The 72089-nt window shown below is 44.0% G+C and overlaps 1 protein-coding gene across 1 annotated transcript; it reads left to right on the top strand.

Annotated features, from left to right (window-relative positions):
• Positions 1-16825: 16825 nt before the first annotated feature.
• Positions 16826-66989, top strand: ARSI (arylsulfatase family member I). Its single transcript, XM_073621089.1, has 2 exons — positions 16826-17915; positions 61769-66989. Exons 1-2 carry the CDS (start codon positions 17596-17598, stop codon positions 63168-63170), a joined length of 1722 nt encoding a protein of 573 aa, XP_073477190.1. The 5' UTR covers positions 16826-17595; the 3' UTR covers positions 63171-66989.
• Positions 66990-72089: the final 5100 nt, after the last annotated feature.

The following is a 72089-nucleotide window of genomic DNA, read 5'->3' as shown; positions in this document are numbered from 1 at the left end:
CTAATCCGCAGATGCTTAGTCTCCCATAGCAGCAAACAGGTCATGGCTGCACAGCCCTCTCACCAATCCAGCGATACAGCCATGACAATCCCACTGTGCTGATGCCCTCCTTTTTGACCCAGTGTGACTCTGGTCCTCAGTTCATCAGACTACACTGCTCCAGCGCCTGTGCAGCAAAGGACTGTAACCTGCAGTAACTCAGTCCTCAGTCTCTGTGTACCACACTCGTTCTCTCTCTCCACTCAGGCTTCTGACTTGTGTGTAGCAGGCACAAGCCCAGACAAAGAGCTTGCTCTGGACCCCTGTTGCAAAAGGCCACACTATTGAAACTGCAGTCCAGGAAATACAGCACCTTTCCCCTCCCCACACTTTCTCCTTGTGGGTACCGTAGTTCAGTGGTCCATAGGACTCCACAGTATGGTTCCCATTCAGGACTTCAATTCCCACAGTCCAGTGCGGCAGTATACAAATCTATGGCGCTCCATTGGCTTGTCTTCGCCCCCTGCTGGCGGTGGGTAGGTAGTGTTACTAGGTCCCACGTGTCAGCTTAGTTTGGTAAGAGTATAGAAGGCACCTACAGCAGTGTCCTAACTTGTTCTCTATCTAGCCAAGCTACATCTGTCAGAAGGATTGCATTGGCTGTTTGAATTTACTTTTTAACATTTAAACCAGCACAGTACAAATACATGAAAATGGCTGTAATTTACCTCTACAACTTGAAAGGTTAATTAGAATACCATATTTCTAAATGCTGGCTGCAGTGTATTTGTGTAATGTAGAAGTATATTCAGGTACAGTGTCAGCCCTAGCCAATACATTGATAACGCCACTGATGCTCTCCCCGGAAACCTACTTAAGAGGCTGACTGCTACTGAAAACATCACTCTAATTGTTGCCACCAGGCAACGTTGTCACAGGTGGAGTAGCAAATATTTGAGCATTGGCAGTGTTACAATATGACACTGCAGCAGCCTGGCAAGGGTATTCATCTCAGCAAGACTACTACCAGGCACACTCAACACAATCAACAGCTCCATTGCTGTAGTGTGAAGTCTGGCATAGTCGTGGGGAGAATGGCCATTTGCAGCTTTGCTGATCTGTTATAGTCTCTGCTCCCACAGTCCATCTATAATGTTGTTACTACAAAGCCTTTCTACACTCTTCCACCCAGCTTGTGCCAAGTTCTGCTCTCTCCGTCCATGTGTACCTCAGATACAGCAGCTGCTTTAAAGGAAAACTGTAATGGTTTTATGTTATTTTTTCTTTTTCTTAGATTTTTAAGGATTTTAAATCTTTGATTTACATAAAAATACGTAATGCCATTTTTAAAGTGCTGCATAGAGAAGTAAAAGGTTAAAACTCCTGCCTGTTTTTTTTTTTTTTTTTTTATCTATCTGCATACTATTGGGAGGGAAACTTTACTCTAAGGGCTTGCTTTGCATGGAGGTTAGCGTCCTGGAGAACATTCATAGTCAGACGAATATTATCTGTGATGAGCCTATTCGGAAAGAATCCTGATTGATCAGAAGAGGTCAGAGTTTCTATAATATTAGCCAGTCTATAAGCCAAAGCACAGCCAACTCAGAGATGAAAGGGCTGGGCCCAGCCCTGACAGTACCCCCTCCTCAACGACCCCTCCCCCTCAGAGGACCACCAGGCTTGAGGGGAAAACGTCAATGGAAAACACAGAGGAGGACAGGGGCATGTACAGTCAGGTCCATAAATATTGGGACATCGACACAATTCTAATCTTTTTGGCTCCATACACCACCACAATAGATTTGAAATTAAACGAACAAGATGTGCTTTAACTACAGACTTTCAGCTTTAATTTGAGGGTATTTACATACAAATCAGGTGAACGGTGTAGGAATTACAACAGTTTGTATATGTGCCTCCCACTTTTTAAGGGGCCAAAAGTAATGGGACAATTGGCTGCTCAGCTGTTCCATGGCCAGGCGTGTGTTATTCCCTCATTATCCCATTTACAAGGAGCAGTTCATTTCAAGTGTGCTATTTGCATTTGGAATCTGTTGTTGTCAACTTTCAATATGAGATCCAAAGAGCTGTCATTATCAGTGAAGCAAGCCATCATTAGGCTGAAAAAGAAAACAAACCCATCAGAGAGATAGCAAAAACATTAGGTGTGGCCAAATCAACTGTTTGGAAAATCCTTAAAAAGAAAGAACGCTGCAACTTCTTAAGTGGAATACAATGAGACATTTTCAAGAAACGGTCAACCACCATAAGGATAACTGTGTTGCCCTGGGAGTTGGGTAACTCCACAATGAAATTCATAGGCAGGTGGGTCCAGGGCCTCTCTCCATTGGGTATGGGTTGTAGGAGACCCACTGGAAGGTGTCGTTAAGTCTTAATCTGAGCACACGTGGAACAGGCAGCTACGAAGGCAGTTACATCAGCACATAGACTAGGCCACCAGAATTGTTGGCCCAAAAGAGTTGATTCTTCCCAGAGCGGTCAGCAGCCTTGGAAGAGTGGTAAGTCTGTACTGCAGTATGGAGACTTTCTGGGACAAAGCAGTGGTCACAAGGTTTCTCAGGAGGAGCATGGACCTGAGCAGCAAGAATTTTGTCACCCAAAGGAGAAGTGAGACTGGTGCGAACTGTAGCCAGAATACAATCAGGAGGAATCACAGGAACCAGAACCGACTCCATCTTGGAAGTGGAGGAAAATTGTTGTGACAAAGCTTCAGCTCTTACATTCTTAGTACCGGGTAAGAATGAGACAATGTAATTGAAAATTGACAAGAAAAGAGCCCATTGCGTCCTTCTGGGACAGAGGCATTTAGCCTCAGAGAAGAATGTGAGATTAATATGGTCAGTAAGAATGAGAACCGGCACACTGGTACCTTCGAGGAGATGTCTCCATTCTTTCAGGGCTAAAATGATCGCTAACAGCTCTCTGTCACCAATCTTAAAATTGCACTCCACAGGTGACAATTTCTTGGAAAAGTAGCCACAAGGATGCATAGCGCTCTCAGAGGTAGAACGTTGAGACAGAAGGGCGCCTACTTCATTCTCAGAAGCATCAACCTCAAGGATAAAAGGTAACATAGGTTCAGGATGTGCCAACACAGGAGCAGAAACAAAGGCAGCCTTGAGACTCTCAAAGGCCTTAATGGAATCTGGAGACCAACTCTGTGGGTTACCGTCCTTTCTGGTCATATCAGTCAGGGGCTTGACCAGAGAGGAGAAGTTATGAATAAACTTACGATAATAGTTGGCAAAACCAAGAAAACGCTGCAGAGGACATAAACCCACAGGTCGGGGCCATTGTAGGACTGCTGAAAGTTTCTCTGGGTCCATCGAAAAACCAGCAGTGGAAATTACATATGAAAAAAGAAAAATTCCTATGAGCCAAAATGAACCTAGTGCTAAAAGTAAGCACTACACAGCCGCATACATGAATCACGCCTTGTAATGCGTGTGAAATATGAAATAAATAAATAAATATGATGGGCTAGAGTGTGCTAACCATGCCCTAATCCTGGCACACAGAGATACAGTACATATACAACAGAGTGTAAAATAATTTAACCCCAATATGTGCTATATCCCCCAAGGTAAACAAACTTAGTGTGCACAAATAAACCATGCAGTGAACATGTGAAATGGTAATATCAACAAATAAATGCTCCAAAATGAATAAGTGCAAACCAGGTGCTAAAGGTGCAATAAACATATAAAGTAATAAGATAAATAGCGTTACTTCATAAATGGTTCGTATAGGCAAACAAATGCTGAAAAATATCACGTGCCAGCCAAAAAGTGCAGAGTGTCACACAATACATATACTTAATCGTTCATCATAAATTAGACATATATTAAACACAAAAGTCCTTAATGAAAGTGATGACAACTGTGCTTCAGTGATGATGTATTCAAACCTGCTGCGATTCCATGTGCCACATATCATGCGATGGTGAAACAAAAGGTGACCCCCCCCCCCAAGGTAAAGCGCTCACCTTAGGGAATGTGACTAAGTTGCTAGACAGAGTCAGGAAACGCTTTTGAGCCACCCAGGGCTCAGTATGGATCACAGGAAAACAGGCTCTAGCATAGGCTCAAATCAAGCAAAAAGAGAAAGGAACCATATGGTGTGATAACGTTTAAAAAGTGTTTATTTTCAAGGTCAGATAAAAAACTCTCCCCCAGAAGGGGGTACTCACATTTTGGGGGTGCGTCAGTGCACCACTCATTAGAGGCATATAACCTGGATACAAGACCGACAAAGGGTAAACCCGGTCAGGAGGGGGTATGGCACCAGGTTGAAGGTTAATTGTGCCAGTAACAACCAAACGGCCCCTACCCCCTAACCTATAACTGGCCTTCACAGCAAGGAGCACATGGAAGGGCAAACACATGAAAGACAAAAAACAGGACATTCCATAGCTCAACTCACCAACCAGTCTGCCAACTGACCAAATTAACCTGTCCAACAGTCTGCGTTAAAAACAGGGGTTTAGTTAGCACGCATTTGCAGCTTATGCACATGCATAAGCTGCAAGGCCTCTTCACGGCACCCTGTGTATGCTTGCAGTCCTAACGCTATTGAAATTATAAGCGTCTCCACAATGGAAGCACATGCATGAAATGGATAGATGAGGGGCAGGTGGGCCTTGAGGCAGCCCAATCCCCCTTAAAGGAACGGGAGCACACTGGACACCCAGCAAGAGCACAGGGGCAGCAAAGGTGTACAGTGTGTCCCCGGACCATATTTTACACCAGTAACGGCCTCTGCCCCCACCTATAACTGGCCGTCACAGCAAGGAGCACATGGAAGGGCAAACACATGAAAGACAAAAACACGTTTTTTGTTAAGCGTTTGCAAATGCGTGCTAACTTAACCCCTGTTTTTAACGCAGACTGTTGGACAGGTTCATTTGGTCAGTTGGCAGACTGGTTGGTGAGTTGAGCTATGGAATTTCCTGTTTTTGTCTTTCATGTGTTTGCCCTTCCATGTGCTCCTTGCTGTGAAGGCCAGTTATAGGTGGAGGCAGGGGCTGTTTGGTTGTTACTAGTGTAAAATATGGTCTGGGAACACACTGTACACCTTTGCTGCTACTGCGCTCTTGCTGGGTGTCCAGTGTGCTCCTGTTCCTTTAAGGGGGACTGGGCTGCCTCCAGGCCCACCTGCCCCTCATCTATCCATTTCATGCATGTGCTTCCATTGTGGAGACGCTTATAAATTCAGTAGCATTAGGATTGCAAGCATACACAGGGTGCTGTGAAGAGGCCTTGCAGCTTATGCATGCGTTTGCAAATGCGTGCTAAGAAAACCCCTGTTTTTAACGCAGACTAATGGACAGGTTAATTTGGTCAGTTGGCAGACTGGTTGGTGGGTTGAGCTATGGAATGTCCTGTTTTTGTCTTTGAAGTTCAATTGCGCACTCATACAACCGGTGAGGGGGCGGAATTCCGGCTTGACCTTTGTCAAAGACATTGCTAAAATCGCGGTACTCCTCCAGCACGGAGGAGAGTGAAGAGGTGCACAGGACCTTGGCGACCTTCTGGAAGCATGTCTTACGGCATTGTGGCAACCAGGAGAGAACCTCAGCACGGAGCCAATCAAAAGAGGTTGTGCCTCTGTAACCAAGAATAACCAATAACCAGCGGAAACTTAGGTGAGGAAATAACTTGGAATTGGATTATCTCATGGTGAAGAGCCCCTATGGCCATGGACAATGGAACAGTCTCATGAGTCACATGGGCAGGCTGTAAAGGTCTCCCGTCAAGAGCCTCAATGGCAAGTGGAGTGTCACGGAGCTGCAGCGGAATCGAGTGCTTTGATACAAATGCAGTATCAATGAACAGGCCTGCAGCCCCTGAGTCGATTAAAGCCTGTACCTCGACGGGCGGCTCAGTCCAAGAAAGGGTAACCGAAACCAGGGGCTTATCCTTCTGGATAACTGGGGAAGAAACAATGCCGCCTAAGGTCTGTCCGCGACAGGACCTCAAGGTTCGGGTGTTCCCTGAACGGGTAGGACAAGGCTTCAAAAAGTGACCTGCCTGGCCACGATAAAGGCACAATCTCTCCCTCCTCCTAAAAGGTTCTCTCATCTGCAGAGAGACACGTGAAACCCAAGTGCACGGGTTCATCTTCACAGACTGACCGGTACCAGGAGGCATGGGAGGTGAGGGAGGCAAGGGTGGGACTGCAAAGCTCGGAGACAAATGTAAGCGCTCCTTAAAAGAGAGTTTTTCTCTGAGTCTGGAGTCAACGAGGATGGCAAACGTGATCAACTTCTCCAGCTCAGTGGGTATATCTCGGGCTGCTATCTCATCCTTGATGGTATCCGAGAGACCATGAGCCACAAGGGTCTCATTGTTCCAAGCAATCTCTGCTGCTAGAGTACGGAATTCAATGGCGTAATTGGCAACAGTTTCCATACTCTATTTGATGGACATGAGGCATTTGGCAGCAGAAGCTGAGCATGAGGGAACGTCAAATACCCTTTTAAAAGAAGCCACAAACTCAGGATAACTCAAGACAACAGGTTTTTGCGTCTCCCATAGAGGGTTTGCCCAGGCCAAGGCTCTCTCAGAAAGCAAAGATATCACAAAACCTACTTTGCTTCTGTCCGTGGGAAACACCTGGGGCAGCATCTCAAAGTATATCTCAACCTGGTTGAGGAACCCTCTGCATTGGACTGGATCGCCCCCAAATCGCTGGGGAAGCAGAGCGGTGAGCGGCAAGCTCAGAGAAGGAAGGACTGGGCCCAGCCCTGACATGCAGTCACTGAAATCTCTTATAATTGTTTTGTGTTAATGTAATTTAAAAAATAAATTGAAAAATCATTTCAAATCTGCATCTTCTATTAAAATTATACCTGGCGATCTGACCTGTTATGGGGTGACAATGCTATTTTCCTGTTTTCCAACTGATCTCATGTACTACTACAAGATGATGTCACTTCCTGTTGGCTTGCCCCAGCACGGCGTTTAGTTAGCCCTAAGGACTCAAAGTGTTTAGCAGGTGAGGCAGCCATCTTGGTGTCATGTCCCCTGAAGACATCAACATGACAAAACGCCACGTGTTGGAGTGGTGCGACAGTAAGTGATGTTATCCCGTTGTCCAGGCCCAGGAAGGAGAGGTATACCTGTTTGTTCAATTTGCGCTGCAGGACATTTATAGAGGCGGAGCCGATGGGTAATGTAATTATATGCTTTAAACCCTGGTTGCAGGTTTGTGCACATTTTATTGTGAGTGAGCACTTGTAAGCTTTTTATTGTTGGTTCTCGATAAAGTGAGTATTTTCTTCTTTTTTCTTCTTGGCTATTACCTCAATGGGGAGAGTGAATTCTTTTGGAGGAGAGAGAGTGGTTAGTCTGGGGATTCCCTCCCTTAAAAGGGAAAGGCGCTACCTGACCCACTTTCCATTAGGGGGTCATGGTGGTACGGTGAGTTGTTTGTGTTAAAGGTGGGGATTTTTACCTTCACTGAAGAATTGTTTAATTTACTATTACTATACTGAAGAGCATGGAACTGTTTTGATTTACTAGTATTATACTAAAGTGCATTTAGCACTGCATGGACAGATTTGATGGACATTTGATTTATTTCATGCTTGATTTATTGTTGCCATCTCATTGATTATATGATTTGTGATTGTAATGAATATGCATGTAGTTGTTACACCTAGAGCAGCTATAACTTGGATATACAATATAACACTTACACATTATTTGTGTGGGGATAGCAGCAGCTTGGTTTATAAGATTTCATATACAAAAAATTTTTGTTTATTTGCACGTCCTGGGTGCAGGTTATTTGGCCGATTAGTGTCTTTTCATAGTTGTTTTGCTAAAGGGGTTGTAAACCCTTGTTTTGTTTTTTTAAAATAACAAACATATCATACTTACCTCCACTGTGCAGTTCGTTTTGCACAAAGTGGCCCCGATCCACCTGTTCTGGGGACCCCCCGGCGGCGCTAGTAGCTCCTCCCCGCATCGGGTGTCCACGTTGGAGAAGCGCTCTCCTTGATGTACACCCATGCAGGCACACTCCCGAGGCCTGCTTCTGCATGTATTTACACAGAAAGCCGGACTCGGCCCCCAGATCATTGGATTTGATTGACAGCAGTGGGAGCACCACTAACAAGCACTTGCTGTCAATATCTTTTCAGTCTTTATCCAATCTAAAATGGCTGATAGCATAAAATAATAAGCTGCAATGAGCAACAAAGGCATTTTTACAATACATAAAATAAGAGACTTATTTCATCTGTTTAGTGTACTGTATTATTATCAATGACACTTCTATGTACATTAGTTGGTGTTTTTTGTTGGGTGACCCTTTAAGGAATTACTGTTGTGCTTAGCAGATGTCACTAAATAACCCCGGATAGACTCTAGACAGAAGAGTCATTAAAGGCTCTGTTCCTTTTTTCAGGGTTGTAAATTACTTATTTTTACTTCCTACAGTGAGGCTGTTACTACTTGACCAGTAAATTGCTTACAGTAACCTCCTGTCCTCACATTGTACAAAGAACGTTTAAAGGACCAGTACACATCAGTTAATTCCTATGGAATATTTTTATAAAAAGGGGGAGGGATGCATTATCTGTCAATTTTTATTGATGTATGTGACATTGTTGGGGGAATTTCCCATAGATTCCTGTACAAGTGACACAACAGGAAGTATGACAAATCTCACAGACAGCAGGCAAGTTCGGCTTTTTAGCCCAGCCCAAGGATATAATCCTGCTTCATGCTGCCCAAAGTGGATACAAGGATTTGCCTTTAGATACACTTTAAGATCATGCTAGGAATGTGGCTTGTCAAAGAGAATTAAGTCAGCAGCCTGTGCAAATATCAACATATTAAGGGTGGGGTTTAAAATCTCATTTATTTGCCAAAAGCAATGCAGATGTGTGTTCAATAGTTCAGATGCCGAGATATTGATGCTATATTCGAGGAAAATGTATACATTGTTCAAAAAAAATGAAAGGAACACATTGAAAACACATCAGATATTAATGGGGAACAATATCATGCTGGATATCTATACTGATATAGACTGGGTAATGTGTTAGGAATAAAAGGATGCCACATTGTTTGATGGAAATTAAAATGATCAACCTAGAGAGGGCTGAATTCAAAGACACCCTAAAAATCAAATAAAAAAAATGATGCAACAGGCTAGTCCATTTTGATGAAATTTCATTGTTTGCATGCCTTTGAATGTAGGTGCGTGCTCCTGATGAGATGACTAATGATGTCCTGGGGTATTTCCTCCCAGATCTGGACCAGGGCATCACTGAACTCCTGAACAGACTGAGGTGCAACCTGGCGGCATCAGATGGACTGAAACATAATGTCCCAGAGGTGTTCTATTGGATTTAGGTCTGGGGGCAGGGGGGCTATTCAATGGTATCAATTCCTTCATCCTCCAGGAACTGGCTGCATAGTCTCGCCACATGAGGCCAGGCATTGTCATGCATCAGTAGGAACCCAGGACTCACTGCACCAGCGTAGGGTCTGACAATGGGTCCAAAGATTTCATCCCGATACCTCATGGCAGTCAGGGTGCCATTGTCTAGCCTGTAGAGGTCTGTGTGTTCCTCCATGGATATGCCTCCCCAGACCATCACTGATCCACCAAACCGGTCATGCTGAGTGATGTTCCAGGCAGCATATCAATCTCTACGGCTTCTCCAGACCCTTTCATGTCTGTCACATGTGCTCAGGATTACCCTGCTCTCATCTGTGAAAAACACAGGGTGCCAGTGGCTGACCTGCCAGTTCTAGTGTTCAATGGCAAATGCCAGTCGAGCTCCATGGTGCCGGGCAGTGAGAACAGGGCCCACTAGAGGATGTTAGGCCCACAGGCCACTCTCATGAAGTCTGTTTCTGATTGTTTGGTCAAAGACATTCTCACCAGTGGCCTGCTGGAGGTCATTTTGTAGGGCTCTAGCAGTGCTCATCCTGTTCCTCCTTGCACAAAGGAGCAGATACCGGTACTACTGATGGGTTAAGGACTTTCTACGGCTCTGTAAGCTCTCCTAATGTAACTGCCTGTCTCGTGGAATCTCCTCCATACTCTTGAGACTGTGCTGGAAGACACAGCAAAATTTCTGGCAATGGCACATATTAATGTGCCATCCTGGAGGGGTTGGACTGCCTGTACAACCTCTATAGGGACCAGGTATGGCCTTACCAGTAGTGACACTGACCCTAGCCAAACACAAAACTAGTAAAAAAACAGTCAGAATAGATGAGTAGGGAAAAAAAATGTTAGTGGCCTCTACCTGTAAACCATTCTTGTTTTGGAGGTCTCATTGTTGCCCATCTAGTACACCTGTTGTTAATTTCATTAACACCAAAGCAGCTGAAACTGATCAACGGCGTGTTAGTAGGCGTGTTTCTAGCCTCTCCCAGACTCCTGGGAGCTAGTATCAGGCTTCCCAGGATGCCACTGAGCATGTGCGGGAACGAGCAGTGAATGCTGGGAGCACAGCATTCACCGCATCCAGGAAATAAATGCTTGTGGGCTTCAAATGCCCACAATGAAGATGGAAACCGCCTGCAGTGAATAATATAAGTTATTCTTTCCGACGAAATCTGACACAGGCGGACATATTACACACAATATGTGAGTATGTAATGCTGAGAAGAAAAGTTTGTGAATGAACTCAAAAAAAAAAAAAAACGATAGATAGGTGGACCCCCGCTTTAATATCCCAAGAGTTTAATTGACTTGATGTTATACTCTGATTAAAAAGTGTTCCTTTAGTTTTTTTGAGCAGTGTATAAAACACAAACACATTTAAAACAAAAATGTAAACAGTCCTATGCGTGGTAACACACCACAATTTTTGCTTCTGTAGGACAGCTAAGTAAAGGGAAATCTCCTCAACAGAACTTGACTAGAGATTTAACCATTTTCTTCCCAAAAATGAAAAAAAAAATGTTTTTCAGTATACCTTAAGATCTGATCAAGCCTGTTAATTAGGAACTGGTGGAATATAGGAATTTATGAACATTACTATTACTCAATATGCTTTGTGGAACGTTTCAAGAAATTCAGGATAAGGCCTATTGTGATGTGTATTGGTATATGCACGGGAATCCCCTTTTCTTCCAGAGGTTTTCATGCACACAAATGCACGCACAGTAAGGTGATTGCTAGAAACATACTGTATGTACACAAGCATAAATGGCACCGATATGTGCCCTTCATATTGCATTTGGCCTGTGTTATTTACATCACAACTTCCATTTACCATAAAGGTGAAGGGAACTTTCCTGAGACAAATGTCAAACTGTTTGTCCTTTGACATACATTATGACTTTTCCTGTCTTGTATTTTAGTTTTGCTGCTCTTTTTTTAAAGCAGAGAATGGCCAAAGATATTTTAGGCAGACTTACTCCTGTCAGCTTATGTCACAGAGCCACTCCAGGCTCTGGAAGGATCCCAACCATATTGTCAGAATTCACCCAGCTGCCTGACTGACAGCTAGCTCTGGCTTTCAACGAGAGGCTGAAGCTAGCTGTGCCCACCCCTTCTCCAGCCTGACTCTCCAGTGAATGCTGGAGGGGCAGAGCAGAGAGTGGTGACTGATGGAAGACTGAGAACTAACTAATCAGCGGTCATGTGTTTTGCTCAGTTATTGGTCTTAGAGCCATTGGGGGACAGCTGCAGCATCACACCGATGAGTGTGTATTGTTTTTTTGGAACTTCAAACTTACCTTTTAATAACAGTTTCAGGCAACAAGTGAAATGAATGAGTAAGCTAATGCTAGCAAGGAAACAACGAAACTCAGTTTAAAGTAGAAATCCCTCTCAATTCACCTTAATTTGATTCTATGCAATCCATTATAGCCAGATTCCAGAGCGTTCTTCAAATTTGTCCTGAGTAATTTGCATCTAGAGTTTGTGCTATTTTACTGCCTCTCTCCCTCTTTTCTGGATGTATTACATTCATGTTTTCACAATTGTCATTTCCAAGGAATATTAAAGTCCAACACCAGATTGGGGGCTGCAGAGAACCTAAGAGGAGCCAATCTCCACAACAAGGCATCCATTTGGGTTATTACAAATATTGATTCATTATCATTAAAGTCTAGTAGATTCTTCACAACTTCTAATTTAAAAAATCTTAGCAATAGTAAACATTGTTATGTTCCATTCTATCCAAAGTCAGTTTGTTGTTAAAGAGCCAAACTTTAAATACTTGTATGAGGCTAAATAAGTCAACACATTACACTACCCACACTGGGTACACGATGTATTGAGGACATACTTGTGCATCACTACACACATATTTAGGCCCTTTTTTCATTTTTTTGTTTATATAAATAAGTCAAAACAGGCAATGGCAAGTAAGTAAAATTACAATCCAAGCCCATGAGGCACATGTTGCAGTTAAATCATGTAAGCATTGTATCCTGGCCTGCATCTCTCAGCACATCTGGTTAGGCAAGAGGCATGGTGGAGAACAGCATCTTTCTAAACGGGGATTCCTAAGTTGTGAAGGAATGTGTTTTAATGATATTCAATATTTGTAATAGCCAGATGGAAGCAGGACACGCTCTTGCACCCAACTACCCTTCTCCGTCAGACCGAAGACCTTGGCGGGCCCTGTGATGGTCCCTTTCAAGTAACACTTCACTGGCAGCAACACTGGATCATAGAGGGCAGTGCTTTAACCAGTAATGCCGCGTACACACGACCGGACTTTCCGGCAGAAAAGGTCCGACGGAATATTCCGATCGTGTGTGGGCTTCATCTGACTTTTTCTTTCTAAAATTCTGATGGACCTAGAAATAGAACATGTTTCAAATCTTTCCGACGGAATCAGTTCCTATCGGTAAAACCGCTCGTCTGTATGCTATTCCGATGGACTAAAAACGACGCAAGGGCAGCTATTGGCTACTGGCTATTGAACTTCCTTTTTCTAGTCCTGTCGTACGTCGTCGTGTTCTAAACGATCGGACTTTGGTGTGATCGTGTGTAGGCAAGTCCGTTTCAGCGGAACTCCGTCGGAAAGACCGTCGGAGTCTATTCTGATGGAAATACTGGTCGTGTGTACGCGACATTAGACTACAACCAAAAGAAAAATAAAGTTGCCTGGGCAATATATTTAAGAACTTTTGCTGCCTACATTTATGCAGTCATAAGTTATGGTGAGAGCGGAGGGCTGGTGGTCGCAGCTACATGGTGGATACTCACGAAATTGTTTTGCTGGTCCACGTAACAGTGGTGGAAATTTGTTGCTTCAAATGAACTGGTAGATTCTTATTTATATTTGTATATTTATTATTTTAAATATGGATCAGTGGACTGTATCATATTAATGAATTGGACAGTGTGGATGAATTACACTTTTTCATATATCTGTACACATTAATGAGATAAACTGCATTTAATTTTAATTTATTGCACTTAGATATCAATTTTATGGTTATATTGCACCTTAAATTTATCTAAAGAAGAAAGTACTATATGTGTGGTTTTAGGGTTCAAGATGCTTATATAATTTAGACATTGTGGTTTTATGTCCCTTCATATTTTAAATGTTTGTGATACATGGTAATAAATGAAGAAATGAGAATGTTGTTTGTTGTGGCACCATAACTTGTTGAAGTTACCTTTAAAGTCCAACTTCTGTCTTTAATTTTTTTCTATTATTTTAAAACCCTCCTCTGCAGGGAATGTAAGGACACAGCTCCACAGGGTGACAATGCTGTTGTGAATTTACTGCAGATGAAATAGCGTCACCCTGTGGGAAGCAGGCCCATGGACTGGCAGGATCACCAGGCATTTATTTTAAGAATGAAAACAAAGTGAAGGCACTATGATTTATTGTTAATAATTGATAACAGGCAGAAATTTACATTTTGGGTATAGGTATACATTAAATGACACTGCTGGCTGCAATAAAGCAGCGTTGCTGAATTCAGCAAAAACACTTTGATACATCAGACATTCTTTATGTCAGCAGCCAGTCTATAGTGGGTGTTCCTGGGAATACTTCACAGGTAAAAAGGGTTCCTAGGTCACCAACAAAGATTGAGGGTGGGTTGGTGCAACATTGCCATACCTGTAAAAAACTGCAGGCTGTGTTACTAATTACAGTGTACATTGAAAGGCAGCCAAAAGTTATTTTAAAGTATGACATGTGAATGTGACCAGCTTCTTGTAAATAGGCATATTATTTTATAGTAATATGCAAAAACTTGTTTTTTATAGGTAAATTACAGTATCTCACAAAAGTGAGTACACCCCTCACATTTTTGTAAATATTTTATTATATATTTTCATGTGACAACACTGAAGAAATAACACTTTGCTACAATGTAAAGTAGTGAGTGTACAGCTTGTATAAGGCTCGGTTCACACAGGGACGACTTGTCAGGCGACCTAGTCGCCTGACAAGTCGCCTCCCGTTCTGTGCTATGGAACCGTTCTAAGGGGAGTGACTTTGGGGGCGACTTGGGGCGACTTGCATAGACTTCTATACAGAAGTCGTTTTGCAAGTCGCCCGGGCAGTCGTGTGCAGGTTGCCTCGGTGAGGCGACCTGCAAGTCGTGCCGCCTCTGGTGTGAACCGAGGCTAACAGTGTAAACTTGCTGTCCCCTCAAAATAACTCAACACACAGACATTAATGTCTAAACCGCTGGCAACAAAAGTGAGTACACCCCTAAGTGAAAATGTCCAAATTGGGCCCAAAGTGTAATTTTTTCAGTGTTGTCACATGAAAAGATATAATAAAATTTTTACAAAAATGTGAGGGGTGTACTCACTTTTGTGAGATACTGTATATGTAGAAGAGGTCCGTTATATTTGCTGCTTGGTGGGCTTGATTTACTAAATGCAAATACGCTGTTCATTTATAAGGGAGATTGCGAGGGAATTTGCCCTAAAACTAAGCGAATGAGGTAAAGCTCTGGCTGACTTCTATCATCCAGTTATGTACACACAAAAATGCTATTTTTTTTTCACAAGGGTTCTTCAAAAAGTCGCTGCTGAACCGGCCGGGAGTCAAATCGTCTATGCCCAGCTTAAAGTGGTTGCAAACCTTTACATATACCCAGTGAAGTAACTGGCCTCAGGTGATACACAGAGATGAAACAAATCCTACTACATAAGTTGTACCTGTCTGTCTACACACGTCTTTCCCCTACATCCATTCAAAGTGCTGAATTTTAAAGCTTGTCTGAGAGTTCAAAAAAAGGGGGCGGAGAACTGAAGTTTTACTCTGCAGAACTCAGTGAGGAGAGCTCTGATAAATGATTGGAGGGAAGAGACACAGCCCCTCCACAAAGTTGACAGATACAGAGCTGAGGCTGTCAATCAGCTGGAGGTCCCTTCCCTGTCATTTTTTTCACTTGGTGTCAGGAAAACTTGTCAGAAGTGATTCTTTTTGATGGCAGAGGAGTGAAGCAGAAGACAGAAATTACATTTAGTGCTTTTAACCAGTTCAGCCCTGAAAGGATTTACCCCCTTATTGATCAGGCCATTTTTTGCGATACAGCATTGTGTCGCTTTAACTGCCAATTGTCGTGCGCCCTTGTACCCAAACAAAATCGATGTCCTTTTTTTCCCCACAAATAAAGCTTTCTTTTGGTGGTATTTGATCACCTCTGCGGTTTTTATTTTTTGCGCTATAAACAAAAAAACACTGACAATTTTGAAAAAAAAAAACAATATTTTTTACTTTCTGCTATAATACATATCCAAAAAAAATATATAAAAAAACAAATGTGTTTATCAGTTTAGGCCAATATGTATTCTGCTACATATTTTTGGGAAAAAAAAAATGTAATAAGTGTATATTGATTGGTTTGCGCAAAAGTTATAGGATCTACAAAATAGGGGAAATATTTAGCGATTTTTAATTTTTTTTAAATTGTTTTTACTAGTAATGGCGGGGATCAGTGATTTTTAGCGGGACTGCGACATTGCGGCAGACAAATCTGACCTTAAGTGACACTTTTTGGTGATCAGTGACACCAATACAGTGATCAGTGCTATAAAAATGCACTGATCACTGTATAAATGGCACTGGCGGGGAAGGGGTTAACACTAGGGGCGATCAAGAGGTTAAGTGTGTCCTAGGGAGGTGTTTCTAATTGTGGGGGGATTGGACTGATTGGGAGTACAGAGAGATCACTGTTCCTGATCACTAGGAACAGCGATCTCTCTCTTCTCCCCTGTCAGATTGGGGATCAGCCTTTTTTTCATAGGCAGATCCCCGTTCTGCCGCTCTTCACTGCAATCGCGGGTGGTCTGGCGGACATCGAGTCCACCGGACCCGCGGGCTAGCTCCCATGGCACGCGACGGGTGCGCCTGCAGTATCACATGCACAGACCTACGTAGAGGTACGTTGGTTTGAGCAGCCGAACCGCTTTGCCGCAGTATATATGCAGAAGGCGGTCGGCAAGTGGTTAATTGAGACAATATAGAGGGATATGCTTTGTTCATATTTCATGTCTGAGGTTTACAACCACTTTAAGTCTATCAATTTTCACAATCTAGTTCAAAACTATACATTTTCTATGTGACTTATCTTACAATTCATTTTTTTCTCAGCAGCTGTGAAGCCGAAATACAATCTACTCCTCCAGATATTCAGATAGAGACAAAAATGTACCTAAAAGAAACTTCTAATTTTCAAAGATTTCATTGAAAATATGCACTCTTTAGTTTCCTATAAAATGAAAACATAAACAAAGAAAAAGGCCATTCATTCCACCCCAGCTCACTGCATCTGGTAGAGTTAAAAAGAGAGGGAGCACACTAGGACCCTGGAGTGCCCTGGGCTGACTTTAAAAAGCTTTCCTTTTGGATTGGAGAAACTGGGAGGGACCAGCATCCCGAGCTCTCCTTAAACCTGCCAGCGCTGGTCAGATTCAAACAGATGCTACAAACTACTAATTTAATTGGACACCTCTTTCGCTTTTGTCTAGAGACAGTCTCTCTCTCCTTTCTCCCCTGTCTGAGCGTCCAGATAAGTTCAGGGAAAAATTCCAAAGTTCTGCCTGGCCTGGTTACAAACTCTCCACAGGGCTGGCAAATATACCTAAGTCTTAAAAAGTTTTCTTTCAGCTCTTAAAGCCTGAGGATATGTAGCTGGGACAGACTGGTGGATTCCAGATTAAAGTCTTCTTTTCCTTTGGAATAAAAAGCACTGACATTCCACAGAGATCTAATGGATTTCTCATCATCTTTACAAGATTACTGACTTCTGCCTTGTTGCAGACGGCCAATATTGTTTGCAGTCAAGTTTTTCTAGCTTTCAAGGAATAGCAGAGATTAACCTAAAGTTTGGAGTACATCTCTTTTGTCCTGGCTGGGTTGGAGCCTGTGAAGTGACAGATTGTGCGACTTCTAGAACTGAGAAATGCCTGTAGGCACATGTTGCTGGAAGGGTTCCAACAAGGTTCGAGGAGAGATGACCGCCCCCTGACTTCTGAATGTTCCTGCTAAGGCTTTATTCTGCAAAATCCAAACTGGATGGCGAGTTGGGCTTTTCTTTTCAGGAGAATTAATGTTCTGATGCCAGGACACTAGCCAGCTGACGAGAGCTTTTCCAACCTGTGTGACAGCCTGCTGCTCAGAGCGTGGATATGGCAGTTCAAACGCTAACAGGATTTTCTCTAGTAAGCCTGCTGAGCTTTGGTTATATGTCCTGGGATTGGATGAAGCCAGTAGTACTTGGAGACAGCCCCGGTGATGCTCCAGCTGAATTTCAGGCACCTCCTTCTCCAAGGCCTCCACACATCATCTTCATTCTTACTGATGACCAAGGGTACCACGATATAGGGTACCACGGGTCGGACATACAAACTCCCACGCTGGATCGCCTTGCAGCTGAGGGGGTCAAGCTTGAGAATTATTATGTACAGCCCATATGTACACCTTCACGTAGTCAGCTTATCACTGGCAGGTAAGTACACACTTTTCTAGGGAAACGATGAATGACTGGTTTCAAGTGCTTCCTAGGGTCTGGTTTCTTTCTCACATTTCTCATAGCAGTTCCTTTAGAAGGCACTAGCAGTTATTGTGAAAGCAGTTAGTTGTAAGAGGACTCAAACTGTTGTCCAGAACAAGCAATACAATCCCTTGCTCAAAGTGGTCACAAGCCATGAAGTTGGGTCTTCTTACCTTAAAAGCTTTCCTAAACTAAAGAAAAACTTGCCATGGAAGTAAAAGTTTTGATCACCTACCACAAAGCAGTAAAAACCTGCTCCCGCTGTGCTTAGGTTCCAAGTCACATGACTTAAAGCAAGAATGTTGGGTCATTTGACCTACAGCACCTCAGCTGAATCTTCAATGACATATCATTGCCCTATAGTGTCTTATCAGTGCCCTATAGCGTGCCACATGTAACCTGGGACTTGAGTACTGAAGAAACTGTTGTTTTACAGCCTGGGGTAAAATTATTGTTCCCTTAAATTTTTGGACATTGTGGATAAAAAAATAAAACCTGATTGGTTTCTATGGGCTACAAATACATTTTCCTTTTCACCAATCATACAATATCATTACAAGTTCAAGATTTTGCATAGTTATGACCCATGCACATCAAGGCATTCTGACAATTTTAAGTGTGTTATTTGTGACCACCTAAATCGAAAGTTAAGTTAACTTTTTCCAAATTTCCTTTACTGAAATGCCAATTGAAACCACACATGTGTATACATTTATAATACCACTGAGGTATACATTAATGTGGTTACATAAGTATGTGGTATTTTCAGACAATGTGGTTTCCTTAAGTGCATGTATATAAAAAGCCCCACAAGATAAAACTGAAAAGCAAAACAAAGGAGCTTTGTCTGCACTTCCTAGATATCCAAAATTCAAGCAAAGCGCGCAGATGTGATTGGATGTTTATTTTGTACTTTAAAACAATTTCTTTTGATATTTGGGAAAGATTCAGAAGGATGCACAGTGGGGATGAGTGAACCTCTGAAAAGAAATAATTCAATGAGTAATTGAATAGTTTATGGCTTCCCAACTGTGTAGCTGGAAAGGAAATGAGTAGTTAGAAATATACGTCTGTCCCAAAAACAATAGTCCTGTTATTGCCAAAGGGTTATTCTATGTGTTAGGATCATTAGGATCTGCTGGAGCTAGCATACAGGCTATAAAACAAGCAAAACAAATGCTGATACCTGCTTTGTTTTAATTTAAGTGGGTCCATTTTCCAAAAAGAAAACCAAGATGTATTCAGTGCCAGAAACCCTTTGGGTGTGGGACTTTAGATTCTTAAAGCATACATAAATTTCCCACTAGGCACCCATTCTTCCCCAGCTATCATCCATCCTTAAAGCTGAACTCCAGGAAAATAAAACATCCTCACTTGCAGAGGACACGAGAGGACCTTAGATTGCCAGAGTGCAGGGTATCAGAGGCAGTGAGGACCAGTCTAACAGAGGGGATGATCCTGCAGGAGCAGAGGATCAGGTCACTAAAAGTGCTTTACCCGATCCAATAGGCATAAATGAGTAGTTAACCCTTGTATTGTGGGAGGAGCCCCACTGGAAAGGAAAGATATTACATTTTAACAGAGTTCAGCTTTAAAGTGTTTGTAAAGGCAGAAGTTTTTTTTTTTTTACCTTACTACATTCTTTGCAGTAAGGTAAAATACCTTCTGCATGCATCTCCCTACACAGCCCCCGTAAATACATACCCGAGCCTGATCTCGATCTAGTGATATGAATGAGAGCCAAAGCTCCCCTGGGTCTCTCGCTCCTGATTGGCTCAGAAACAGCAGCCATTGGCTCCTGCTGCATTCAATCAGCGCCAATGACGAGGGAGCAGGGGACTGGGCCGAGCCCTGCTCTGTGTGTCTTATGGACACTCAGAGCGGGGTTCGAGAGTTAGCACGCATAAGTGCCCCCATGGCAAGTGGTTTGCTATAGAGGCACTCAACGGGAGGTGGGGATTGCGGAGCCGGGAGTGCTGGTGGGGGACCCCAGAAGTAGAGGATCGAGGCTGCACTTTGCAAAACCATTCCACAGAGCAGGTAAGTATAACGTGTTTGTTATTTTAAGAAAAAAAGACAAGGCTTTACAAACACTTTAACATGTATCATTAGCCTAACACTTAATTTGTCCTTCACGCTAAGTTTAAAGGAAAAAATCAAGTGAATGTAAACCCTAACAATGAACTTCTATTATTGGCTCCCTTTTGGTTGGTTAAATATACCAATGAATGTTATATCTGTTCAATAAATGTAAAACAATACCAGTTGATCCTGCCAGAAATCCAGTCAACTTGTATTTTCTTGTGCTCTATGCAGTGTTATCAGCCCTGTCCCATCCTCTCCTTGGACTATATATAGTACAGGAGAGGAGAGGTGTTCTGTAATCCTAACACAATTTCTGTCAAGGGGTTAACCATGCTGCCCTACTATAAATACGTTACAGTTAGTGAGTGTTTTCATTCTAGAACAGGAAGTGTGTTACTGGTAGATTCACCTGCAATATATCCTTTTTTTGTTCTTAGGTTTGGGTACACTTTAAGTTTTATATATTTCTACCTTCTGTGGCTCCATATAGATCTGACTGCTACTGCTGCGCCAGTCAGTGGAAATGGGTCCCTGCCGCATCTGAGCTCCATTGTAGGGGATGCGAGAGTCAGTTTTAACACCAAAAATAATCTACTTTTTAGCCAAATCAGCAGGAATTGGACGAAATTCAAACCATCTTTGGCAGGGATCTCATTCATACAGGGCACGCAACACCTTACGCCCATGCAGGGCCATGTTTACCCGCATAGGGATGCACAGGTGTTCCATGCAACCTTGTGCAGACAGTCCCATTGATCTCTAGTCGGACCCATCGGCTGTACGGACACTTCGGCTGTGTGTCAATATGGCATCTATGTGGGTACGTGTCCCTGAAAACACACTGAGTTTGGGGACACGTATGCACACCCACACCCACATGGATGTTATATTAGGACCCAATGTAGTGGCGGACCATTCATATAGGGTGCAGCGGTGCCCCCCAATCCATGCGTCCGGCCCCCTAATCTAAATGCGGAGCGTCAGACAGTAAAATGAGTAAATAAATAAGTAAATGAGCAGAAGCTCTGCTGACTTCCATTATCCAATAGTGTGCAAGCAAAAATGCATTTTTCTTTCATTTTCCATGCACGTGATTGGGTATTCTTTGCACAGTGAAGCTTTACCTCATTTACTAAGCCCTGGAGCAACTGCACTTTGCAAAGTGCACAGTCTTTTTGCCTTTAGTAAATCAATCCCAATAACTCAACAGACATCAATGGGACTGCCTGCACAGGGATGCATGGAGCACCTGTCTATCCCTGTGCAGGTAAACACAGCCCTGCATGGGCGGGTATTGTACACCCTGCGTGAACGAGGCCTAAAGCAGGCCATACATTATACAAAAAAAGTGCCCATTCCACATTTGATGTGTATGAGGGCATCACTTCTGCTGTGGTTATGTATGTGCTCTCATGGCAGGAAGTCTCCCCCACAGTGAGATCCCAAAGTGGCGGCTGGTGCTCCATTTTTTTGGGGGGGGCAAAAAAAACCCCCAGCCAGGTCCTCACTTACCCCACAGGTCACGGGCGGCTTCCCTGGCTTCTCCTCCTGGCCAATCCGATCTTAAAGTAGAGTTCCAAAAAAAAAAGTCAGCAGCTACAAATACTGTAACTGCTGACTTTTAATAATCAGACACTTAGCTGTCCCAGAGTCCAGCGATGTGGGGGAATGAAGCCCCACTCGTCTCCCCCTCCTCTCTGCGGTGGCGGCATTGCCACTGTGGGCGCCCGGCTGTGGCTTCACAGCCGGGCACGCACTGCGCATGCATGAGCCGTGCTGCGTGCTGTGACTGGCCGGGCAGTCATCTGGGACCTGTGATGTGTCCCAGATGATTGCCGAGAGGGAGGGGGGAGAGGTGATCTCCCTTCCAGCGCCGCAGAGCCCCAGGAGGAAGTGGGAGCGGGAACCCTCTAAAAAGAGGGTTTCCACTCCCCCCCAAAAAAATGACATACCAAATATGGCATGTCAGGGGGTCACCTTCCCTTAAAGCGGAAGTTCCATTTTTGGGTGCAACTCCGCTTTAAGACCCGCTTCCTGTCCTGATTGGATGGAAGAAGAAGCAGGAAGACAATAGTGAATGTCGCAAGTGAGTGGTCTAAGGGCGCAGTGGTCTGCGCCCCGAGTCCAACCTTTTTGAGGCCAATTAGAGCCTCGAGCTCTAATCATGTGCTTCAAAAATAAAAAAAGCTAGTTGAAATCTAAGCATCCGGCGCCCCACATGGAGATTAGGGCCTGGCATATGGAGATTAGGGAGGTGGCGCCCCTGCGCCCCATATGGACCAGCCGCTGCTGACAAAGATCAATGTTGCCGGGTATAGCCAGTGGCATTGATCATTTGGGAAAAGCCCAGCAGGGTGGTTGTACAGAAGTTGATCGATTGATCGACTTCTGTACATCCAGGGTGCCCATACATGGATCGAAATTCCTCCGGTCCCTGCTGAACTGGCCAAATTTCGATCCATGCATGGCACTGCCCCTCAACCACTAGGGTGAATGAGCCCAACAACAAATTCTTTGGCTGAACCTCATTACCCCACAAATGAAGCCATTCCCTATATCACATTGAGCTGATCCTTACATTATGCTACATATTGTATGGCTCCCAAACAGCCCTAAGCCTATTTATTCTAGCGTCACTAGTCCGTAGAGCGCTCCTAACTGATACAGGCGTAGGTCCCAAAATGAAGGGCTCCCACGTTCTGTGAAAATTCAGTTGGCAATAGCCAGGAGCAGACTTCCTAGAGAGTCATTTGCAGAGGGACTAAAGTTACTGAATATGTAAACAAGAGATCATTTGTGTAGCCAGAAACTCTTGCCAGCAAAGAAGCTGTCTTGGCTCCCATCCTATTTGACATTAACCCGTGTGATGAGAAAAAAGCAGCATGCCATAAATATAACGAGCAGGACGTTTCAGATGTCTGTACAAAGTGAGCTTTTCACCTCTAGTGCACAGGCTGTTTAGGGGTTAAGCTATGAGAAAAAAAAAAGAAAAATAGAGATTGCTGTGTTCTTGCCATTCACAAGGACCATTTTGCCTTCAGGTGTAGAGTTTCTGCAGATCTCCCTATGGAATCAACTTCCTGCTTCTAAGAATGATAGGATGTACCTACCTGAGACTTGTCTGAGTAATTGCAGGCACAGGGGTGATGAAAAGGCTCACACACACATCTAAATCTAAATACGCAAGGTTACAGCATGACACAAAGGCATTTGTCATTGTGCAACGAAGAGTGGTAAGGAAGAAAGCTGAAAGAAAGCTGCAAAATTCTATGGCCATGGAGGCTATTTGAGATGAGTGATCAAAGAACTTAATTAAATGCCAAGTGTGACCACTCATCCTTTTACAGCACAGATACCAGTCCACTATTGCTTTAACCCAGATGTAAACCCTGAGCTATGTGGCATTTAATTTACTGAATCATTGCATATCATACTTTTTTTTTTGTTGCGTCTCAGAACAACGGATTTCCTGCAGCCTCTTTGTTGCCACTTCCTGTCTACATTCACTCCAGCTATGGCTGTGAGACATTTCTTATGGAGCATTTTGTGATGGTGTTAAAATGGCCACTTGTAGTCTTCGCTGGGCACCATGTGACTGGGTGACAAAGGAGGAGCAGGGACAAAGTGTTTTCACCCTATAACAGTGATGGTGAACCTTGACACCCCAGATATTTTGGAGCTTCATTTCCCATGATGCTCAACTACACTGCAGAGTGCATGAGCCACATGGGAAATGTAGTTCCAAAACATCTGGGGTGCCAAGGTTTGCCATCACTACCCTATAACATGGGGTGCCTTAATAAGGACCTTCAAAGGGATGTTATTTTATTGGAAGCTTTAAATTAAAAAAATGTTGAAAATAATGTTTTCAGTAACATCTTAAAGTTTTTATGGGATTTCAGTGACTGGATCTACATTCACTTTAAAGTGATTGTAAAGGTATTTTTTTTTTAAATAACAAGACAACTTGTTATGGGGGCACTTGTGCAGGCTGGATCCTGAGCCAGCTCTGTGTGTCCATTGACACGCACAGTGCAGCTCGGCCCCAGCCCTGCTCCCACCACACAGGACTTGATTGACAATGTCTTCCGCCACTGCTGCCTCCATGTCCAGAGAGAAGGGAGAGAATGGAGAGAGCCACTGCTCTTGGACACAGCACTGGATCTAGACTGGACCCAGGGAAGTATTTAGGGGGGGCTGAGGACATAAGGTTTTTTTACTTTAAAGTGGAGTGGGAACCTCCCTTGTTTGCACCCCGCCCCCTCCACTGTGACATTTGGCACTTTTTGGGAGGGGTGGGTACTGGTGTCTGGTTATGACAGGTACTAACTGCCACTTCGGCTCCACCCCCCTTCCTTCCCCTGCAATCTTCTGGGACACATCACAGGTCCCAGAAGACTACAGGACCATTCACAAGGCGCAGCGCGACTCAATGTACAATTAGAAAGCTGCAAGGCTTCACTTTCTGTTTCCCGTACTAGAGATGCCGGTGCCGGTGTTCTGCCGAGAAAGTTCCGCTCGGCGTATAAGTTCCCCCCTCTACTGCGCCTGCGCAGTAGGTATCGGCGGAAATAGCCGAAGCACAACAGCTGAAAATCAGCTGTACACGGCGCCTGGAAGAGGGCCCCTCGCGGGCTCGCTTCGCTCGCCACGCTTCGGGCACGGCCTCGCTGCGCTCGGCACTTTTAGATTCCCCCTCTAGGTCCACTTGGATGGTGGGGAAGGAACCTGGGCCCAGAGCGCAGGCGCCGTGTACAGCTGATTGAAGCATTTGAGCTTCGGCTATCTCCGGCGGCTGAGAGTAGTATGTACTGCGCAGGCGCTGCGCCTGCGCAGTACAGGGGGGAACTTATCCGCCGAGAGAACATTCTCGGCAAGACACCGGCACCTGAAGCTGATTGGAGAATTGGTTTAGGTGAGGACATCGCTGGATCCCTGGACAGGTACATGTCCTTATATTAAAAGTCAGCAGCTACAGCACTGCTGGCTTAAATTTTTTGGGGGGGAGTCTGCAGCTCCTCTTTAATGCAGAGAATGCATTAAAGTAAAATGCTTTCTGCCTTTAGGCTAGATTCACACATGTGCCAGTAGTTGCTGGTGTGGGAATCGCACCTGTACCCGCACCCACAACCACCCGCAGCCAAAATGTAACGTAGGGCTGCCATTCATTTTTAATGGCACCCCCATGCATCTAAGCACGAAGTGCATTTGCAGGTGCGGGAAATCGCATGGTGCAAAAGCACCATGTGATTTCCAGGTGGTTGAAGTCTTAAAAAGGTGCAGGAGCCTTTTTCCTGCTTTTCCCAAATAAGCTGCTGTGCCCTTACAACCACTTTAACCACTTGCTTACTGGGCACTTAAACCCCCCTCCTGCCCAGACCAATTTTGAGCTTTCAGCGCTGTCGCACTTTGAATGACAATTGCGCGGTCATACAACACTGTACCCAAATGAAATTTTTATCATTTTTTTCCCACAAATAGAGATTTCTTTTGGTGGTATTTAATCACATCTGGGGTTTTTATTTTTTGCTAAACAAACAAAAAAAGATGGAAATTTTTGAAAAAAAAAAAATCATGTTTAATAGTTTGTTATAAAATTTTGCAAACAGGTAATTTTTCTCCTTCATTGATATGCACTGATGAGGCGGCACTGGTGGGCACTGATAGGCTGCACTGATGGGCACGGATAGGCACAGATAAGGCGGCACTGATAGGCACAGTTAAGGCGGCACTGATAGGCACAGTTAAGGCGGCACTGATGGCCACGGATGGGCGGCACGGATGGGCGGCACGGATGGGTGGCACGGATGGGTGGCACTAATGGGTGGCACGGATAGGTGGCACGGATGGGTGGCACGGATGGGGGGCACTGATGGGCGGCACTGATGGGGGGCACTGATGGGTGGCACTGATGGGCGGCACTGATGGGCACTGGTAGGTGACACTGATGGGCACTGATAGGTTGCACTGATGTGGGTGCTGATGGGTGGCACTGATGTGGGTGCTGATGGGTGGCACTGATGGGTGGCACTGTGGGCACTGATGGATGGCACTGTGGGCACTGATGGGTGGCACTGTGGGCACTGATGGGTGGCGCTGATTGATGGCACTGTGGGCACTGATGGGTGACTCTGGTGGGCACTGGTAGGCAGCACTGCTGCCTATTGCTTTGTGTTATAAGATCGCAGTGATCGGGACTGATGTCCCGATCACGGCCGCCGGTGATCGGGTTTTTTTTTTTCCTCCTCACGCTGTCAGCGCGAGGAGGAAAAATAGCCGATTACCGGCTCTGTTTACATCACATGATCAGCTGTCATTGGCTGACAGCTGATCATGTGGTAAGGGGTCGGGACCAACCCCTTACTCTGATCTGTGATCAGGCGAGTCTCATAGACTCGCTGATCACCGAGCGCGCCGCGCGCGCCCTGCAGGGGGCGCGCAGGCCGCTCGTGCCCTGCAGGGGGCGCGCAGGCCGCTCGTGCACGGGACGACGTCAATAGACGTAGTCCCGGCAATTGAGATCCGCGCTGTTGCCGTCATTTGGCAATGGCCCGGATCTGAAGCGGTTAAAATTTTGGAAGCAAGTTGATTCACAGTCAGGACAATTTGTGACAATTGTGTATGTATGAATTGCAGGACAACTGCAGTATTAAATACCAAGCCTAGTGCTGTGCCTCTCCAAGCTAAGCACTGAAATTGTAATCTCTATAACTGATCCAGTTGTGGCAAGTTAGCTGTAATTTATAGTCTCAGTAGAATTAGCAGGGACTCAATCCAAATTACATCTTGCAGATCACAGAACGCTTTGAAGTGGAGTTCCACCCAAAAATGGAACTTCCACTTTTTGGAATCCCCCCCCCCTCCGGTGTCACATTTGGCACCATAGTTGTGCGCAGCCTATTGCATTAGGGTGTGCACCCCCAAGCTCAAACACATATGCCTATGACAGTGTCAGTGGAGCAATGGACAGTGTCAGTCGTTTTTATTTTTATTATTTCATTTATTATTATTTTTTTAAATTTATTTATTTTTTTTAATAATTTTTTTTTTTTTTTTTACAGTTTTTTTTAGGAGCCCCGTTAGGGGGCTTTGATGAAATAAAAGGGGTCTAAACAGGGGGAATCTGTGCCACACAGAGTGATTAGGGTGTGCCCAGGCACACCTGGCACACCCTGTGCGCACGCCTATGTTTGGCACCTTTCAGGGGGGAGGAGGGAGCAGATATCTGTCTAATACAGGTATTTGCTCCCACTTCCTGGTATAGACCACTCCGGTGATTGCGGTGACCTATGCCACTTCTGCCGCCTACCCCGTCCTCCCCCGCTGTATTCTGTGAGACACAGAATACAGCAGGGACCTGTGAGGACGCGCAGCCTGGCTTCACTTCCTTATTCCCTTACCGAGGATGGCGGCGGCAGCAGCCGAGAGCCGAAGGACGGATCGGCTTCGGCTGCTGACACTGCGGGCTCCCTGGACAGGTAAGTGTCCATATATTAAAAGTCAGCATCTGCAGTATTTGTAGCTGCTGGCTTTTAATATTTTTTTTTTCAGAAAACCTCCGCTTTAAGCCAAAACTTGTTGTCACGAGAGCCATGTACCTGACGTGAGACCGAAGTAGTGGGGAGGCCTCCCTTGCACCTCAGGTCCTTGAAGCCTCTGGAGATGGAGACAGAGACTTGGTGGACCCTGAGTGGCACGGGTGCAAGGGGGGTGGAGCACAGTGCAAGCCTTAGTCCTAGATCTGAGCCGAGGTCCAGTCCAGTTTGGCAACGAAGTATAAAAGGGTTAATCAGAAGAAGAAGGGTTGAGATCCAAGACGGCAGCTGAGTACAAAAGGAGCAAAGAAGTAGAATGGTCAAGATACAAATCCGAGTTCAATGGCAAGCAGCAAACAAGAGTGGTCAAATAGGTTTCCAGGTCACAACAAGTTCAGACAGATCACACACTAGCACAGGAACAAGGGGGACTGAAGATAATCTAGCAGTTTGGCAGTGTGAGGGCTGGGTTTATGTAGGGAAGTTTGAGGTCACTTCCTGTGCGCCTCCTGGGCATTTTCCCGCCTTTTTCCATTAGGTTGAGGTCATTTCCTGTGCACCTCCTGGGCACTTTCCCGCCTTTTTCCATCAGGTTGAGGTCACTTCCTGTGCGCCTCCTGGGCATTTTCCTGCCTTTTTCCATCAGGTCTTCTGCGCAGGTGCGGGTTGGCGTAGTGAGGCATCTTTGGTGCATGCTCAGTTGGCACAGATTTCCTCTTGAGGCAACACGCCATTGGTGCATGCATAGTAAGCCCTGGACACTTACACTTGTGCAGATCAACATCAAAAATCATAATATGTCTAGCTCCAGCAGTATACAGTACATGTGGTAAATGCAGGCTAAAGCATAAAGGAGGAGGGTGGGACTAACTATACAGAGCATCCCCTAGCTACGAAGTGAGGTAAGGACAAAATTCTTAAACGTAAGCAGACAATGCATATGTAACATGATACCTAGGTTTACATATGTGTGTGAACAAACATGCACACACATATGTAACATGATACCTAGGTTTACATATGTGTGTGTGCATGTTTGTTCACACACCTTGTGGGTACAACAGCTCATTTACCTGAATAGGCTTCTGTACCAATGAAAAATGCAGGGAGATAATTCCCCAACCCTTTTTTAAAAAATGCACAGCACAGAACCACATTGTCTGCTGACACCAATGCTGGGAGTTATTATTGCGTCCAGTTGCACTGATGCTGGGGGTTATTGTTGCATCCACTGACACCAATGCTGGGGGTTATTATTGTGTCCACTGACACCAATGCTGGGGGTTGTTGTAGTCACTGTCAACAAATGTACATTATGATACCTTGCACTAAATATAGCAGCACCAAAATTTTTTGTACCAAAAACAGACAATGCAGGTTAATTAGAAGTCTGTAGATAAAGACAAACTGTGCAACTTTAACCAAATTTGAATAATGCACTTGCTATAGATGCAGCCTATTTACATACAGTACCTCATAAAGCCTGACTGAAAAACTACCAGAGGTTGCATCACTCTGACCTGCCTTGTTGCTAGAAGGTTGTTAACCACTTGCTTACTGGGCACTTAAATCCCCCTCCTGCCCAGACCAATTTTCAGATTTCAGCGCTGACGCACATTGAATGACAACTGCGCGGTCATACAACACTGTACCCAAATGACATTTTTATCATTTTTTTTCCCACAAATAGAGCTTTCTTTTGGTGGTATTTAATCACAGCTGGGATTTTTATTTTTTTTGTTAAACGAACAAAAAAAGATGGAAAATTTTGAAAAAAAAAATCATGTTTCATAGTTTGTTATAAAATTTTGCAAACAGATAATTTTTCTCCTTCATTGATTTGCGCTGATGAGGCGGTACTGGTGGGCACTGATAGGCTGCACTGATGGGCACGGATAGGCACATTTAAGGCGGCACTGATAGGCACAGATAAGGCGGCACTGATAGGCACTGATAAGGCGGCACTGATAAGGCGGCACTGATAAGGCGGCACTGATGGCCACTGATGGGCCCTCATGGGTGGCACTGGTGGGCACTGATGGGTACCACTGATAGGTGGCACTGATAGGCAGCACTGATGGGCGGCACTGATGGGTACTAGTAGGTGACACTGATGGGCACTGATAGGTGGCACTAATGTGCAGCACTGTTGTGGAGGCACTAATTGTGGGCGCTGATAGGTGGCACTGTGGGCACTGAAGGGTGGCACTGTGGGCACTGATGGGTGGCGCTGGTGGGCACTGGTAGGCGGCAATGCTGCATATTGCTAGGTGGCACTGGCAGAGGGCACAGGTGGGCACTGAGGATCTGATGGCGCTCGCAGTGATCGGGACTGATGTCCCTCTCACGGCCGCCGGTGATCATCTTTTTTTTTCCTCCTCATGCTGTCAGCGTGAGGAGAAAAAATAGCCGATTACCGTCTCTGTTGACGTCACATGATCAGCTGTCATTGGCTGACAGCTGATCATGTGGTAAGGGGTCGGGACCAACCCCTTACTCTGATCTGTGATCAGGCGAGTCTCATAGACTCGCTGATCACCGAGCGCGCCGCGCGCGCCCTGCAGGGGGCTCGTGCACGGGACGACGTCAATAGAGTCGGGACCAACCCCTTACTCCGATCTGTGATCAGGCGAGTCTCATACTCGCCTGATCACAGAACGCGCCCCGCTGTCCCTGCAGGCCGCTCGTGCACGGGACGACGTCAACGGATGTCGTCCCGGCAAAGCAGGTTCGCGCTGTAGCCGTCATTCGGCTATAGCGTGGATCTCTAGTGGTTAAGACACACCCAGCTGTTACTGTTCACATTCATCATTACAGGAGTGAGCTTTCAAACGTTGAGCTTAGAGCTACTGCATCAGGGGAGATGTCTTAGCAGTGTCTTAGCAACAAGGCAGGATGGGTAGATGCAATCTCTGGGAGCTTTTCAATTAGGCTTCATGAGGTATGTAAATGGCCTACATCTGTAGCAGGGTCAAGTCCTGGGAAAAAAAGTGTGGGAACTCACCCAAGATCCCCCCCCCCCACCCCACTTTAAAAATAAAAAAGTGTGTGTGTATATATAATACATACTCCTTTTTAAACAAATAAAGTGCAACATTTATTGTAAAGTGCCAGTTTAAGAGGACACCTTTAAAATTCATATGCATTAAACAAATAACTATAGAACAGATGTAACAACAAAATAATTTAACCTGTATGCTAAGTATACTAACAAAAAAAACACCACGATGTGTGATAATGGTTCCCTCGCAGGGAATTTCTAAAAGTTCTTGTTTTAGGGTCTTTCTGAGGTCTGGGGGCCCCTCCTGTACTATGTTTCTATGCAGGTTTTGATATGTGGGGCCGCTCCTGCCCCAAGGCCTCCGCACACACGTATTGGTCTGTGCAGAGGAGTGAGGCCAGGAGTGCTGAGTGTGCCGGCCTGGGTCCCCTCTCCTCAGGCTGCCTGTATTGATTGTGCAAAGTGGGGCCCAAGCCCTGGGCCGCTCGCTCCTCAGTGCCAATCAAATGCAGCCTTGACATTGCCCATCAAATGCAGCCTGATCAGTGCCCATCAAATGCAGCCTGATCAGTGACAATCAATGCCGCCTTACCAGTGCCCATCAATGCAGCCTTACCAGTGCCCTTCAAATGCAGCCTGATCAGTGCCCAGCAATGCAGCCTGACCTGTGTCCAGCAATGCAGCCTGACCTGTGTCCAGCAATGCAGCCTGACATGTGCCCAGCAATGCAGCCTGACATGTGCCCAGCAGTGCAGCCTGATCGGTGCCCAGCAATGCAGCCTGAACGGTGTCCAGCAATCCAGGCTGATCGGTGCCCAGCACTCCAGCCTGATCAGTGCCCAGCACTCCAGCCTGATCAGTGCCCAGCACTCCAGCCTGATCGGTGCCCAGCAATGCAGCATGACCTGTGCCCAGCAATGCAGCCTGACTGGTGCCCAGCAATGCAGCCTGGTTGGTGCCCAGCAATGCAGCCTGATTGGTGCCCAGCAATGCAGCCTGATTGGTGCCCAGCAATGCAGCCTGATTGGTGCCCAGCAATGCAGCCTGATTTGTGCCCAGTAGTGCAGCCTGATTGGTGCCCAGCAATGCAGCCTTATTTGTGCCCAGCAGTACAGCCTGATTGGTGCCCAGCAATGCAGCCTGACCTGTGTCTGGATCTGGGATTTGAATATCGTGGCCAGCGTTCTCCTATCCGTGGGACATCCTCCTCCTCCAGCGGCCTGGCTCCTATAAATCACATTGCACTGATTCAATTCACCATTGGATCAGTGTTCCGCCTATCACTAGAGCCAGGACTTGTTACAGCGGCTGCTGGAGGAGGAGGTGGAGGACCGAGGGAGAGGAAGACGGGCACGCAGGGATGACACCCCCCCACTCATGTGTGGCACCCTGCTTGCATGGACGACCTCTCTTTCCTGCACACCCACACTGCCTGCCTCTGTTTCCATGATTGAGGCCAGTCCTGCAGGATGCGGCTGCTAACGGGAGCGACGTTCCTGCTGTGGCAAAAATTACGGGAATGTCGCTCCCATGCGTTCCCGCAGGACTCAAGCCCTGATCTATAGCATTAGCATTATTCAACTCTGGTTAAAGCTGCACAGTTTGTTTTTATCTACAAATCTGCATAGGCAGTTTTTTGGTAAAGGTGAACTATGCCTTTAAGGCTTTCTTCCATAAATTCTCAGGTGTCTGACAGGTTTACTTTAAAATCTAAGAATAGTTACAATGTAAAAATACTTCTTTGACTACCTTTGCACCATCAAACATTAGTCATTATAAGAATAAACAGCCAAAAGTTTCCAAAAAATAAACAGATGGTTTGCTCACTCTGTCTTTATTTCCAGCGCTCCACTAACCAACTGTCATGAATTATATCATCACACAACTAGCAGACAGAAGCCACCCAAAACCTTCTGTATCCTCTGAGTACTACACTATCAAATGTATAATTACACCAATCATCCAAGTGCAGACAGGTCCTCTGCCCTATGGCTTTTTCTTCAGTATTTTACTAACATACACTCACCGGCCACTTAATTCCTCGTGGCATAGATTCAACAAGGTGTTGGAAACATTCCTCAGAGATTTTGGTCCATATTGACATGATAGCATCACGCATTTGCTGCAGATTTGTCGGCTGCACATCCTTGATGCAAATCTCCTTTCCCGCCACATCCCAAAGGTGCTTTATTGGATTGAGATCTGGTGACTGTGGAGGCCATTGGAGTCCAGTGAATTCATTGTCATGTTCAAGAAGCCAATGGTGAGATTATTTGAGCTTTGTGACATGGTGCATTATCCTGCTGGAAGTAGCCATCAGAAGATACACTGTAGTCATAAAGGGAAAGACATGGTCAGCAACAATACTCAGGTAGGCCGTTGCATTTAAACAATGCTCAGTTGGTACTAACGGGCCCAAAGTGTGCCAAGAAAATATCCCCCACACCATTACACCACCAGCCTTGATACAAGACAGGATGGATCCATGCTTTCATGCCGTTTACGTCAAATTCTGACCCTACCATCTGAATTCGCAGCTGAAATCAAGACTCATCAAACCAGGCAACGTTTTTTTCCTGTTGTTCAATTTTGGTGAGCCTGTGCACATTGTAGCCTCAGTTTCCTGTTCTTAGTTGACAAAAGTGGCACCTGGTGTGGCCTTCTACTGCTGTAGTCCATCTGCTTTAAGGTTTGATATGTTGTGTGTTTAGAGATGGTATTCTGCATACCTTGGCTATAACAAGTAGTTATTTGAGTTACTGTTGCCTTTCTATCATCTTGAACCAGTCTGCCCATTCTTCTCTGACCTCTGATATCAACAAGGCATTTTCGTTCATAAAACTGCTGCTCACTGGATATTTCCTCTTTTTCGAACCATTCTCTGTAAACCCTAGAGATGGTTGTGTGTGAAAATCCCAGTAGATTAGCAGTTTTTGAAATTTTATAGATCAGCCTGTCTGACACCAACAACCATGCCATGTTCAGAGTCACTTAACCACTTGCCACCCAGCCCTATTCTGGCAGTCCTCTCCTACATGTAAAAATCATATTTTTTTTCTAGAAAATGATTCAGAACCCCCAAACATTATATATGTTTTTTTTTGGCAGATACCCTAGGGAATAAAATGGCAGTCGTTTTTATGTCACACGGTACTTGCGCAGCGATTTTTCAATTGCATTTTTTGGGGAATTAAAAAAAAAAAACAGTAAAGTTAGCCCAATGTTTTTGTATAATGTGAAAGATGATGTTACGCCAAGTAAATAGATACCTAACATGTCACACTTTAAAATTGCGCACACTCCTGGAATGGCACCAAATTTTGGAACTTAAATATCTCCATAGGCGACGCTTTAACATTTTTTACAGGTTACCTGTTTAGAGGAGGTCTTGGGCAAGAATTGTTGCTCTCGCTCTAATGTTCGCGGTGATACCTCACATGTGTGATTTGAACGCTGTTTTCATATGTGGCGTGATGTACATATGCGTTCTCTTCTGTGTGTGAGCACGCGGGGATGAGGGCGCTTTCAAATAATTTTTTTATTTATTTATTACTTCCGCGGGGCTGGATGTGACATCATAACGTCGTGCCTGGGCCTCCGAAGGTCATAGAGACTGCCAGGGACCATCTGGTCACCGGAAAATCTCTATGCTCAACTAGCCGGTGGATTCCTTCTTCGACTTGCCGATCGCACGGGGCTGGAGGGTGGCGGGAGGGGATGGCTGAATAGCCGCTATGATTGTTTTACGGTGTAGGGAATCGCCGGCAGAAAATAATGATATCTGGATGATGCCCGTAGCTGCAGGCATCATTCAGATAACCCCACTCAAAGCCCAGGACGTCATATGACGTATCTTGTTGGGCAAGTGGTTAAATTCCCTTTCTTCCCCATTCTGATGCACGGTTTAAACTTCAGCAAGTCGTCTTCACCACATCTAGATGCCTAAAGGCATCAAGTTGCTGCCATATGATTGGATGATTAGCAATTTGTGTTACCAAGCGATTGAACAGGTGTACCTAATAAAGTGGCCTGGTGAGTGTACATACCTAATAGACAACACAAAGACAACACCACCAGTCCCATCTAACGACCAAATAACTATAATAATAACTAATAATAATATAATAATAACTCATAACACTCCACTATAGCAGATGTCATCTCCCCAACCCATTAAAAAGTGAACGAGCAGCAGTATGTTCAAATTTTGTGTTACTGTGTACCAATTATAAAGGGGCATAAAAACATTACAAATGATATATTACTAACATTCTTTCATTAATAATCTCTCATAATCAGATTATATTATTGATTTATTAAATCTTACAACTAGTTTATGTATGATTAGCCTAACATTGAATATGTTTGCCACTTAAAGGCATAGTATACCTTTACCAAAAAACTGCTTATGTGGATAAAAACAAGCATTAACCAAAACTGAATAATAGCCTTGCTATAGGTGTAGGCCATTTACGTACATCATAAATGCTAAGTGGAAAACTCCCAGGACGTTGCTAAGGACCTTCACAATCACAGGAGTGTCTTCTTTCTTTCTCTTCTATATATGCCTTTTCTCCCCTGATGCAGTAGCTCTGGGTTCACATTTGAGAGCTCACTCCTATGATGGTGAAGGTGAACAGTAACAGCTGGATCTTTATTAGCGACATCCTGGGAGTTTTCCAGTCAGGCTTCATAAGGTACGTAAATGGCCTATCCCCTATAGCAAGGGCATTGTTCAACTTTAATCAAAGCTTCACAGTTTGTTTTAATCTACAGACACTCCTTTCTACATGGGCAGTTCTTTGGTAGAGGTGAACAAACCCTTTAACCCCTTTCCTGTCCAGCATACATATGTATATTGTTCATTCTGCACAGAAAGCAGCTATACCAGGATCCTGCTATTGTTTTGTACAGTTGGCAACCTGCTTTCATGTAAAAGTGATTTAGGGGCTTTGCAGCCACCGGATCATTTTTACAGGGCTCAGAAGTGGGCCGCCTCCCACTGCCGCCTGCTGTCATTCCCAAACTTTCCCATTCCACCGAGGAGCCCGGGACCACTGTAATGCCCTGTACACATGATCAGACATTGATCGGACATTCTGACAACAAAATCCATGGATTTTTTCCAACGGATGTTGGCTCAAACTTGCCTTGCATACACACGGTCGCACAAAGTTCTTGGAAAATCCAATAGTTCTGAACGCGGTGACGTAAAACATGTACGTCGGGACTATAAAGGGGGCAGTAGCCAATAGCTTTCGTCTCTTAATTCATGATGCATGCGTGGCACTTTGTGCGTCGGATTTGTGTACACACGATCGGAATTTAACTGATCGGATTTTGTTGTCGGAAAAGTTTATATCCTGCTCTCAAACTTTGTGTGCCGGAAATTCCGACGGAAAAAATCAGATGGAGCCCACACACGATCTGAATTTCTGACAACACAATCCGATCGCACTTTTTCCGTCGGAAAATCCGACCGTGTTTACAGGGCATAAGTGTTCAGGTTGACTGCCCACAGAGGAGATGGAGGAAAATCCATTTCCTGAGCTCCTCTGTGATGAATGATGCCATAAGCAATGAGGATTTCATCACTTCTGATTGTAGTGCTGTGTTTCCATGCTTAGTACAGCCAGGGAAGCAGCTGATCAAACAGATCTTTGTTTCCTTAGCTGCCTTGGAGGGCAAAGGAGGGATCAGGGGTCTAAAGAGTAACGGGGGTTCAAACTAATTTTCTAAATGGTCCGGACAGCAAGTGTTAAAGTTGCGCTCCTGCCCAGTCCCTTTAAATGGTTCTTTACGAGGGTTCAGAGCACTGCACGATCATGTTATCACTTTGATTGACTGTCAGTTCTTGGCCTTCCCGGAGCAGAGAGCAGTGACTATCAAGTGTGCCCTGGTAGTTCACTGAGAACTACAAGCCGACAGCCGCAAAGGCTGGTGGTACATGTAGTTATCACATTCACAGGGATCTGTAAACTAATGATGTGACTGGAGGGGAGGACCCATGTTTTTTTAAATTGTGACAGCGGGTGGGGGGTCCTTGGATCTTGTGAGTACAGACACTGCAAGATCTTGGGGACCTTGTGCTCTAGCTACCCCTCTGGTGCCTTGTTATAGTCAGCCGTTGGTCTATTAAAGCAGGCACCAGCTGGTATCCTGAAGAGCTCTGTCCAGACACTTTCCTACTTAAAGAGACTTTGCTCTAATGGCTCTTCTACTACTTAAGCTGAAGTCTACTCTTTGTTACAAGCCCGGACTTCATCATAACCTGTCCTGAAAGGAAAACCAAGTCCTTAGTTGTACATAGTTCTTAGCTTTGGAGTATCCCACCACATCCCTCATCCATTTCCAAGTTCTCCAAAAATAAAAACAAAAAAAGGCAACATCCCCTAGAATGGTCCTTGGAGAAAGAGTGAATGAGCCTGGTGTGTAACTGGCTGTGGGGCAGGAATTGGGAAGACCTGGACAGTAATTCTTGCTTCTCCTACGGGAGTAGCGATACACTAAAAATGTATATTTTACTGATTCCACGCTTGATTATGGAGAATATCCATAGATGTATCTCCTCTGTGCTGCACTATTCAATTAATCAACTAAACATGTCTGTCACACCATCACCAAATGAATTTCTCAAAAACTTCAACAGCCAATAGACATGTTGCCTATTCTACTACCATACCCAGCGCTCAAGATTCTCCTGTAAAAAAGTTGCTTTATCACTTAAATATTAAGTAAAATAATTCCTTGAACACAGTCAAATGCACATTTTAATTTGTTCAAAGCCTTGTCCACATTTTTCTCCCTCACATCACCAAATGGATGTTCTTGTTGTTCAATTATATAATCGCATCTGTTTTCAAGCATGTTGTTTGTTTCATGACATCACACAACCATAAACCAGATGAAGAAACAAAAATATAGTACAATTGTATGAGTACATCTGGAATAAAGATCCATCACTGTGGATTTTATGTCATGCGTATTTCCTAAATTACGCAACATAGATGAACTTTCTCTAAGACAGTATAAACAATAACTCTTCTATGTCTTTTAAACAAAAAACATTCCTTTTTTTTGGCTTTTAATGAATGAGCTATTTAAATCCAAACCAAATACAGTTGTCTCAATTTTGTTAAGCTGGGAGCTAATACACATTAGCTAATCCCCTAAAGCAAAAGAACAGAATAATTAATAATTGCATTTGAAAATCCAGGCAGTTACATACATACTTCTAAGTTTCCTGTTTATAGCTGAACTCTGATCAGCTGTAACAAAACGCCATTATGGTGTTCCTCTCCCATATATAAAGGACTTAACTAATGTTCATTTAGTCCAGGGGGTATGTAATATAGAGAGATGCTTATTATTACTTCTTGTTCCTGCAGGGTTCCCCCCTCCGAGGTCCAGTATACAGTAGATGATCTGTCCCACAAAGCCACCCCACTTCTGGTCATGTGTCTGCCCCCTCACGTCACCAACATCATCATGAACAATGAGGGACCAGCTACCACAGCCGGTCCATAATTGTATGTAATGACATTGAGAGCTTGCTCATATTCCAGGGCTACAATGAGAGTGAGGACAGCTGCAGATTGCGGACAAACTGAGGAATAAGGTAAGTATTCTTATGCATTACACCCCTCTAAATGAGCAGTAACTCATAAATATATGGGGGCACCCTAATGGCATTTCTTATAGCTGATCAAATTTTGCCTTTAAAAATCCAAAGAAATTGTAATTTTGTATATCTTTTACATTATACATTTTCCACACCGCACAGACATACAGGTGAGGGATGCAATTTCTGTTCAAACAATTTCCTTCATAAGCTTCCTGTGTCACCACTCCACTCTCAGCTTCCTCATTGGGCAATAAATCAACATCACCACTTCTTTTCAGTGAGCTGACTCTTGAAACAGACATGCTAGACTTGGAAACTTTGCTAACTAGTAGGGGTGTTCATAGCAAAGATTGGCTGCCAAATTACAAATCTTTTGGCAGGTAAGATAATAGTCATATGGATTTCAGCCCACAAATTATTTTCAAAAAATCAGTCCACCCAAAACCAGATGTGCTAGTTATTGGTATTTATTTAACAGTATGGAGAATGCAACAGGAGATGCTGGGACACGCAGAGGCAGGGTTTATTCTAGACTTGTTTTAAAGACTGTAGTGAGAGAGGCTTTCATTTAGGCAGGCCCAGTGCTACCACTAGGCAAACTAGGCGGCCGTCTAGGGTGTACTACTGCCTAGGGCACCCAGCCACTGGTTTCCCTACTCTCCGTCCCCGCGCTATCTAAGTTTTCAGTGCTGTATTATAAATACCTCTGTAATAAATGTTATAACCTCCAGTGGGTGCTGCTGGGATAAAACGTGCACATCTAGGGGGATGCAGGGGATGCCTCTGCTGCATGTTACTCAGGTAGCCGCTCTGTAGTTTTCATTATAGAGATGCAGCACTGCAGCACATGTCCTGATGGAACGGAAGCAAACATCCCCTGCACGCTACTATATTTAGTGCTCTCTACTGCATGCTTCCTCTAGTGCCGTCTCCTGTCGCACTGATCCTCGGGCAAAGGGGGTGGATTTAGGGGCGGAGCCAGGGGGCAGCAAAATGAGGTTTCGCCTGGGGTGTCAAAAATCTTTGCACCAGCCCTGCATTTAGGAAACATAGGATAGTCAGATAGGGTAGGGAAGAGCTGCAGGGGCTGCTTCCGATTTTTTTAGTTTAGGATGACTTTTATAGAATGTTCTCCTGAGCTGAAAGTTGTCCTGCTCACCCATCACCCTTTTGTTTGGGTCATTAGGCCAAACTAATTGTCATGTCAGCCACGTGGGTAAAGGGTCTTTGGCACTAGCAAAATTAACAGGGGGTTCTGGTCAAGAGGGCAGATCATAGGCGTGCATAGGGGATGTGCTGGGTGTGCCTCGGCACATCCTAATTCAGAGGCAGCTCCAGGAGGGTGCTTGGGTTCTCTCCCATTTCTGCGACCATCTCTGTCATTGGCAAGGTCTACCTTTGACTTTCTACCCTAGCTGCAGTGTTTCTCTAGTGGCCCGCAAACAGCATACTGAGGCTTGCAGCCAGCGGGGGCTCCCAGATGTATTTCCCCGGGCTGAGCAGATGGTAGGCAGGCGAGGAGTCTCCTTCATACACACTCACAGGTGGTTGCTCTGGCTAATCGAGCAGCTAAAACTGGGAAGGAGGCAGAGCAGAGATGGAAGCCTGGTAGTCCTCTACTTTCAGCCATGTGGTAAGTAGATGATGGGGGGGGGGGTTACCTTTATCACTGCAGGAATTCCCTCCAGGCTCTGTGCTGCTACAAGCCCTACACTGCACTCAAAGAACTGGAGAACTGTTCACAGTCTTTTTTCATTTACGTCACAAAAAATAGAAAACCCAGTGGTGATCAAATACCACCAAAAAAAAGCTCTATTTGTGTGAAAAAAAATCTATAAATTTAATTTGGTTACAGTGTTGCATGACCTCACAATTACCAGTTGAAGTAGCACCATGCTAAATAGCAAAAAATGGCCTGGTCATGAAGGGGATAAAATCTTCTGGAGCTTAAGTGGGTAAAAATGTTTTAATATGTTTTATATGCACACACGCATATGTGTTTGGGGGTGCCCATTCTATTGTAATTGGCTGCGCATACCTATGGGGCAGATCCAAAGGCATTGGACACCCTGGTGGCTGGTTGTGGTAGTGTTCTACTTGAAGATCAGTTCCCAGGGAAGTCATAGTGTTTCAGTAGGAGATCCTCAAAGCAATGAGATGCAGTTTAGTTACAGTTTAACCCTTTCATGACTAAGCCTATTTCTGACATTTGGTGTTTACAAGTTAAAATCCGTATTTTTTGCTAGAAAATTACTTAGAACCCCCAAACATTATATATATTTTTTTAGAAGAGAATCTAGAGAATAAAATGGCGATTGTTGCAATATTTTTTATCACACGGTATTTGTGCAGCGGTGTTTTAAATGCAAATTTTTGGAAAAGTGACACTTTCATGAATTTTAAAAAATCCAAACAGTAAAGTTACCCCAATTTTTTTGTATAATGTGAAAGATGATGTTACGCCGAGTAAATAGATACCAAACATGTCACCTCACAGCTTCGTTCCAGCCCGCCCCCAGCCGCCGAAGATTCCCGATTGGACACCGGGCCTCCCGATCGCACGGGAGGCCCGGTAACAGCGGCGGGAGGCGGCGGGAGGGGGGGATGTCCCCTCCCGCTCCTCCGGTATAACAGCCGAGCGGCTTTTAGCCGCATCGGTTGTTATACTCGGGTAGCCGATCGCCCGCTGCGGGCATCATCCCGGTATAACCCCGGAAAGCCGAGTACGCATATGTGCGTACGGTCGGCGGGAAGGGGTTATTTTAAAGCTGGTTAATATTCCTGGCACTATTCATATGTGAATGCATATTGTTTATATTTACATGTTGTTTTATTTAATTGTAATATCATCAAAAACTGGATGCTGTGGGTAATAAATACAATGGCACATGATAGATCTAATTTGGAGATTTTGGTTGAAATTATTTAGCAACTTGTTAGAGAATGTTTCTGTACAGATGGCTCTTTTCAATGAATATTACAAGTGACCGTTCACTGACTTTGGACAGCTCAGAAAGAGTAAAGGGCATGTTCGTGTTAGGAGTGACCAACATAAAATATTTGCATAAACATTTAATTGGCCCTCCTTTCAGTCTGCAAACATTTGCAGAAGATTACCTTCACTTTTTTAGGCAGAAAGGAAAAAACAGCCATAAATAAACAACATTTCCCAAACCCGCTGGAAGAGTTGCCTGTAAGCAAACAGGTTTAATCATTTCTTTATTGCGCCTGCTTTTCCCTATTTGATATCTGAGATTTCCCAAGTGGACTCCTTTTGCTCTTCTCTTATGCTGTATACAACCCTGAGTATTTATGATCTTTCATGATTCCAATAAAAAAGCAATCATTATTTGTATTAACTATGACAACTGGTAGCTGGATGGTCCTTTACCGGTCAAAGCTCCACATACAACAAGTGTTAAAACATTTGCTTTTTCCCCTATCAAGCATAGGAACAATGCCAACACTCAACAGGGTCAAGGTTGAAAATCTTAGGCCTCTACAATGGACTGTAGCTGAAGTTTAAAAAGCAAAACAAAATCTGAATGTAGAGACTACCCAATGTTATTTCATGCAAAGCTTTACTAAGATCTATCAGGGGCTGTATTACTAATCTTTTCAGAAATATATGTTGCCTGGTTATTATGCTGATCCTCTGGCTTCAATACTTTATGTGTTGTTGACCTTTCACAAGAATGCAGATGGGGAAAGACAGAGGAATTTTCCTAATGAGAAATCTGCAGTAAGCTCCTGTGACAATGAGCAACCTTCAATGTTGAGCTTGGAAGGCCATATGTGAAGTACAACTCTGATAACAGAGAGCTTCCTAGGCTGCACGCTGAGACAGTGTACCCAAGTTATGTACTGTAGTATGCAATTGTTCCCCAAGAGGGGGTGCCACAGACTCAAATCTCAGTCCAGGAAGTCTTACACATCCTCCTCCAGGGATCCAATCCTCTCTGATGACTTCCTAGGATCTAGAACCTGGGCAAAATCTCTCTACTTGTCAGGGCAGTTTCATTTAGGCAGCCTTGTCACACCATGCCCGGTGCCCCTATCTTCCTTCAAAAATGTCCTTCAAATTATTATTATTATACAGGATTTATATAATAGTTTGCACAGCGCTTTACAACATGAAGGCAGACATTACAGTTACAATACAATTTGGTACAAGAGGAATCAGGGGGCCCTGCTCATTAGAGCTTCCAATCTAAGAGGGAGGGTCAAGTGATACAAAAGGTAATAACTGTGGGGGATGAGCTGATGGAGAAAGGAAAAACACAGTGTATTAGTTCAAAGCAGAAGAGAAGAGAAGGGTTTTCAGGGATCGTCCAAAGATGGATAGATTAGGAGATAGTCAGACAGATTGAGGTAGGGAGTTCCAAAGAATAGGAGAAGCTCAGGAGAAGTCCTGAAGGTGAGCATGGGTGGAGGTGACAAGGGAGATAGAGAGCAGGAGGCCTTGGTAGGACCCAAGAGAGCGGTTTGGTGGATATTTTGAGACCAGGTTAGTAATTACTTGGGGGCAGAGTTGTGGATGGCTTTGTAAGTTGTTGTTAGTACTTTGAATTTTATTTGTTGAGTGAACGGAAGCCAGTGGAGAGATTGGCAGAGATGAGTAGCAGACACTGAGTGGTTTATAAGGTGAATAAGTCTGGCAGCAGCATTCATGATGGACTGAAGGGGGGGATAGCCTATGTAAAGGTAATCCAATGAGGAGGGATTTGCAGTAGTTGAAGCGAGAGATAACCAGGGAGTGAATTAGAAGCTCACTAAGCTTAGTGGTGTCATTGGTTAAAAAGGGGCATATTCTGGAGATGTTGCAGAGGTTGAGGCAGCAATCCTCCATGGTTACCCCTAGCACCTTGGCATGTGGAGACGGACTGATAGTTGTGCCATTGATCTTGACAGAGAAGTCAGGGGAAGTGGCATGTGGCGGAGGAAGTATTATGAGCTTAGTTTTGGAGTTTGAGGTAGAGGCGTGACATCCAGTCAGATATGTCTGTTAGTAAATCAGTGATACAGGAGGAAACTGAGGAAACAAATGCACATAGAACTGCAAAATTATACCAAAGCATAATTCTTGGCATTTCTTAGGAAATATACATTTTTCAGCTACTCCTTGCAAAGTGTTTTTTTTAATTTTTTATTTATAACAGGATAACTACTAGTACTATTCAACAGATACAACTAAAGTGACAGCTTGTCTGTAATTCACTCTTGCAGCCATAATGATGCAAACAATGTATTGCCTTTGCTTACTACATTCATCCAGGAGTTGCAGTCTTGAAAATGCAGTATATGGGCAAAAAAAAAGCAATAAAAGCATGAGTATGAACATATTTTGGCAGAGGAGGTTGTTGGCTAGCTAAGACCTTCTAACAATCAATCCTTCGTGCTTAGACAGTATGTAACATCTGGCCTGAAGTGGATCACTGCACACTTAACCTCTTTATGGGTTGCTGGAGGGAGTCCTCAATTGCCAAACTGCCTCAGAAACATTTTAAAGTATATAAGACCCAAAAAGAAAAATGTAATAAGAGTGCAGCTTACCAGCCCTTGATGTGTTGGTTACATTAGTATTTTCACCTAAGGGTCCTGCCAATAAAACACTTCCTGTCCTAAGGCGACAGCTCTCAATTAATAAATTCAGACAGCCATTAGAAATCTCAGCCTACCGGACAGGTCCCTTATGCCTCATCTAGACAGCCCCCCAACCCCCCTTCCCTTTCAAGCTGTAAGAGAAGATAAATGACAACGTGCACAAAGTGCCATAGCAAATTGTGGGTGAGGCAAAATTACAGTGCAGGGAACAAAAGAATGTAATGTACAGAATGCAGAGGTCAGGTGTATTTAATGTAGTGCTGCAGTCAAGTGTATGTAACATACAGAGGGTAGGGTCAGATGTGTGTAATGTACTGTGTGCTGGGGTCAGGAATGTGATATGTACAGAATGTACATCCGACCCCTACATCCTGTACATAACACATTCATGATGCAGGGGTCAGGTATCATGAATGCACTATTTTTTACTTTTTGCTATAATAAATATCACCCAAAAATATATAAAAAAACAAATTTCTTCCTCAGTATAGGCCGATATATATTCTTCTACATATTTTTGGTAAAAAAAATCACAATAAGTGTATGTTGATTGGTTTGCGCAATAGTTATAGCGTCTACAAAATAGAGGATATATTTATGGCATTTTTATTATTATTATTTTTTTACTAGTAATGGCAGCGATCTGCAATTTTTATCGGGACTGCGGACAAATCGGACACTTTTGACACTATTTTGGGACCATTGACATTTATACTGCGATCAGAGCTACAAATAGCCACGATTACTGTAAAAATGACACTGGCAGGGAAGGGGTTAAACACTAGGGGCAATCAACGGGTTAAGTGTGTTCCCTGGATGTGTTCTAACTGTAGGGGGGATGGGCTCACTACAACATGACAGAGATCACTGCTCCTGATGCTAGGCAGAACAAGGAAATGCCTTGTTTACATAGGCATCTCCCCGTTCTGCCTCTTCTCGCCACAATCACAGGCCCCCGGCGAACATCGAGGACCCTCTGGCACGCTCCCGCGGAGCGGCAAATTTAAAGGGACGTATGGGTACGCCCTTTTGCCTGCCTGTGCCATTCTGCCAACAAAAATTGGCGTGCAGCGGTTGGCAAGTTGTTAACCCCTTCTCTGCCAGTGACATTTACACAAAAATCAGTGGCTATTTTTAGCTCTGATCTCTGTATAAATTTCATTGGTCTCAAAAAAAGTGTCTGATCTGTCCGCCGCAATGTCGCAGTCCCGACAATCACCACCATTACTGCTAAAAAAAAATATATATATATAATAAAAATGCTATAAATCTAAATCTATCCCCTATTTTGTAGACGCTATAACTTTTGCGTACACCAATTAATATACGCTTATTGCGATTTTTTTTTACCAAAAATATGTAGAAGAATACATATCGGCCTAAACTGAGAAAGAAATGGGTTTTTTATATATTTTTGGGGGATATTTATTATAGCAAAAAGTAAAAAAAAGTGCTTTTTTTTCAAAATTGTTGCTCTTTTTTATTTATAGCGCAAAAAATAAAAACTGATCAAATACCACCAAAAGAAAGCTCTATTTGTGGGAAAAAAGGACATCAATTTTGTTTGGGTACAACGTCGCATGACCGCGCAATTGTCAGTTAAAGTGGAGGGCCACCCTGAAAAAAAAAATTCCACCAAAAAAAAAAAAAAATTTGGAAAAAAAAAAAAAAATGTTATACTTACCTAAACCCTTGTTGCTAGGCATTCTTCCTAAACTGCCTCTTCCTATTCCGCGGCGTGTTCTGCTCCTCGGTGAGCGACCCCATTGTCTTCTGGGAACTGTGGGTGTTCCCAGAACACCACTGGGCCATTCACAGATCGCCGCGCCGCTCGCGCGTGCGCAGTAAGAAACTGGTAGTGAAGCCGCAAGGCTCCACTGCCTGTTTCCTTTACCTAGGATGGCAGTGCTGGGACCCGAGAGCCGAGGGACGGGTCGGCCTCAGGCGGCCGACATCGCGGGCACACAGGACAGGTAAGTCTACTTATTTAAAGTCAGCAGCTACAGTGTTTGTAGCTGCTGACTTTAAAATTTTTTTTTAGCTGGCCGGAATCCCGCTTAAAATTGCTGAATCGCAAAAAATGCTCTGGTCATTAAAGGGGGTAAAATGTTCCGGGGCTGAAATGATTAAAGTGGTTAGGACAGTGGAAAAATTGCAGCATGTGTGGCCAACATTACCCCAGTGGGCAGATAACCTGATGTTCTCTGGATAGTGTTAAAAAGATTTCCTCTACCTGACTTGTGAAAAGTCCTTGTGTGCGCATGCCTATACCTGGGAAACAGAGTTTGTTTACAAGCCAATAAGTTTCAGCATAGCCTAGAAAATTTATAAAACATACACCAGAATGCAAAGAGATGATTTCAGAAAACACAGCTCATACATTATATATGAGCTCTGTACCAAGAATAGATAACCTGTGGGCTTCTAACTCTTACACAACGACAGCTGGAACCAGACTGCATTATATACCAGGAACGGAGGTTGCCGGCTTATTGAAGACAACCCTCCTGCTGAGGAATCAAGAGTATGTAAAAAATACATTAAACAACAAAACGTTGAAACCAACTTTTTTACATTTTTCAATATTTATGTAGCTACAGATGCCAAGAGAAAGACAGTAGTGCTGTGTGCAGAAAAGAAGAATTTTACTGTTGGTCACCAGTTTAAATTAGAGCGTTGAGCATAGTTTACCCAGGTAAACTTACCATATATTAAAGCTGAACGCCAGCCTTACCTTCAATCTTGTTCAGTTGTTCAGGCTCCTCTCCAATGAAATTGCTTGCTCTGATTACACTGTACACTGTGATCTTCTCACAGCATTTATTAGATGCTGCAGCAAGACAGACGGAGCCCACCTCACTTCTTGGCTGGAGGATGTCCCCCAGGGTGTCCAACTCTTTCCCTCTCAGCTTTCCTGTTCCTGGTCCATGTCCATCCCTTAGTGCCAGTTCACACTACAGGGACTTGGGATCCGACTTGTCAGACCTCAAGTCGCCCCAAGTCGCTGGACATAAGAAATTCCATTGAAGTGAATGAGAGCTGTCTTAATGTACACTACTGAAGTCGCTTTGACTTCAGAAAAGGTTCCTGTACTACTTCAAGGCGACTTCTAGCCGACTTGTACCCATAGATTTCAATGGAAGTTGCCTCCAAGGCGGATCCTTATCTTAATTGATGTGATTTGGATACAACATTACAGGAAGATTACCCAGGAATTCCCTGAAGTTGCTTCGAAGTTGCCTTGAAGTTGCCTCGAAGTTGAAGTTGCCTGGCAAAGTAGTGCCGACTTTCAAGTTGCTGTAGTGTGAATCGGCACTTACATTCATTTGATTTCAGTTCTTTCAACCACTGAGGCTTAGCATCACATGTGGGTGTTACCAACATACAAAATAAACCTGCCAAGGAATGCCTATTCCTTCAGACTGACATTCACCAATCAAGGCATTTTAATTTTTGTATAACTCCCCTCAAGGGCTATCCCGCTGCTTGCATCGGAGCTGAGGGCTTTTGAGAGGAATTCTGAAGCTGGGTGCTATGATGCTGTCAGAAAGCTATGTACAGCACACTGATGGCTCCTCCCACCAGCCATAAGCTGCCTGCTTTGTATACAGAGGAACAGTGACCCAGTGAGGACATCCATAGGCTTAAAAAGAGGTATGTCATGAAAACAGAAACGTTTTTTATAAAAACATTTATCTACATGTTGATGAAGGGGGAGAAAGGAATGAGAAAAGGCAAAATATAGGGAGATTAATTTTCAACCTCAAAGCGGAGTTCCACTAAGTTTACTAAAAGTCAACAGCTGCAAAAAGTGTAGCTGCTGACTTTTAATAAACAGAAATGTACCTATCCCACGGTCAAGCGATGCGGCCGCCCGAAGCCTCCCTCCTCGCCCTCTCTGCGGTGCCGGCATTGCAAGTGTGGGCACCTGGCTGTGACAGCTTGCAGATTCACAGCCGGGTGTGCACTGCACAAGAGCGAGTCGCACTACGCATGCGTAAGTCGCGAAGTGCCTTCTCAGTGCCCAGGCAATCTTCTGGGACCTGTGATGTGTCCCAGGAGATTGCAGGGAGGGAGGGAGAGAGGAGGAGTCACCTAGGCGGCCAGCAGAAGTGGGAGCTGGGTACCTGTCAAAACTGGGTACCCACTCCCCCCCAAAATAATGACATGCCAAATGTAAAGAGTGCTTAAAGCGCAAGTTCAATTTTTGGGTGGAACTCCGCTTTAAGGTGTCGCGTAACCCCTGGATGAGCCACTGGATTGTTTGGGTCCTCCTGCCCCGCTGTAGTGATGACCTGCCCTGTATCTGGACTTAAAGGGGTTGTAAAGGTTCTTTGTTTTTTAAATAACAAACATGGTATACTTACCTCCTCTGTGCAAGGGTTTTGCACAGAGTGGCCCTGCTCCCCCTCTTCTGGGGTCCCCCAGCGGTGCTCCTGGCTCCTCCCCGCATCGAGTGCCCCCTTTGAGACATGCTTTCCAAGGAGGCACTCGTACGGGCGCGCTCCCAAATCCTGCTGCTGCGTCCATTGACACAGACAGCGGGGCTCGACCCTGCCCCCCAGCTCCTGTGTCACTGGATTTGATTGACAGCAGCAGCAGTGGTTATAACCCTAAACAAAAAAATGCTCCTGTCCCCAAGCATAATAATACAGCATAATGTTTCTATAGTATTATTTGTCCCATTCTATGCTGTACAATACCTGGTTGATCCTGCCTGTTCCTGTGTCAGGTGTGCTGAGCATGGCTGCTGATCCATAATAACGTGGTCAGTTTACGTACCTCCATCATCCAGCTCTTTCCTCAGCATTTCCCCCTCTCCCTGTCAGTTCTGTAGTCTGTGTGTGAGCCGATCTCCTCCCCGCCCCTCCCATCTCCTCTCATCCCTGTGTAATTATATTCCCTGCAGCTATCCCAGTGCTTGTAAAGAAACATATATTAATTATTTTGATCCTCTCTGTTTTAGGTCCCTGTTCAGTACAGTGTGCGTGTTTTCCTAAAATTAGAATGCTAAATGCCTTCTTTGCAGAGCCCTGCTGTGCAGACATGTGACCTCCCTCTGCCAGCTTGCATTAACCAGAGGGGAATCTCAGCCCCTCCCACCGTACTAACTTACATCTGGGAAGGAAAAGCAGAGGGAGGTCACATGACAGGGCGGCGGGGCTGTGCAAAGAAGATCTTTAGCATTATAATTTTAGGAAAACATACACATTGTACTGAACAAGGACCTAAAACTGAGAGAATCAAAGTAATTCATACATGTGACTTTACAACCACTTATAGTAGAGGAATGTCCGAGCTGAGTGGCTTAAAGGGGCTGCTGGCAGGCACTACAAAGGTCATTTAAAAGTGTGACTGATTGGTCATTTATGCACACAAGTGCCCTCTGGTGGAAACTGTGTACAATGTCTAGGCATTGGTGAAGTGATATGCTGGAGGGACAATTCCATGGCTGTAGAGTACAGTAGTTAGTGGGTACATAAAATAAGTTAGGATTCTATGTACACAGTCCGCTAAGGACTATTTTAAACTACTGAAACCTGCTAACTACATAGAAAAACAGTGATAGAAATATGAAAGGTGCCATTGCTGACCTCCTTCTAAAATACTATTTTCCCAGTGGTTATGCTTTTTTTTTTTAAGCACATGATAAGAGCCTGAGGCTGAGTTATATTAAGAATATGGGTGGTCAAAATTAACAGGAATTCACAATGCAGTACACTTTTTGGCATATGCAGTTTCAAATATCAATCAATGCAGTAGGAGTGCCTCCTTAGGTTTTTGATAAGGCTGCATAAACTGTAGCTTTCCCCACTGGTAATGAACAACATAAGGCGACGGTGAATTTGGTATCAATAGAATAATGACTATGTCGCCTAGAGACACTTATGGTGGGGAGTCTAGGGCCTAGGCCCTAGGCTATAATGCAATGACAGTAAAATAACTATAAACTCTTGACTAGGGATGGGCTTTATGTTCGGGTTGAACATGAGTTCGACTCAAACATTAGCTGTTCGCCCGTTCGCCGAACAGCAAACAATTTGGGGTGTTCACGGCAAATTCGAAAGCCGTGGAACACCCTTTAAAAGTCTATGGGAGAAATCAAAAGTGCTAATTTTAAAGGCTTATATGCATGGTATTGTCATAAAAAAGTGTTTGGGGACCTGGGTCCTGCCCCAGGGGACATGTATCAATGCAAAAAAAGTTTTAAAAACTGAAGTTTTTTCGGGAGCAGTGATTTTAATAATGCTTAAAGTGAAACAATAAAAGTGTAATATTCCTTTAACTTTCATACCTGGGGGGTGTCTATAGTATGCCTGTAAAGGGCAGCATGTTCCCCATGTTTAGAACAGTCTGACAGCAAAATGACATTTCTAAAGGAAAAAAAGTCATGTAAAACTATTATCGCTAGCGCCGGCTATAATAAATTGTCGACCTGGCAATACACATAAAAGTTCATTGATAAAAATGGCATGGAATTTCCCCACAGGGGAACCCCGAACCAAAATTTAAAAAAAAAATGCGTGGGGTCCCTCTAAATTCCATACTAGGCCCTTCAGGTCTGGTATGGATATTAAGGGGAACCCCGCGCCAAAATAAAAAAAAAAAAAATGGCATGGGAGTCCCCCTCAAAATCCATACCAGACCCTCCAGGTCTGGTATGGATTTTAAGGGGAACCCCACGCCAAAATAAAAAAAATGGCGTGGGGTCCCCCCAAAAATCCATACCCGACCCTTATCCATGCAGGCAACCTGGCAGGCCGCAGGAAAAGAGGGGGGACGAGAGAGCGCCCCCCCCTCCTGAACCGTACCAGGCCACATGCCCTCAACATTGGGAGGGTGCTTTGGGGTAGCCCCCCAAAGCACCTTGTCCCCATGTTGATGGGGAGAAGGGCCTCATCCCCACAACCCTTGCCCGGTGGTTTTGGGGGTCTGCGGGTGGGGGGCTTATCGGAATCTGGAAGCCCCCTTTAACAAGGGGGCCCCCAGATCCTGCCCCCCGTGTGAATTGGTAATGGGGTACAAATGTACCCCAACCATTTCACAAAAAAAGTGTCAAAAAGGTTAAAAAACACAAGAGATGGTTTTTGACAAGTTCTTTATTAATTTCTTCTTCTTCCATCTTCTTTCTTCTGGTCTTCCTTCGGTGTTCATCTTCTTCCGCCATCTTCTTCTTCTCCATCTTCTTCTTCCTCCGCTCTTCTCGTCCCGCATCTTCCTCCGGCTACTTCTCCGCTCCGTCTGCACGATCCGCCTCAGTGGGAGTCTTCCGCCGTGTGACGCTTCGGTTCTTCTGACACTTCTTATATAACGGAGGGCGGGGCCACCTGGTGACCCTGCCCTCCTCTGACGCACGGGGACTTCCCTGTGGCTTTCCCCATGTTGTCAGAGGGGGGGGATCACCCTGTTTCTTCTGAATTTCTCTATATATACCCGGTTTGATGCATTTGAGCGGTGCTTGGCTATTTACCTAGTCCTGGAGAAAGGCATCTAGAGGAATCATCTTCTAGGCTCTGTATACACTGGAACCCCTCAGGAGGAACGGATAGGAGACCCCCCTCTTTTCCTTGAGTGATCATCAACCCCCTCTGTTTTTCTGAATGCTGCTTACCTTACAGCAGTATGGTAAGAAGTTAGTACACCTACGGGTGTCATTTGCACCGAAGATTCACAGCGCTACTTCTTGATGCCAGTTTGCACCTTTGGTTTGCACTCTGCACCTTTTCATGGTTGGAAGATTACATCACTTCCAGATTGTGATTCATCTGCACCATTTGCACTTTCATATATATGGGCTACTGTTGAATTTTTTTTATATTTTTTTTCTTATTTATGCATTGTGAATTTTTTTAGTATTTATACACTACAGTCACTTTACTTGCATCTATTGCACTTTACTGATTACTACTATATTGATTCTTTGCGGATCAATGCATTGAACAATTTATATATATCAGTACGTTACTACTTGAATTGATACATATTGTCACTTTGTTTTAGCACTTTATTTACATTGGAGCGCAACATCATCTATTAATTTTTTTATACACCTCATCGTGGGTAGTGTTTGACCCTCACGGTGTCTGCTGCACCATAGGAACTTTTATACTAGATTCCATACTAGCGCGGGAATACCCACTCTACCATTGTTGTAAAACACTGATTTCCTAGGATTGCAGAGAGTCAAAGTGTTCAGCAAGGGGTTAATTATCAGGAGTTTAATATGAGATGTATCTTAGATGTTCAGGGTTAAAATTCTGAGCAGCAGGACTGTTGCAGGATAGTTGGTGGTGCCTTTAAGAGGGATAGTACGGTTTGTCTTTCAATAGCTTCCAGGTGCACTTCTGCAGTATTCAGACAGCAGTACCTCTGTGATGCAGCAACAGCCTTTAGACATACCTCCCAACTGTCCCTAATTTTGAGGGACTGTCCCTGATTTGGAACAAAGTCCCTCTGTCCCTCTTTCCTCCTCATTTGTCCCTTATTTTTATCTGATCTATAAAATTGTATATAAAATGCACTTTTTAGTTTTCAAAAAGTGTTTCCAAGTGCTAAACCTTTCATCCAATTTCTAAATTGCTGCATTTGTAAATTCTAAAAGCTAATATAAAGGAATAATAGTTGTAAAAAGGAGCACTTGTGGGTTTAAAGTGTTTGTAGACCTTTGAGTTTTTATTTTTTTTAAATAACAAACGTCATACTTAGCTCCACTGTGCAACTCATTTTGCACAGTGGTCCCGATCATCCTCTTCTAGGGTCCCTCGGCGGCTATCGCGGCTCCTCCTCCCATCAGATAACCCCCTAGGAGAAGAGCTCTCCCGGGGGGGGGGGTGGTTACCTTGTGGGCGTGCTCCGAGTCCAGCATTTGCGTCCATAGACACGAATACCAGCCCCCCCGGCGCCCACGTCATTGGATTTGATTGACAGCAACGGGAGCCAATGGCTGCGCTACTATCAATCTAACCAATCAAGAGCCAGGGCCCCAGAGAGGGAGAGCGCGTCTCCGCCGAGGGAAATACGGGGTTCAGGTAAAGTAAAACGGTGGGGCTGGAGGGCGGTGACTGTCAGAAGTTTTTCACCTTGATGCATAGAATGCATTAGGGTGAAAAAAACCTGAGGGTTTACAACCCCTTTAACAAATACATTTTTTGCATATTTGTCCTTTAAGGGGGCGTGACAGGGGTGTGTCCTATGCCTACATACTTTTACTAATAGGTGTCCCTCGTTCCCAGCTCAAAAAGTTGAGAGGTACAGTATGTTACACCAGTCTTAGACCCCTTTCACACCGAGGGCGTTTTGCAGGCGCTATAGCGTTAAAAATAGCGCCTGGAATCCACCCTCAAACACCCTAAAAATAGCGGCGTTTTACCACCGACACCATGGGCGGCTCGGTGTGAAAGGGCTCTCATACAGCTTTTAAAGCCCTAATGAGGGGGTACTTTAGCAACCCCCAAAATGTATTGGCTGCAACATCTTATGTCATCCCGACTTCTGGCATCTACAACAGTTGTTGTGGGCTCGTTTTGTATTTATAAGCATTTGAAAATCTTGGGTGCTTCCCAAGGTCCCCCAATTGGGTGTACATATCTCACACAGATCCATCCCATGCTGCCTCTCAACTTGTAAATTGCTAAAGTTACCATGTTACAATCTGAGTGGTGAGTGAGGGAAGAGCGATGACATCATTTTCCAAGAACTGCACCCCCTTTTTAATGATAAAAGGTAGAACCTGTGATTTTTTTAATACTAATCCCTATCCTGAATGTAACCAAAAAGAAAAAAAAATGAAAAAACACATTTAGGACTGTAAATGTAGCAAATTGTTAACCTATATAAAAATACACATTTTTTAAATCTAATATCAGCAATAAAAAGGACACATATTTAATACTTTTGTTTAAAACAATTACTTAAACTGATCAGCTGAATATCATACCGCATGGACCATCATATTTGAATACATCACTGACAGCTTCCAATGTTCATATCTTGTTGTCAACTAGGGATGAGCTGAACACCCCCCGGTTCGGTTCGCACCAGAACCTGCGAACGGACCGAAAATTCGCACGAACGTTAGAACCCCATTGAAGTCTATGGGACTCGAACGTTCGAAATCAAAAGTGCTAATTTTAAAGGCTAATTTGCATTGTATTGTCCTAAAAAGGGTTTAGGGACCAGGGTCCTGCCCCAGGGGACATGTATCAATGCAAAAAAAAGTTTTAAAAACGGCAGTTTTTCCGGGAGCAGTGATTTTAATGATGCTTAAAGTTAAAAAAAAGTGAAATATTCCTTTAAATATCGTACCTGGGGGGGTGTCTATAGTATGCCTGTAAAGTGGCGCGTGTTTCCTGTGCTTAGAACAGTCCCTGCACAAAATGACATTTTTAAAGTAATAAAAGTAATTTAAAACTGCTTACGGCTTTAATGTAATGTCCGGTCCCGGTTATATTGATGAAAATCAGTGAGACAAACAGCATGGGTACCCCCCAGTCCATTACCAGGCCCATTGGGTATATTAAGGGGAACCCCGCACCCAAATTAAAAAAGGAAAGGCATGGGGCCCTAGGCCCTCTGAACAGCAGTATACAGGTGGTGCAAACAAGACAGGGACTGTAGGTTTGCTGTTAAGTAGAATCTGTTTGTAATTTTGAACTGGTACATTTTTAAAGTGTAGCTCCAGCCAAAAAATCTATTTTTAAGCTTTTTGGAAAACATAGGGAAGGGTTATCACCCCTGTGACATTTGTTTTTCTGTCTGTGCACCTCTTCAGAAGATTTTATCTCACTTTCTGTCCTGATGACAAATGTTTTTTGACAATTTGGGGTTTTTAGTGAAACAAGGATTGGTGATAAAGCATCAGTGGAGAGGAGACACGTTTTTCCCATATTAACTCTTACAGGAGAGAATTTCCCTTCCTAGGGGTAGATTTCATCTCACTTCCTGTTGTCTCCTTCCGTTTGCAAGTAGGAGTCGTTTGTAAGTTGGATGTTTGAAAGTAGGGACCTACCCTATATACTCTGCAGAAATTGCGGCCTTAGGTGTTGGTGTTGCCACAACACTGTAAGACCTCACAATTACTCTTGGTGGGCGCAGATACGAGCTCTGCTGTGAAATATTAGATGAAGAATTGTAATTACATGCCTCTATTGAACAGGGTCAGAAAAACTGGGCCTTAGGCACTGGTGCCACAACACTGCAACCCCTCACAGATACTCTAGGAATGAGCCTTCCTGTAAAATATTGCATCAAAAATTGTAATTACAAGCCACTGTTAAACAGGGGCTGAAAAATTGGGCCTTAGCCACTGGTGGTGGCGCCCAGAACCAAAAATATTCTTACAAGCTATCAGCATGATCATTGAGGAGGAAGAGGCACTGGTGCTGCAAAGTATTGCATCAAAAATTGTAATTACACGCCCCTGTTAAACAGGGGCTGAAAAATTGGGCCTTAGGCACTGGTGCCACAACACTGCAAACCCTCACAGATACTCTAGTTGGAGCGCAGGAACAAGCCCTGCTGCAAAGTATGCACCGTCTCCACGACCAGCACTGTTGCACCTAGACACAGAGCCTGCTTGCCCTCTTTTATTGGCTTGTGACTGTCTGCCTCTCCTTGTTGGCCTTCCAGACATACTAATGGCCTGCAGTGAGATGTAGCTGCACAAAGCTGGAATGTATATATATATACTGATACTGCAGCTAGCAGAATCAACTGCCTGCCTGTAGTATTATTAGTATGAGAACACCAGCAATTGTCTTCAGGTAGCTTTAGGTGCACACTGTGCAGAGGACACAGTACACTAACTGTAAATTCTGAAACTGCCTGCCTGTGGTATTAATAGGATCAGAACAACAGCAATTGTCTTCAGGTAGCTTTAGGTTCACACTGTGCAGAGGACGCACTACACTAACTGTAAATACTGTAGCTGCCTGCCTCTGGTATTAATAGGATCAGTAGAACACCACTAATTTTCTTCAGGTAGCTTTAGGTGCACACTGTGCAGAGGACGCACTACACTAACTGTAAATGCTGTAGCTGCCTGCCTTTGGTAGTAATAAGAGCAGAACAACAGCAATAGTCTCCAGGTAGCTTTAGGTGCACAAGGTGCAGAGGACGCACTACACTAATTGTAAATGCTGTAGCTGCCTGCCTGTGGTATTAATAGGAGCAGAACAACAGCAATTGTCTCCAGGTAGCTTTAGGTGCACACTGTGCAGAGGACTCAGTGCACTAACTGTAAATACTGTAGCTGCCTGCCTGTGGTATTAATAGGATCTGAAGGACACCACTAATTTTCTTCAGGTAGCTTTAGGTGCACACTGTGCAGAGGACACAGTGCACTAACTGTAAATACTGTAGCTGCCTGCCTGTGGTATTAATAGGAGCAGAACAACAGCAATTGTCTTCAGGTAGCTTTAGGTGCACACTGTGCACAGGACGCACTACACTAACTGTAAATACTGTAGCTGCCTGCCTGTGGTATTAATAGGATCAGAAGAACACCACTAATTTTCTTCAGGTAGCTTTAGGTGCACACTGTGTAGAGGACGCACTAAACTAAATTGTAAATACTGCAGCTGCCTGCGGTACTGTACTAATAGGATCAGAAGAGCACCGCTAATTTTCTTCAGGTAGATTTAGGTGCACACTGTGCAGAGGACGCACTACACTAACTTGTAAATACTACAGCTGCCTGCGGTACTGTACTAATAGGATCAGAAGAACACCACTAATTTTCTTCAGGTAGCTTTAGGTGCACACTGTGCAGAGGACACACTAAACTAACTTGTAAATACTGCAGCTGCCTGCGGTACTGTACTAATAGGATCAGAAGAACACCACTAATTTTCTTCAGGTAGCTTTAGGTGCACGCTGTGCAGAGGACGCACTACACTAACTTGTAAATACTGCAGCTGCCTGCGGTACTGTACTAATAGGATCAGAAGAACACCATTAATTTTCTTCAGGTAGCTTTAGGTGCACACTGTGCAGAGGATGCACTACACTAACTTGTAAATACTACAGCTGCCTGTGGTACTGTACTAATAGGATCAGAAAACAAGACTAATTTTCTTCAGGTAGCTTTAGGTGCACACCGTGCAGAGGACGCACTACACTTACTTGTAAATACTGCAGCTGCCTGCGGTACTGTACTAGTAGGATCAGAAGAACACTAATTTTCTTCAGGTAGCTTTAGGTGCACACTGTGCTACAAGAAATACTGTAGCTAATAGGACTAATAGGATCAGAAGAACACCAGCAATTTTCTTCAGGTAGCTGTAAATACTGTAAACACTCCTGCCTGCCTGTCAGTAGTAGGAAGAGAATAACAGGAATGGATCTAGCTAAACTAAATACAGTGTATATATATATATATATATATATATATATATATATATATATATATATATATATACACACACACACACACAACACCTAGGATGTATATATATACACAATACACTGTAAGTGCAGCTAACTGACTCGCCTGCCTACTCTATCTAATTTAAATCAAATGACACTGTCTCTCTATCTATTTCTCTCTCAGTGCCGGAACACACTACACAGGGCCGCCATGCAGGCGGCCTTATATAGTGTGGGGCGTGCACTAAACCCCCTGAGCCATAATTGGCCAAAGCCACCCTTGCTTTGGCCAATTACGGCTCTCTGTACAGACGGCGCTGTGATGGCCAAGCATGCGAGTCATAGTGCATGCTTGGCCAATCATCATCCAGCAATGCACTGCGATGCCGCAGTGAATTATGGGCCGTGACACACCACTCGAATTTGGCGCAAACGGCCCATATTGTTCGGAATTCGGCGAACGACCAAACAGGCAATGTTCGAGTTCATTGAAAAACTTAAGCATAGTAAACACGATTTACTATGCAACAGTGATGAATAAACACAGTGAGTGATCGGTATCAATTGCTCACTGTGTTCTTTCAGGAAAGGAAGGGGCTGGTAAACAAGACATATTTAACCCAACCCCCCCTCCGCTCTCCATCCTGAAACATCCCCCCTGTGTGCTGTTAGCAGCTCCTGGTGGAAGAGGAGAGAAGCCAGCAGCACTGCTGGGGAGGAGGGGGGCACACGGGGGGCCTGGACAGCAGGGTGAGTGGGGATACAGATACCAATCTCCCTATGGTGCAGCCAGTGGGAGAAAAAGGAGGAGAAGGTGGCAGAGCAGCAGGGGGGGCACAAGAGTTGGCAATAAGGCAGGGCAGTGCAGCCGTCGCTTCTGCTTGAAGGGTGTCCGACACCCCTTTTGAACTGATGGAGCCTGAGCCTGGTACAGGAGGGCTGGCTGCACTGCCTTATCAGCGGCTCTGCTCATGACTAAATCACTACACACGGGTCGATTATTGGGTGATATCGGACGGTTTCTAGTGAACATTCGCCCCATGTGTACGAAAGCTGGTCAGACAGAAGCCGGCCGAATGTCCTGCTTCTGTCGAAGGGGCATTACTGAAAAAGGTCTGCCAATCGGCATCTAATAAGTGCTCCCAGCCAATGGCTGCGAGCTCTGACCAGTATGTTCTGGCGGCACAATACCTTAGCAGGAGAAATTGCTGTACTAACATTTCATAGTTAGTACAGCAGTTCCTCCAGAGTTTTTTTCAGTTCAGCTGGGTTGAATGAAAGAAAACCCTGGTGTGTACCAGACTTATGCTGGCCATACACTATACAGAAAATCGGCCGAACCCATTTTCGAAAAACGAACGTTCGACCGTGACCGCAAACGATCGTGCCATCATATAATGTCCGATAATCTGTTCAGTGGACATGAATAAATAATTTTGTGTTCGTTTTTTTACATATACCTAGTGCAGGCAGTTCGGACGGGAAACACATTAACCTTGCAATTTATCGTACGTTCGGCAGAAATTTTCCAAACATGCCGTTCGTTTTTTTTCCACAAAAACGTCATAAACGATTATCGATTTGTACCCACTAACTTGCCGAAAAACGAACGAAGTGTCCATACGAACGATTTTTCGGCCGATTTTTCGTATAGTGTATGGCCAGCATTAGGATTCCCCTTTGTCTACCATCTCCCCTATGGGTGCTTAACGCTGCGGATCCATAGGCATGCTTTTTTGGGACACTAAAACATATTGTATAAACATGTAGAGTCTCTGTTCATTTAATTGCCATCATATGATATTTTATTGTGACAATGAAAATACAATTAATCTTTTAAAACTATTATAATATGTGATTTGAGCCAGGAGGTGTGCTTGTATTAGGTACTTTTAAACTCTGTATGTACTGCTCTTATCATGAATTTTGCTTATAATATTATGAGGATATTATGAAAAGTTGTATATGTGATATGATAACAATCCCTGTTTAAAATATATGTTATTTTAGATTCTGTAAGTTTATTAGGGATGTTGGCACTCCTGACCACAGTTTGGGCCGAACTTCGCTTGATCGCCCGTTCGGCGAACACCCAAATTTGTGGGGCACTCGGCATGATGTTCGCCCGCAGAGCACCCCACAATGCACTGCGTGCTGCACAGTGCATTCTAGGGCCCTAATTGGATAAAGCAATGCACCTGACCGCTGGTCAGGTGCAAGGCTTTGCCCAATCAGGGCACAGAGCACAGTCAGAGCCATGATTGGACAAAGTCTTCATGTCATAGCCCCATCATCATGCACGGAGGAGTCAGCTGAATTATATGAAAACAGTGTCAGTTCTACGCCCTCCAAGAGTAAGTAATTGTGAGGAGTTACAGGGTGCAGGCACCACCAACATTCAAGGCCCAATTTTTCCACATCTAGGTGCCATTTTTTTAGAGCAGAATTCAATCCTGCGTTTGCCAATATAACTGTAAAGGGTTGTGGTGTGAGGGCACCACCAACATCCAAGGCCCAATTTTTCTGCGCATGTTGCTTCTATCCAAAGTCTGCAAAAGAGACACCAGACTTTATGTAAAAAAAAATATTAATCTTGGCCTGAGAGTACTATAATTTGGCTTCTTCACATTAGGCTTGCTCACTGTGGTGCAAAACTTTGTTATTTCCATCCAAAGTCTGCCAAAGAGACACCAGAATTTATCTAAAAAATCTCCAATCTTATTCCCGAGTGCACTAAAATGTGACTAAGGGGACCCCCCATGCACTATATTTAAAGGAATTTTTCATTTTTATTGTTTCACTTTAAGCATCAATAAAATCACTACTCCTTTAACCCCTTTGCACCTAAGGGTAAAACAAATCTAAATGCCTAAGCCTAATTTTGCAACTTTGACATATGTTAGTAAAACTGTACATATCATCACAACTACTTTGTGCAGCCAGGTGAATTATACCTTGTTTTTTTAAGGACAAATTGGGCTTTCTTTTGCTGGGAAATTGTGATGGATATCTCCTGTTTTTTTTCTTATTATCAAAGGAAAACTGGCCCAAAATAGTAAAAAAAAAAAAAAAAAAAATGTTTAAATGTAGTTGTATATTTTTTGGTACTACCATAACCTACTACCAAAGAACAACCCAAAATAAATTCTCCTGCTCCTGACGATCGCAAATATGTGTGTGTTAGGTGTACCCATAGTACAACCCAAATACAAAAGTGCACATTTTGGGTTTTTTTTATCCTACCCAAAACACTGACACTGATACTAATTAAAAAAACTAAAAATACATCTCTGTTCCCCCCCCAACATACTGACCCTGACCTTTGACTCTGTCCTTGACCCAAACACTAACCCTGGCACTGACCTAGATCAATCCTTGATCTAGGTATTTTTATTTGTCTTTAATTTTTTTTATATTATTATTATTAATATTATTATTTGTCTGTTTTATTTTTTTACACACACTTTTTTTTTATACAAGGACAGAGAGAGATGCGATGTATCGCTCTCCTCCATTCACAGAAAAATAAAACACAGGGGCTGGCTTCACAGTGACTGATCATTGTGATAGCAAATCAGAGGCTACCACAGTGATAAGGTGACCCGGAATCGGGAGTTCCAGGTCCCGATTGTTAGTACGGGGCCCCATGCTCATAGTGAGACCCAGGTCTCTGTGTGGCGCGCACCCAGCACAAAGGGAGGTATGCAAATATGCAGATACACAGCAAAAAGCCCCGAGCAGTGGGGCCACATATTTGTGTAACATCAGCGTGAAGGGGTTAAAAGCGATCTAAATATTTTTTAAAATGTTGCATTGAAACATGTCCCACAGGGCAGTACCCGGGCCCCCATATAATTTTTATGACCAATAACTTGCATATAAGCCTTCAAAATGGGCTCTTTTGATTTTTCAAGTTCGGGTCCCATAGACTGTAATAGGGTCTGGAGTTTGGGTCCAAATTTTTTATGTTCGAGAATTCTGGTGTGAACTGAAACGGGGGGTGTTTGGACCAACTCTACTGCTGGCAGTAGGTAATACAAGAGGTCCATATCCTCATCAATAATTCTACGGAGATTCAGCCTCTTTATTTGTACTGGTGACTTGGTGACTGTTGTTAACAAGCAAGAAAGTAAGGGAAATTGAACATTTCAGTGCTCTCGCTAAAACAAGAGGTAAAGGCAAATCTTTCACTGGGAACACCTGTTCTGGCAGCAACTGTTCAAGATGAGAATTCCCCTTGCTTTGGGATATTTCCTCTGACTTTAATCCCTGAGATAAGAATAGAAGTGAAATGTCCCCAGAGGTACACGGGCAAAACAAAAAAAAAACATTCCCTATGCTATCCAAAAAAAATAAAAAAATTAACAATACATACATTTGAAGTCTGTAAGTAAAAAAACAAAAAATTGCACTTTTCCCCTCCCCACACTAAAAGTTGTTTTATTTCACAGAAGCACGATTTATGATAATCTATATATTTATGAATATATATAAAGAGCCTTGTTCAGTAATTCTGAATAACAATTCAGTTTATTCTATATACACATTTCTATATTAGTAGTTAATAACTATACCTATTATTCACTTTTCTTAGGTATCAGATCCACACGGGACTGCAGCATTCAATTATACGACCACGACAGCCCAACTGTCTACCTCTGCATCAAGTGACGCTGCCCCAAAAGCTGCAGGAAGCTGGCTATGCAACACACATGGTCGGAAAGTGGCATATGGGATTTTATAAGAAAGATTGTCTTCCAACAAGGCGTGGATTTGACACTTTTCTTGGCTCTCTAACTGGGAATGTGGACTATTACACCTATGATAATTGTGATGGCCCAGGGGTTTGTGGCTTTGACTTGCATGAAGGAGAAAACGTGGCTTGGGACCTTGCTGGCAAATACTCCACTATACTCTACTCCCAACGTGTAAGTCATATCTTGGCCTCCCATAATCCTCAGCAACCTATATTTATATACATAGCTTTCCAAGCAGTGCATACTCCCTTGCAGTCTCCTCGAGAGTACATCTATCCCTATAGGAATATGGGCAATGTGGCAAGGAGGAAGTATGCCGCTATGGTAACATGTATGGATGCTGCTGTTAAGAACATTACCCGGGCATTGAAAAAGTATGGTTACTATGACAACAGCATTATTATTTTCTCATCAGACAATGGGGGTCAAACCTTCTCTGGTGGAAGCAACTGGCCTTTACGGGGCCGCAAAGGCACATACTGGGAGGGGGGTATAAGGAGTTTGGGTTTTGTTCACAGTCCATTGCTCAAAATGAAAAGAAGGTCTAGTCGATCCCTAATGCATATTACGGACTGGTATCCAACACTAGTGAAGCTGGGAGGGGGAAACATTTCTGAAACAGAGGGACTTGATGGCTATGACATGTGGCCATCAATAAGTGAAGGAAAAGAGTCACCCAGGACAGAAATTCTGCATAATATTGACCCTTTGTATAATCTTGCCAGGTCTGGATCCTTGGAAGAAGGTCAAGGAATATGGAACACTGCTATTCAGGCCTCTATAAGGGTTAAAGATTTTAAGCTGTTAACTGGGGACCCTGGTTACAGTGATTGGATACCACCACAGACTCTCACTAACTTTCCAGGAACTTGGTGGAACTTAGAACGTCATACTGATGGAGCCCGTAAATCAGTATGGCTTTACAACATCACAGCTGACCCTTTCGAACGTTATGACTTGTCTGCACTGAAACCTGAAATTGTTAAGGAACTATTGTTGCGTATAGCTTACTATAACCACACTGCTATCCCAGTGCGTTATCCAAATGAGGACCCAAGAGGGAATCCAGAGCTCAACGGTGGTGCATGGGGACCATGGGCTAGTGAGGATGAGGATGAAGAAGAAAATTGGATAAATGGACATCTAAAGAATGCAAACAAAAAGAAGAAATGCAAGATATGCAAGCTTAGGTCATTTTTCAAAAAACTGAACACTCGTATTATGTCAAATCGCATCTAGCTCGATATTTAAATTGACATTTGTGTTGTGGTTTCTGGGGAGGTCTCATTCAAGAGTTTCTAAAGTTTTGGTGTTCACCATCTTGAAGAAGTTGTGACTACAAGGATTAGAGTGGGCCCCAGTTCTAGATGAACCAGAAATACTGAAAATGAAATATGCTTCAGATGTCTAAAGATCTTCAAATGTATGCACTATATCAGGGAAATTACAATGTCCACATTGGCAGTTATTCTGGGCCAACACGAGCACTAGCTAAAATATTTATAGACAACACAAGAAACATTGAGCTCATTTTGACCTTGATGTGCACTTGACAGTGAGTCTAAAGACGACACTTTTGTAAAGTTGAAATATAATCAAATAAACTTTAATTTGGAGGGTAAAGGGAAATCTATCTTTTAGGCCCCTTTCACACGGGCGGCTGTTCTGCCGCTGTTAAAAGCATGTGTTGTTATTTTGAAATTCAAAGACTCCAGGGACAGCAATCATTTGCAGTTAAACATTGCGATTAGCAGTGTTTACGTGCGTTTTCATGCAGCTGCGTTCAGCTGCAGTGGAACATTCTTGCAATTTCTGATGTGTTTCCTTTTGTTTTTCTTTCCTTGTTGTTGCATCTATCTGCAGGGGAAATAGTACACTGCGATTACCTGCGATCCTGTGCAGATAGTTGCACTAAATCGGTCCTGGACGCAGTCAAATTAATTTTTTCTAACCGCACAAAACCCCATATAAAGAAACCATCGCTAAACGCAGTGTGTGAATAGGGTCATAGGAAAGCATTGTGTGAGTTTAGGTGCGGTAGATAATTTCAGCTAAAAGCTGAATTCTGTCCGCCCATGTGAAAGGGGCCTTATCAAGTCTTCTTAACAAAAGAGGAGATTCATAGGATTTCTTGGTATGTAATGTCTGTATTAGCATGTGTTGCTGCCTAAAACAATATATTGTTGCAATTCTTACACTCATTACACTTTACACATGTAAAGTTTTTTTTGACACCTATTGCAGCACAGGCACTCATTAATGTACAGTGACCCAATGACATCTTCTCATAACTATTACCTTGCACAATACTTACAAATTTGTCTCACAGAGTGCAACAAATTAGAACCCATGAAAGTGAATTGAACAGACATGTATTCGTGAATTTTCTATTGATACAGTGAGGGAAACTAGAAAATCATTTTAAATGAACACCTGTCAAGGTATCACACACCTGTCTGTGGAGCCTGAGATGATGAGGGTGGCCTCATGTACAATTCCTGTCCAAGTAGCCCTGGTAGTGGAAACAGAGACTGCTAGGGCAGTGGAAGGGTGCGGGTGCCAGGAAGCTGGATCTGTGAACTTGAGCTTAGAAACAAAGAGATCCACCCAGCGGCAGTATGGGGTCAAGTGACAAGCTGTATTCGGCAGCAGCCAGGCAGACAGGAACAGAATCTTGATCAGGTTCAAAGTCATCAGAGACAGGTAGACAGGGCTGCTGACAGAAATTGCGGGGCCCCATACAGACTACCTGACAGCCCCCCCCCCCCCCCAAGACAATATTAAAGCTATATTTCCCTAAAAATACAATAAAATTGTTAGCAGACACAAATAGAACATAGCTCACAGAATTCCTGCTAAAGCTAAAAGATAAAACTGAGTCAATAAATAAAAATAAAGATGAGATGAAAAAAATATACAGGCTGGGCAGTTGGAGCACCGGGATCAAAGAGACGGGGGGGGGGGCACCAAAGTTATAGAGATAACAAACTCAGGAGCAGAGCTAACATTAGAGCCAGCGTTGAGTTGGGGGGGAGGGGCAAACAGAGAGGGGGATTAGTAAGGGATGACTTCTCTTTCTCAGCAGATAAAACCTGGCTGCAGGGAGAGGGGGAGAGACCATTTTTCAGCTGCTGGAGGAAGAGAGACACAATTGTCGTTCATCATTAATCTCCCTCCCTGTGTGGGCCCCCCTGTGTGCTTGGACACCCCTACAAGAGCACCGGTGGTCCCCCACCCATATCAGCAGCCTTGTCCACGAGGGAGTAAGTATCACAAACTTCACATCTCTGACACTAGTTATCATAAGGCCACAACTCCAATTCTTTAATACTATAAGCTTATGCGACCAGGGAGCCACTAGTACACCACAAAATTACAAAGCCATGTCATAACTGTGGTTATCTACCCCTAACTCCTCACTGCAACAACCCGTAAAGTCTTATAGTTAAACTCATAGTATCCAATGCCATAATTAGACCAACTGCTGCCCTAGGCACACCTGAATAATGATACCTTTTGTATAAGTTCAGCCCATTGTATCATTCACTAAAAAAAACTATGCTACAATGTCTTATTAGAGGAAACATCTTGTCTGCTTTGTGTTCATAGCTCATATTTACAAACCAATAAACAAGGGGAAACAGAGATGCTTTCTTGTTTCTTAAAGATCATTTGAACTTTAAGTTTTAATCATTCAAATACATTTCGGATACATCAAACCAAAGATGTTCAAAGTCTAATGCCCCGTACACACGGTCGGACTTTGTTCGGACATTTCGACAACAAAATCCATGGATTTTTTCCGACGGATGTTGGCTCAAACTTGTCTTGAATACACACGGTCACACAAAGTTGTCAGAAAATCCGATCGTTCTAAACGCGGTGACGTAAAACACGTACGTCGGGACTATAAACGGGGCAGTGGCCAATAGCTTTCATCTCTTTATTTATTCTGAGCATGCGTGGCACTTTGTCCGTCGGATTTGTGTACACACGATCGGAATTTCCGACAACGGATTTTGTTGTCGGAAAATTTTATATCCTGCTCTCAAACTTTGTGTGTCGGAAAATCCGATGGAAAATGTGTGATGGAGCCCACACACAGTCGGAATTTCCGACAACAAGGTCCTATCACACATTTTCCATCAGAAAATCCGACCGTGTGTACGGGGCATTATAGTCTGTTTTCTTTAGAAAGCTGCCACAGCTTGAGCAGAAAAGTGGACCCAATGCCAGGATGCTGTAGAGAAGGAGCCTTGTTTTTTGTGCTAAAGCAGTGATCTCTCTGCAATCCCCTTGCTGACTCAGGCCTAAAGCTTTGTAATCAGCAAATCTCATGCTCACTGCTGACTGGACCTTAAAGGTCCTCTCACAGGCTGACAATACTCTATGTTTATCTTTTCATTTGTGCTCCTGTATTGGTACTTTGGCATGTGGGCCTCCAATGGAATCATTTTGACACACATATCGCACACATGGTTCACTGCTGAAATAATTAGGAAGTCCGATTTGGGAAATGCCATGCAACCATATCTGGAGTGCTTGTAAAGACAAACATTTATTTAAAAAAAGGGGTAATTGTATATGAGAAACAGTGCTTTAGCACACTGGCTGGTCTTTTTTCAAATGTTTTTACCCAAGTTTCACCCAATATCCATCTACGATTCACACACTATTCCCATAAGCTTCAAATTTAAATACAAACCAAATGGTTGACCCGACTGCTCTTAGGGAATGGGTCACTGCCGCTGTGTGTTCTGCCCTAGTCAAGTAAAATGCCTTTCATATTTGGCATGGCCACCTGACTAGTGTCAATCACACTACAAATGAAATAGGACCACTAGATAAGTTTGAAATCATAGAAAATTTTGACTTTGTGCAATACTATTAGAATAACAGAGCCTGAAGACTTTAAGTAAAAGGTGACTCATTCAAGTAGGAAGATGAATTATCAAGAACTATATGGAACATTACATATGCCTTTTGAAGTGGCAGTTTTAACAATGAGTAAAATCTTTCACAATCTGGATTTATAATAAAAACAACCTTAAAGAATAACAGTCGTCTGTGTATTTATTATGTACTTTGAAGAACCTTACTGTTCTTTGGAAGATAAAACAACCTTATAAAAGGAGCAGTTATGCTAAATTGAATCTTGGTCTGTGTATAGATCATTTTGTAATATTCATAAAAGTATTTTGAAAAGGAAAATTCAAGCTATGTCTTTAAAGCAGCTCTGTACCTTAAAAAAAGCTACAATTAAAGTCTTACTTGCAAAGAAGAAAGCATATATTTGCATCTCCAATGCCATTCTCATCAAAAGGAACTATCTACTGACTTCCTCTTTAGAAACCAACATTTCCATGATTATCAACATTTCATTCCTGGACCACAGGGCAGTTAACCTTGCTCAGAGTCCACCTCAGGCCTGCCCAGTGATCAAGCATTTCTACACAGACTTTGCCCACTTGTCGGAGTGGCTTACCCAAGACCTGCCACTCACAGCTCCATACACTTAAATGAATGTTTGAGTTACTGAGCATGCACAGAAAAGGGTGACAACATAACTTCCAACTTTTGAACTTGACAAAGAGGGACAACTGTTAAAGAAGCAGAATGCAGCGTGCGTAGCACACCACAACAAAAAAAATTGTTGTGGCCAGCAAACAGTGGGCGTGGCCATGTGGGTTTGTTCGAGATACGTCATTTCCGGTCAGCTGGAACGCAGGTGGAGAGCAAACCAGCGTTCCTAATACTCATATGCTGATCTTTTGTCTTCCCAGATGTAAGTGCATTACTATCACAATAAGTATTTTAAATACTACACCATGAGAGCCATTTTTCCTCTCCCTATATGGCACCATTGGAGTTTAAAGTACAGTCTTTATCTACATTGAATGGATGTCAGCAGTGGCTTGGATATCACTTTTTGAGATCTAACGTTGGATATTCTTGAGATCCTTTCTACCCCTATGCGCATCTGACCCCATATAACAAGGGGTCTACTGAATCTGGTGAGTGTGAAGTGTGTCTGCATGCTGGTGGAGTACAGAATTTCCTATATTCACTGAAGACATTATTTGTGTAGTGATAACCCCGAAGGAGCCGCTTGAGTATGTTTGGTTCCGTACTCTGCCTCTAAACCTCAAGAACAGACTCAGCCCCTCTGGCACACCTAGCAATAGTGTAAGTGCAAGGACTAATGAAAAACACACGTTATGATAAAACACAGAAATTGTCTAAATCAACTGAAGTATAATAACTGAAATCAAGAGCAATATAACTCAATATTATAGTCAGGCTGCTTTTAGGGGATTCCACAACTGCGAATAACCCCAAGAGCAGAGGCAAACACTTTAATAGCAACAAATCCCAAACAGCAACCTTATACCGGATTGGTTATCACTTTACTGGATTTATTGGCTCTATGAGTCCAGGCAGGAGGAGAGCAGAGGAATGACCCTTTCTTATGTCAGCCTTCTCTCTTCTGTTCCCTGACACCACAGGCCCAACTATAAACACTGTAGCTAATGCAGGAATAACTAATTTAACTCCCAAGTTCTACCTACCCCGATAATACACTACATATACTGAGCTCTGGGTATGTGCATATGTGCCCGTATGGCACCAGTTACTTTATTCCCAAGTAGAAGAAGGCCTTGATCTTCAGCTAGCCTCTTTAATTGGTGCACTTAGGTATCCTGCTTGGTAGAGTACAATTTCAGTATACTGGCAGTATCCGGGTTGCAAGTCAGGCACTGACTGCTCAATAGGGAATAAACATGACCCAGGTTCTGGCAAGTGTGGGAAAATTAAAGTAACGCTGTCTGTATGCAGTGTCCTTGTTTTCTGCAAATGTGCAAGTGCCCTCTTATCAATCCTGTGGTCAAGGCTTCATGCTGTCAGTGCAGGTGCGCCTGGATATGCACCTCGGATCCCCTTCTCTTGCAGGATGTCCCCCAACAGAAGGTGGATGCCTGACAGGAACGATACGCCAACCTGGGAGGCAACACCTCTCCCCAGGTCTGGTCTTATCCTCTGCCTTGTGGAGTCTAATTCCCCCCCCAGGCAGACAAGGTGGAGTGCTTTCCTTTCTTTTATTGTGAGGGAAGCTGGCCTGTGTAGTTCTATCCCCATAGAAAGCTATGGGCCATTTTGTAATGGGGACTACATATCCCAAGATGCATTGCTGCAGTACTCCTTGAGTGTCATTTGATTCCTTCCCCCTGCCAATTAGGAAGCAGGGGAGGGAGCAGCTCTGTCTGTGTGTGTCTCTTCTTACTGAACAGTGAGAAGAGGAGAGGGAGGGGGGTTCCCCTGCAGGAGCTGACAGGCCATGTCTCTCCCTGAGAGCCTGTATGTGTGTGAATACTGACAGCGGCCGGAGAAAGATGCAGGCCCGCAGCGCACCCACTACACACTCCCCCCACCAAAGAACCTTTTGTCCCCCAAAGGAAGTAACAGTCCTTGATCTGGTACATGCTTTTAAATACACGCGGAAAAAAGTAGATTAGCATAACAACAAACAAACTGTTAATATTACATGACTCAAACAACTCATTTTATGACACAGGATTTACAGAGAAACCTCCCACCAATTGTCATATGATGGGGGAATTGTCCTGTCCGCAGGCCACCTTTGTAGGGATGGCCCTACCAGTTTTGTCAAGGGGTGAGTAAGGGTCGCCCTTCACCAAATCTGCAGTGAACAGGTTAGGCATGTCAAGGGTCCCTTGAGGGGTGAGGATAACTTCTTTGGTGCTCTCACCCAACACATCACAAGTCAGTCTCTACATGACTCAAACAACTCATTTTATGTCACAGGATTTACAGAGAAACCTCCCACCAATTGTCATATGATGGGGGGATTGTCCTGTCCGCAGGCCACCTTTGTAGGGATGGTTCTACCAGTTTTGTCAAGGGGTGAGTAAGGGTTGCCCTTCACCAAATCTGTGGTGAACAGGTTAGGCATGTCAAGAGTCCCTTGATGGGTGAGGATAACTTCTTCAGTGCTCTCACCCAACACATCACAAGCCAGTCTCTTGAAATGGTGATTAACTCTTTGTTCTATCCGTGCTCTTGATTCAGGCATGGTAGGCTCACTAGCCACATCTTCCTGCTTGACTGTTCCCACATCCTGCAGATCATTTTCTTTCTCCTCTGCCACTGAAAAGGGAGAGACTTCTGACCCTCCTGCTAGCAAGGAGGGTAAGGGATCACATCTGGAGACAACAGGGGCTAACAGCCATTTCACCAGATCTGTGTTGGTTCCTACAATTAGCGAATTTCCTGTGGACCCTGGCAACCGAGGACACATAATGGCCACTGTGTCAAAGTTCTGAGGTTGTCCAACCCTCAATGGATCACATGATAACTTGATCTGCAGGTAGCCATCACAAGGATAATCCTCCATTTGAATACCCTGGATCTTGATATCTTCCAACTTCCACAGGGGTATGTATGACAGATACCTTTTGTAAAAGTCTTTAGTAAGCAAAGTAACCTGAGAACCTCAATCAAGAAGGGCTCTTGTGTAGATTCCTTCAACCAAGACAGGCACTACAGACAAAGGGCCTACTAACTTGGCAGGAAGTTTGGTGGAAGCAGGTTTGTCTGACTGGACTCATGCTTCTGTCCTCTTCTGGCATTGGGAATGCTGTTTCCGGTAACATTTTGGAGGCCGATAGGCATTTCTCACTGAAATGGCATGAACTGCAGGTGTCCTCCATTGTTCTCTTGCAGATTCAGTGAAAGTTCTTCTTGATGGCCCAGGTCTTCTCTCCATCCTTGGGTCACTTCTCTGTGGTCCATGCCAGCCTTCTGTCCTCCTCGGTGGACTAGGACATTCTCGCTGGTAGTGACCTAAACCTCCACAGTTTAAGCAAACATCTTGGGTCACCCTCTTCCAGATGCTGTAGATGAAGCTGGATACACATTAGGCCTTGCAACCCCCTAGCCAGACGACTTGTGAATTTCGCTGCCAACATATTTATAATTTTCATCATCTGGGATACTTGCATCTTCAATGCTGCTCTCTCAGACTCTGATGATTCTGCTTCTTTGCATACTCCTGGGGTGGCGGCGGTGTCCACTTTGGCGACTTGACCAACTTGACCCAACGAGCCAGCCATCCTTTCCATCAGCTGTAACACCTGTGTCTTGAGGAACTTGACCTTTGAATTACCATGTACACTCTACATCTACATCATCCACTCTGACCCTGACATATACTTCTAACTTCTTGTTTTCCAACATGGCCTCCTCTTCCCGCACAATCCGGATTAGATCTGGATACTTCAAAATGCCACCATCTTGCCAAGTTCTCAGTAGGATGGTGATGGGGTCCAAAGCTGGGCACCCCACAAGACTTGCTGTGCATGGACCACATCCACTTCCTGGAGATCCAAGCCCTTCCTCAATAAGAGTTGATGCAACCCGGGAGGCAACACTTCTCCTCGGTTCTGGTCTTATCCTCTGCATCGTGGTGTCTGATTCCCCCAGACAGACAAGATGGAGTCCTTTCCTTTCTTTTATCCTGAGGGCAGATGGTCTATGTAGTTCTGTCCCCATAGAAAGCTATAGGCAATTTTGTAAAGGGGACTATATATCCCAAGGTGCATTTCTGCAGTACTCCTTGAGTGTCATTGGTTTCCTCCCCCTGCCAATGAGGAAGCAGGGGAGATGCAGAGTGAGCAGCTCTGTCTGTGTTTGTCTCTCCTTGCTGCACAGTGGGAAGAGTGTGAGGGGGAACTCCCCCGCAGGAGCTGACAGGCTGTGTCTCTCACTGAGAGCCTGTGTGTGTGTGAATCCTGGCCTGAGAAAGATGCGAGCCTGCAATGCACCCGCTACATTTGCACTTGGGGCTATAGGATTGTATATGGACTTTACTATATGTATTTACTTTTTTTTATATTTTGAGTTGGTTTATGTATTTGCCAAGTTGGTTATATATGATCTATAAACTTTCATATTCATAGCAGCGCGGTTATTTTGATTTTATTTAACCACTTGCCGACCGCCCCACGCCGATGTATGTCCCTACTTTGGGGACGGATATCGCTGTTATGGCAGCAGCTAGCTGCCATAACCCCAGTATCCCCGTGTTAGGCCGGCGGTCGGCTACAAGATAAAAGTGGTCTCTGCAGTGGATTCACCGCA

Source organism: Aquarana catesbeiana, linkage group LG03, assembly GCF_042186555.1.
Source record: "Aquarana catesbeiana isolate 2022-GZ linkage group LG03, ASM4218655v1, whole genome shotgun sequence".
NCBI classification, from domain to species: Eukaryota; Metazoa; Chordata; class Amphibia; order Anura; family Ranidae; genus Aquarana; species Aquarana catesbeiana.
The sequence above is the reverse complement of the archived record's forward strand: the minus strand, read 5'-3'. Positions and strand labels throughout refer to the sequence as shown.

Excerpts from the sequence above, each read along its gene's own strand:
- ARSI (XM_073621089.1), top strand. The coding sequence starts at position 17,596 with ATGGCAGTTCAAACGCTAACAGGATTTTCTCTAGTAAGCCTGCTGAGC. Across the intron at positions 17,916-61,768 it reads AGTCAGCTTATCACTGGCAG|GTATCAGATCCACACGGGAC; the intron begins GTAAGTACACAC and ends CACTTTTCTTAG.